The 72,089-nt window shown below is 36.2% G+C and overlaps 2 protein-coding genes and 1 pseudogene across 2 annotated transcripts; all 3 read left to right on the top strand.

Moving 5' to 3' along the window:
- Positions 1–35,224: 35,224 nt before the first annotated feature.
- On the top strand, positions 35,225–38,668 carry LOC149260630 (disease resistance protein Roq1-like). Its single transcript, XM_089460567.1, has 4 exons — positions 35,225–36,007; positions 36,101–37,196; positions 37,303–37,575; positions 37,688–38,668. The coding sequence occupies exons 1-4, from the start codon at positions 35,406–35,408 to the stop codon at positions 38,666–38,668; spliced, it is 2,952 nt and encodes a 983-aa protein (XP_089316693.1). The 5' UTR covers positions 35,225–35,405.
- Positions 38,646–39,598, top strand: LOC149260631 (uncharacterized). Its single transcript, XM_089420922.1, has one exon. The coding sequence runs from the start codon at positions 38,694–38,696 to the stop codon at positions 39,213–39,215; it is 522 nt and encodes a 173-aa protein (XP_089277048.1). The 5' UTR covers positions 38,646–38,693; the 3' UTR covers positions 39,216–39,598.
- A 1,176-nt stretch (positions 39,599–40,774) lies between these two features.
- Positions 40,775–42,648, top strand: LOC149260632 (transcription factor MYC2-like; annotated as a pseudogene).
- The last annotated feature ends 29,441 nt before the right edge of the window (positions 42,649–72,089 follow it).

Raw genomic sequence — 72,089 nt, forward strand, 5'->3', positions numbered from 1 at the left:
TACCCATTGTTTCCTCACATAAATCTGATTCATCTGAATGATAAAGGTTATCAAGGCTCGAATTATCACAACCCTGAGACACAGAGGGTTCTAAAGTATCTTCTCGAGAATTAAGTGAAACCCTAGGAGGGATTACTTCTATTTCATTGGCATGAGGGTTTTCAAAACCATTACAAAGAAGAAACAAGCTCTAGGATTCCCCAAACTTATCCAAATGATTTTTAACAAGTATGCATATTAACCCATGGTGGAACAGGGAGCGCTTAGGAATTTTGTGATCCCTTTGATAAAAATTATCCATTTTCGAAAGGTTTTTATGTAGATAAAATGGAAGTTTTAACATAAAACCCATAAACACCACCAAAAGATCTATGTGATATAGAAACACAAGGTCGTATCGACCCTCGTAGATAAATAATTTCCTAATGAAGTAAACTAAATCCTTGCATTTATTTTATAGGAAGTGAACATACATACCTTTTACACTGTACGTGGTAGCCTTCGAGACTATAAATTATTGCCAAGGGATATTCTATACCAAGCAGTTCTTTGACCCATTTTCACCCTGAATGGAACAATTAGTTACCTCAACGATAAATCTTTCATCAACCAATATTTCAATATATCCAATTTTCGATTACAACAATTTTAAGTGGAGGAAAAATCCTTAACTACATCGTCATTCTTGCCCTAAAATGCCTCAATAAAATTCCATCATTCAACTTCCTAAAATAGAGGGAGGTACCCATCATAGGCTTTGACAATTTCATTTTTGAGAGGACCTATTCTAACCATAGGGGCCATTGTAAGATGGGAGGTGGAAAACATAGGTATTTTCATGCACTAGAAAGAGCACACAAGATGGGCATGGTTTCATGAAACCAAACCCTAATCTCGAATGGTAAAGCACAAGCAAAGAGTCAAGACTCGAATACCAAGTATGTGGGAATAAAACCATAAGTTCGGGATAACACACTAGCAGATAGGACTGGTAGTACTGGACTAAACTGATATCAATTCATATCAATAATAAATGACAAGGCTTGAGGCCTTTCGATCATATGACAAATGTCCAAGTGTTAAAACATATAGTTTCCAACCTGGATGAGTAAGTCCATATCATCACATAAACCTATGATTCATTTGACACCATACCCTGTCGCATGGATATACATGACCTATTGTTGTCAAGTGTTAACTATATGAATTATGTCCTATCCATCGTATATGTGTATAAAGATTTATCCCATTACATATATAATTATGAAAAGAATTGTTGTTCATAATGTTAGGTTACACCACCTTTGGCTGTAATAACAACCACCACAACATATGTATCAAGACTAATAGCACTAGGTGATTTTAAATGACTCAAGGTTATACATTTATGAGAGAACATGGAGTATTAAATGCATTGTAAAATATCCTAATAAAGTCCAAAATAAATACCTAAATCATTCATATTCCAAAACCATATAACATATAGAAATACCATATCATAAGTATAAGTTCAATCCATAGTTAGAGCAAAGTAAATGTTTAAGAGTAATATTCAAAAAATCAGGTTTATATGTGGACTCTACCAAATAGATCTCTAATATTATCAAGTTTTCTCATAAAAAACAAAAGGAATGTGATGCCTATAACTGCATGATTATGATGTTGCATAAGTTTATCTAGGTAGCAAAAGACATAGATCAACCAATTGATATTAAGATTTAGGATATGCCTTAGTAAGTTCTTTCAATATCATCATTAGAATCATAGAGCCAGTGAAAAGAGGATTATGTCAAAGTTTAAAACCAAATTATCACAATCATTACACAGAAATAAAAAAATCTATTTGAAAAAAAATAAAATAAAATGAGTCATCATTCCAGATCACTACGAGAAAACAACAAGTTTAAAAACATAAAAAGAAAAAATAGAAAGAGGGGCCAATTTCATTCTAAAAATGTAAGGGGAGTTTGTTGGGTGGCCAACACCATCCTGCAAACTAGGAATGTTTATCTGATTTCCTAGCCCATGGAACCTTCATAGGTTCCCTAGTCCTTCGAGCGCAAGTCCAATAAAAGTTGTCATAGTGTGTCTAAAAAAAATATCAAATACTCTCCAACCACAAAAAAAATCAATATCATAACCAAAATCGATTCCTCGGTTCTCCTTCCTTCCTTTCTTGTTCAATTCTTTCCTCCAATGCCAAAAAAAGTAAAGACCAAAGATCCCCCTTCTCCTCTCATCATCCTTCCCTTTATGTATCCCCCACTCATTCACCTCAACGACCTACCAATAAGGGCATGAATACCCCTCCATACTTTTAATTTAATGACCTTGCTTTTCCCCCATATATCTTATCTTAAAATAATTTTGGAGGTAACTTGTCAAACTTTGGGAAATGAAATAATAATAAAATATTAATATTAAGTCATATCAGTAATAGATTCACAAGAATCTAATATGTTAATATTAATAATTATATACCAATATAACTTAATAATTATAGGCCAAGATTTTTAAACGCTAACCAAAATTAGTCATTAATCAAGCTTAACCATTTATTTAATCATTTAACATTTTAAACTTAGGATACTAGTGAATTCATGCAAGGTGTGGGTATGTAGCTAAGCGATTTATTTATAATTTTCAAATAGGTTTAACACAGGTGCGAGTACTAGTGTATTCGTGCAAGGTGTGGGTATGTATCACATTCATTGAGTTAACACATATTAAATTCAATATGTATTGCTCATAAAAGCTAGAAGATGTACGAGAAATCTGATCACATGCATCGAGCTTTACCAGATACTTAGACCGAATCAAGACCCTATCTTTCTCCAGCGTCACATCGAAGACTAATTCATAAATAACTAGCGCTTTATAATGGATATTGCAAGAAACCCTGCAACAAAAAACTCGACAAAATTAAAACTAGCAAAGATTGGTGATTTGATGTCAAAGAAACACTAGTGGCACGAAAAGTTTCACAATTTGAAAATGATGGAATATAAGACTTTTTCATGCTAAATGTGCACGGACTTGCAGATTGGGACTACTTTTTAAACCCTTCAGGCCTTTTAAAAGCTTATTTTACACCATCGTTGGGATTCGATCTTTGGTTGTGCAGATACAGTTAGTGTTTCAGAATCTTTGAACGTTTTATGCCTCTCTCCATTTGCTTCTCTTTTTCCTTGAGCAATTGAAAGGGATAGTAGGAAACCAAGTGCACTACCCCTCATCGAGTCCTTATCATTCCACATTCAATGATGTAGTCTACTTGTTCAACATTTTGGCATACCATCATCCATCATCGACGTCAGCGAGGGCTTTGATCTACTTGAATGGCTAGAAAAGAAGAGGGTGGCCTTAGTGGTACTTGTGTCATTCTACAACGAGGCAATTCTATTGAGAGAGTGAACTTGCAAGTTGGCTCTTAGCTTGGAGGAGAGTAGGCTCCCAAGTTTCTCTGGTAGCTACATTGTCTGTAGTTTGTGGACAATCCCTAATGTTTCCTTCCCATGGGGTTCAAGACTGGTACCCATGACCAAGGGAAGATGGTTTGAAGTTGGGTGCTACAGGTGCAGATCGCCTCACACCCATCAATGGGTATCTAGGCCATGAAGGGTGGAGCTCTATAGGAATAACCATGGGATGGTGGGTCTGCAGAGAATTAAGAGTGGTACTCTGGACAAGCTTTTTATTACAAAATTCAAAATTCAAATCAATGATGTATATGATGGTATGGGATGGGACGTTAGAAACTTGGCGAGTGCAAACATCGAGGCAACGAGAGTGGTGCAAACAAAATTTTTGTTTGGATGCCTAACATATAGATGGAAATGGGATCATGAATACGACATTGACACAAATACTAAATGCTAGAAATGTCGAAAATACAACACATCAGATCAACGATAAATCCAAAATGTAGCATAAATAGACTACGCCTTGGAAAACCCTTGAGACACCTACAAATAATAATTTATATGCTATTATCTCATTTTTTTTAGTTTAATACATATAATATACACCAACATGGTTCTTGCAAAAATGAATATAGCCATAATCATGTTATATTATAAACATGTTACATTAAATATATGGAAAGTTGTTCCCTATAATTTGTATGTTTAAAAAAAAAACTAATTGACACATAAATATGGATAAAACATGAAACCATGTTACATTAAATATGGGAAGTGATTGACCAAAACTTTCTTAAACCTAAAACATGGACATTTATGAATTTGCGTAAAACCTAAAATAAAAGAGTTGACAAAAAAATGACAGTCGTCAACGCACAGTTGAAATTCATTTCCAATGGTGGATGAAAAAACATAAATCCAAGCACTTGATTTGTTTCAATCAATCAAAAATCACAGCCTTTGCACCATTCTACAACTCTCGTATTATTTGAGAAGTCCTCGAAATCAAGAAGAACCCTAATAACTTTAATATGGAGGATAGTTACAAACTCAACCATTCCTGGAAACCCGTCATCCACCATCTCACCCAATGACTCTTGTTCCGATCCCCCTCCCAAGTGCCTCTTTTTAACTTTTTATGCTTCCCTTTATCTGAAATGTTTTGGTCTTCTTATATCATTCTTAACATTATCTAATATCAATAAATTCTTATGTGCTTCATCATCTTATTTGATATTAATCTCTATTTCCTTTTATTAATTATATTTTATTTTTATTTTTTGTTTTAATTCTTAGCATCTTTATTTTTCTAGCCATATTGTGTTGAAATATGGCAACAAGAATACTCCAATTTAATTTTTCCTTGAATTAAATTGTGAATTAAAATCGAATTTAGTCTTAACAACTACTTGGAAATGGACAGAGGCGGCGAGATAAACAATGGCAGATACCTACTGGAACAGATTCGCAGCTGAGAGGGACAGCCGCTCTGCGGCTCTTGCCTCTGCGGCCAAGCGTCCTCGCAATGAATACGCTAAAGCTCCCATCAGCGCAGTGAAAGTCATAGTGTTGCATGACAGCGTACAGGACTTCGACAGGCTGATGAAAGTCGCACAGGTGATGATCGACAACCCACGACATTTTGTTTTTGATTCCAATGTTTTGCAGGCAGGCCACCGGATCTCGGCGCTGACAGAGGACGAGGAGCTAGAATTGGGGCATCTCCTCCCCATGCGCAAACTCAACCACTCGCTCTCGCCTTCCGAGATAAATTCCCTCGCCGCAACGCATTTAGAGGTCAGGTTGTGCAATACCCATAGCGTGCGGAGCAATGGCACGGGGGGAAGAAGAGAGGTAATCTGGGACACGGCAGGGTTGGGATCTGCAGGTTTTTATACTGTTTCGGCCGTTGCAATCAAAGAAGGGGGACTGCATGTTGCAGATCTGCTCCCTCTCTCAAAGAAATGGCACAAACCCTGCAGATCCGGCCTGGATCTAACCGATCTGGCCACTATTCGAGAACAGCCAGAACCCAGGCAGCAGACCGGTGACAATGAGTATAGATCGAGCAGAGGGTTTGAAGAACTAGACATGCAAATGGAAGATCGACCCAATACGAGGTCAGATCTGGAAGATCGTTTACAGCCAGAGCACATGAAAATCAGCCACGACACCGGTCTAGGCGGATCAGGAACTCAGTCAAAACCCAGGCTACAGGTAACAACTTTTCGCTTTCATATTTTTATTAAAACCCCTGAAGGGAAATCCTGTTTAGTGTGGGTACATGTAGAAAGCACCATCATGTAGCTGAAACAGCAAATTTGGGCATTGACGGGATACCCTGTTCAGATCCAACATTTGGTCAGTGGCAGGCGGTCTCTCCAGGATAGTAGAACCCTGAAAAGCTATGAGATTAGTCCAGGAACTTCCATTGTTTTAAACCTTAGGGTGAGAGGAGGGGCTCTGCCTCAGGGACAGCCAAGCTCCTCAGGAGGAGACAAGGGGAAAAAGACTGCACCTCAGCAACAACCCAAGGGAGGCTCCTCCTACAAAAACATTTTACAGGGTAACAGAGATTCAGGGTCCTCCCCAGATCAAGGCGGATATACACCTAGGCCATACATAGTAGATCAGCTAGGGCAAACTCCAGCCCTCAACTTTGATTCTACAGGGCTTGATGATTTCGTTAAGTCCTATGAAACGCAGGCCCTAATCTGCCGCTTTAACAGTTTTTGGCCAAAACCAATGGATCTATTTCACTGGATTTTCACCACTTGGACCATGGAATGTGACATACATTTATGCTCCAAGGGATTTTTTATAGTTAGATTTGCATCCAAGGAAGTCAGAGATACAATCATCAGTGCTGGGCCTTGGTTTTGGGGAACATCGGGGTTGTTTATGACACCATGGTTTCCAGATTTCGATCCAAACAAAATGACTGTATCCAAAGTGCTGGTCTGAGTCCGCCTATATAACCTTCCCCTTCACTTTTGGAGTGAACGAGTTTTGGAAGGAATTGGGAATAGCATAGGGAAAGATATCAAAACAGATCTGGAAAGGATTGATGAAAGGGTCTGCACTTTTGCACGTATTTGTGTGGAAGTAGATCTAAGTAAAGGACTGCCGGACAACATAAGGCTGATCTACAAACAACAAAACTGGCTGCAAGCACTAGACTATGAAAATACTGCCTTCAGATGTAGGCTCTGCAGGATGACAGGACACTTGCAAAGCACATGTCCAGAAGCCAAGAAAGCAAATAGTAAAAAGAAGCAGAAAGGGAAGCAGAGGAAAGGATGGCAATTCCCCCCCCCCTAACTCAGAGGACGAAGAATCAGAAGCAGAAGAGGAAGAGATCCCAGCAGAGAATGCTAAGGTATCCCAAGGAATGGAGACTCAGAAGGAAATTACATCAGATAACAAGGCTACACATCTCCACTCAAATCACGCAGAGAAGGCAAGTGAGGATCTGAGTATGGGAGGAACCAAACGGCATCACCACTCAGATACTTCAGACTCAGACAAGGAAACAGCCTCACAGAAAGTAGAAACACAGTTAGTCATAGCTTCAATCGAGCCCACTCAAGGAGAGTGGCGCAAGGTCGAAAAGAAAAAGGGGAGAAAAACTTGAAGTGTGATTTACTCAATTGATTTTCTGCCTTTTTCTCCTTTCTTCTCTCTTTTTCTTTTTTCTTCTTCTAAATGCACGTTAGTTTGTAACGTTTCTTGGGGTGCGAAAGCACTCGAGCCCAATGGGCAGCTTATGGAAATGCTTTAGTGGATCTTCTTGTGTAACTTTTCATTTTTTAAATAAAAGGTTACCGATTTTTTCCTGTGGAAAAAAAAAAACTACTTGGAAATAATTAACTAATTCATTTTGAATTAATTAGTTGGAGAAATTCAAGTTAGAAGTCTTTCTGAAGTCATGCAAGACTTATCCCTTAAATTGAGATAAGATTCAATTATCCCTTAAATTAAGGAGATAAGATTGAGTTATATTTGAATTGTAATTAGTTAACTCAGTTTACTGGGTTAAGTCCAGTTAAATTAGTTCCAGACTGTTTGAGGAATTAATAGTGAGTTAATAGTCAGTTGATGCATGCATGCATCCAACTAGTGCTACTCCAATTAACTGAAGATTCCCTCATCAGAAACTCATGCATGTCTATTCTGAGAAAGACCCGGTTGAGATTAATGTTCAAGGACAGTGTACTATCAGTTGCATGTGGATAAAACCAATGCATGCAGTCAAGAAATTCATCCTTGAGGATTGCACAGTTTTGGAGGATCAATGTTCCACTTGGTAGGAAGTTTTCCACTTGGTAACAGGAGGATCACCCAGGAGAAATAGCGCAAGGAAAGAGGAGCTTGGAGGGCCGAGAGGAAGGCATGTGGGAAGCCAAGATTGCCTGTGAGAATCTGTGACGATTGTACTGAGAGCTGGCTAGCTGTGAGAGCTAAGGCTTTGTATGATTCCTATGTATTTCCACTGTATGGTAACACAATAGTGTGGGGTTTTTATCTGAGGATTTCCCCAAAGTATTTTCATGTGTATTGTGCATTGATTCTTCTTCTTCTAGTTATATTGTTCAACTTGACCTTTAAGCTTATGCAAATCGATAGTAGAAGTAGATTATAGTATTCTGCTTTGATTTATATTGCATTATGGGGTTAACCTACAAGCAGATTTTCTACATGGTCTCATAGCGAGATTTGTAAAGAATTTCTACATGGTATCAGAGTCGTGAACAGTATATTGAGAAGATAATTCGAAGTTTGAAGTTCGGGGTTGCAGGTGCAAATCGAATTCATATCATACTTCAAGGTTGGCCAATGGCATTCTATGGCTTGAGACTCGAGTATGCCTTGGAAGGTAGCTCGAATTACATAGAATGGAAAGATAGAATGGAGGCTATATTAGAAGACAATGGCTTGAAGGAATTCATTGATCAAGAAATCCCAAAGCTAGCTTCAACCAATGCACAAGAGTTGGCTGAGTGGAAGAAGTGTGTGGTGAAGGCGAGATGGATCATCCTTGAGGGAGTTCAAGACCATATTGTCTCGAGTCTCCATGGGAAGGATACTCCATTTTCAATGTGGATGACATTGGAGGACCTCTACTAGAATAGTAGCAACCAGAGGAAATTGGCGCTCAAGGATAAGCTTCGAAGAATCAATATGGAGAAGGGCGATACTATTTCCACATATCTAAACAAGCTCACCACCTGCAGAGATGAGCTTGGCAGTGTGGGAATAACTACTACTGATGATGATATGGTGAGCCTCGCTCTGCTTGGCCTTACAAAGAGTTGGAATAGCTACCAGGACTCTGTGAATGGAAGGGAGAAACTGTCGGATTGGGAACGACTGTGGTCGGATCTTATGCAGGAGGAGATCAGGAGGAGCACACGAGATGGTTCTTCATCCAAGGATGATGATGAAGAAAATCTGGCCTTAGCAAGTAAGGCAAGGAAAGGGAAGGGGAAGGCTTCCCATTCCAAATCAAATTCTTCTTATGGAGGGAAGAAGGGTGACATGTCTAAAGTGAGATGCTTTAATTGTCACGAGATGGTACATTATGCGACTAATTGCCCATCGAAGAAGTCCAAGAAGGGATCCTTGGAAGGATCGGAAGGTAAGGAATTAGCCTCTCAGTTTGAAATGGACTATACCCTCATCGCATGCATGGTGTCATCGATGATGGGTTGTGTCTGGTATCTTGACAATGGAGCCTCATTCCACATGACTGGTGATAAAAGTTTATTTAGTGCCTTCGAGGAGAAAGACCTCAAGATGCGCATAGAGATGGGTGACGATGGAAGGTATAGTGTTTAAGGAGTGGGCACGGTTGCTTTTTAGAGGGAGCATGGAGCTCCTTTCACCTTGACAAATGTGATGTTTGTGCCTGGACTGAAGAAGAACTTGGTATCGGTCATGATGTTGGAGGAAAAAGGCTACGATGTTGTCTTCAGTAAAGGAAAGGTGTTCCCAAGACACATAGCCATGGGTTAGACCAAGAGGATAGGGATTCGGGTGAAGAATCTCCATAAACTAGAGGTAGATGATTGTGCAACATTGAGTACGAAAGTATAATTGGTGCAAAGCCAAGACATTGGCGGGTTGTGGCATATGCGGTTGGGCCATTTGCATCATGGGGCTTTGAAGATAATGTAGCAGATATCTACAGGAATTCCCAAAGGTAAACTTGAGCAAGTTAACACATGCAAAGGTTGTACCTTGGGAAAGTACACCAAGTCTTCCTTTCATGATCGAGACAATCGAGCAAAGGCTATCTTAGAGCGAGTTCATACTGATGTGTGTGGACCATTCTCGATGGAATCCACATCGAAGCGAAAGTATTATGTGATTTTCATTGATGTCTATTCTCGTAAATCCTGGATTTATTTCATGCAGAAGAAGGACCAAACCTTCACAAAGTTTTGTGAGCTCAAAGCTTTGGTTGAGAAAGAGTCAGGGAAGAAGATCAAGACCTTGAGAAGCGACAACGGTGGAGAATATGTCTCCCAAGAGTTTAAGGACACCTGTGCAACGGAAGGAATTAAATGAGAGTTGACAACACCTCATAACCCACAGCAGAATAGGGTGGCCGAGAGGAAGAACAAAACTATTGTAGGGGCAGCACGGGCAATGCTTCATGACTAAGGCCTACCACTTCACTTGTGGTCCGAGGCATGCAACACAACGATCTATTTGCAGAATAGAAGCCCGCATCGCATACTTGGGATGAAGACACCAGAGGAAGCTTTCTCCGATAAGAGACTAGATGTGGGTCACTTTAAGATCTTTGGCTCATCAGTATATTGCCATGTGACAAAGGATGCACGGAAGAAACTTGAGTTGACAACAAAGTTGGGGATATTTGTGGGGTACGCTGATACACCTCACAACTATCGGGTGTACTTGCCTACCAGTTGGAGGATAGTGGTTCATATAGATCTTAAGTTTGATGAGCAGAAGACCATGCGATTTTCCCTTGAGAGGGAGATCTAACTACAGGCTATGGAGGAACTGTTGGTTCCTAAGGAGGAGGAGCATCACACTGATGTAGAGCAGCCGCATGCAGAGTTTCCAAGAGTGGAGACATCCACTCAAGCAAAGTCTTCTAGAGATGGACGGAAGAGCACAAGAGAAGCTAACAGATTGTTGGAGGATGCGAGAGAGAATGTGGGAGCAACATCTTCTCAGTGCAAACAGAGGAGGTCACCTCAGAGGTACACTGGATACATGGCCCTTTCTGGGGAATGTGTTGAGACCGAGCCATCTTCCTTTGAGGAAGCAGTGCAACAACCGATTTGGGTTGATGCTATGGTGGCAGAGTATGACTCCATAGTTCGTAACAGTGTTTGGGACATGGTTTCGAGACCGAAGAACAAGTCAGTTGTGAGTTCCCATTGGCTTTACAAGGTAAACCAAGCTGCTGATGGTAGTGTGGAGAGCATAAGGCAAGATTTGTTTCCCGTGGCTTTTCACAGATCAACAGGATCATGTTGATGCAGTATATTTCAATAAGGGAGCAAGATGCTGACATTTTGGCAAAGGCATTGTCAAAGTGTAAATTTGAGTTCCATAGAGACAGGATCAGGGTGGCAGATAATCCCTTTCTTGTTGAGATGGAGTGTTGAAATATGGCAACAAGAATATTCCAATTTAATTTGTCGTTGAATTAAATTGTGAATTAAAATCAAATTTAGTCTTAATGGCTACTTGGAAATAATTAATTCATTCATTTTGAATTAATTAGTTGGAGAAATTCAAGTTAGAAGTCTTTCTAAAGCCATGCAAGAGTTATCCCTTAAATTAAGGAAATAAGTTTGAGTTATATTTGAGTTGTAATTAGTTAACTCAGTTTACTGAGTTAAGTCCAGTGAAATTAGTTCCAAATTGTTTGAGGAATTAATAGTGAGTTAATAGTCAGTTGATGCATGCATGCATCCAACTAGTGCTACTCCAATTAACTGAAGATTCCCTCATCAGAAACTCATGCATGTCTATTCTGAGAAAGACCGAGTTGAGATTAATGTTCAAGGATAGTGTACTATCAGTTGCATGTGGATAAAACCAATGCATGCAGTCAAGAAATTCATCCTTGAGGATTGCACAATTTTGGAGGATCAGTGTTCCACTTGGTAGGAAGTTTTCCACTTGGTAACAGGTGGATCACACAAGAGAAACAACGCAAGGAAATAGGAGCTTGGAGGGTAGAGAGGAAGGCTTGTGAGAATCCAAGATTTCCTATGAGCATCTGTGAGGATTGTATTGAGAGCTGGCTAGCTGTGAGAGCGAAGACTTTGTATGATTCCTATGTATTTCCACTGTATGATAATACAATAGTGTGGGGTTTTGATATGAGGATTTCCCCAAAGTATTTTCATGTGTATTATGCATTGATTCTTCTTCTTCTGGTTATATTGTTCAGCTCGATCTTTAAGCTTCCGCAAATTGATAGTAGAAGTAGGTTATAGAATTCTACTTCGATTTATATTGCATTATTGGGTTAACCTACAAGCAGATTTTCTACATAGTCTCAGAGCGAGATTTGTAGAGAATTTCTACATATTGTTGATCATTGACTATAATTTAAGAAAGTCCTTAATAATCCCCATTTAATCTATTTATGATCTACAATAAAATATAGATAAATATGTTTATCATTAATTTGGATATGTTTATTAGTAATTTCAATCCAGAATTTTCAAACAATTTTTAATAATTAATAATTCATAAATAAATAAATAAAATTACTTTTGAATTACCATCTACATCTTATACGAACAATTTTTATTTTTCAATTGTATAATAAAAATTAAATATAAAAATCTAATTTCTATTTTCACTATTAACAACTTCCGATTTAATTAATATTATTTTATTAAAAATTAGTTGTTCAAATTGTTTAAAAAGTGTAATTGGTCAATTATGATTTATTCAATTAAAATTTGACCATTATTTTAATATTCAATTTATTTTTGAAAGGTAATTGGTCAAATATGTTTTATTCAATTAAAATTTGATAGTTAATCCAACATTCAAAAATTTTCTTATTTACTCTCAAGGCTCTGTGTGGTCCCTGATGATGGATGGAGTCACCATCTGAAACATTGGACAAATCACACATATTACACTCCAGAAATCTCTACAATATAAAAGTCATCATTTAATCAACATCAATTTTGTTGGAAAATAAGGAAATTGTGGCAATGATTTTAATAAAATATGGTGGAAATTTTTAGAAATCCTTGTTACAGTTATCAAGTTTTAAAATTTTGAATGTTACATGAATTTTTGATAATACTAAATTCATTTCTACAATAAAAAACACCATTCAAAAACTTCTATCAATTTTTTTGAAATATCAAAAACCAGATTCTAGCCATTTTTAACTATAAAAGCCAGAGTTGTATACAACGGCTACGTAAGAATGACCTGGGTTTACTTAATGAAAATAAAGTATGAAGTATTTACAAAGTTTCAATAATTCAAAGCTGAAGTGGAGAACCTTAGAGAAAGAGGAATCAAGAAACTAAGATCTAATAATGGAGGAGAATATACATCCAAGGAGATTATAGCATTTTATAAGGAGTCTGGGATTAAGAGGGAGATGATAGTCCCATATAATCCCGAGAAAAATGGAGTTGAAAAATGGAAGAATAGATCCATTCAAGAAAGTGTAAAAGAAATGTTACATGATCAAGATCTACCTAAGTTTTTGTGAGGGAAGCCACGAAGACAATTATTTACATTCAGAATCGAAGTCCCCACAAGTCCCTAGACAACAAAACTCTGGAGGAACTGTTCACTGGAAAGAAGCCATTTGTATATCATCTCTAGATCTTTGGTTGTCTTTTATATATCCATATACCAAAGGACAAAAGAAAGAAGTTGGATCCATCAGGCATGAAGGGAACGCTTGTTGGGTATAGTAACTCATCTAAGGCATATAGGATCTACATAAAATAAGGACATCACATAGAAGTTGGTAGAGATGTCATATTTGATGAAAGTATAACATTCAAGAAATCAAAGGAACTTCTCATAGACTCTGATGATGAAGAACTTTCAGTATTTGAGGAAGAAGTTGACAAGGAAGGAGAATAATCTCATTATGAAGAAGAAGGTCCTAGTGAATCTATTCAACCCATGGTCATCCCAAAAATAAGGAAAAGGCCTAATTGGTTGAAATCTACATTACTTGATGCAGAAGGTCATGGTGTAGTGAAAGGATCATTTAGAGAAAGAAAGAAATCGAAAATATATTCTGGGTATGCTGCACACATGACAAAACTAAAATAAGTAGAATCATCCACTTTTGAAGAGGTTGTCAATCATCAGGAATGGAAAGCTTCCATGAATGAAGAGTATCATTCTAAAATGAAGAATGTAGTATGGGAGGTCGTACCTAGGCCCAAAGACAAGTCTATGGTAACTTCCAAGTGGATCTATAAGATCAAACATGCAACAAATGGAAGTATAGATAAGTATAAGGCAATATTTGTGGCTAGAATTTTCTCTCAAAAAGAGGGCATTGACTACGAAGAAAAATTTGATCCAACAACAAGATATACGACAATTCTTTCATTAATCTCTCTGACTGCATCGATGGGATGGAACATCCATCAAATGGATGTCAAGATTGCATTTATGAATGGAACAATAGATGAAGTCTATATATATAAACCCCTGGGATTTGAAGTTAAAGACAGGAAGGCATATGTTTGGAGATTGAAGAAATCATTATATGGCCTCAATCAAGCATAAAGGGTATGGTATGCTAGAATGGATGCATACCTACAAAGAATAGGCTTCACAAAAATTTCTGATGATCTGAACCTTTATATCAAGGTTGTAGATGGAGAACCTATAATAATTCTTCTGTATGTAGATGATCTTCTCTTGAAAGGTGTAGAAGGTTGAATTGAATAATGTAGGAAGAAATTAGCAACGAAATTTGACATGAAGGATCTTAGGTTGATGCATTCCTATTTGGGACTAGAAGTTTGGAAGGGACCTAACGAAGTTTATTTGGGTCAAGGAAAGTACGTGATAAAGATATTGAAGAGGTTTGACATGACGGAATGAAAACCTATAACCACTCTGATGATCACAAACTTGAAGATACTAAGGATTTTCGAATGAAGCCCTATGGATCCTTTCAAGTATAGACAACTAATTGGCTCACTAATGTACTTGGTGAATACTCGACCAGACATATGTTTTGTAGTAAATGTTCTCAATCAATTCCAAGTGGAGCCAAGGCATGATCATTGGATAGCAGCAAAGCATATTCTGAGATATCTATGAGGAACCATTCATTACTGCTTGAAGTATGACTTTAGAAATAATGTCCACTTGATGGGATATACAGATTTCGACTGGGGAGGTAGTGAACAAGATGGAAGGAGCACTACTGGAGGATGTGTCAGTTTGGGATCCTCCATGATCTCATGGATGAGAAAGAAACAAGACACAGTTGCGTTGAGTAGTGCTGAGGCTAAATATGTTACAACCTGTGAAGTAAGGAAAGAAGTGGTCTGGTTGAGGAAGCTGTTATCTGACCTGTTTGAAGGATCAATGAACCCTACAGTGATACTTTATGATAGCACTAGTTGTATACATTTGTCTGAAAACCCGATATTTCAAGGAAAGACAAAGCATATAAAAAAAAGTATCACTATATTCGAGAGCTAGTACAAAATGGTGTGTTGAAACTACAATATATCTCCACTGATGAGTAGGTAGTTGACATATTAAAAAAATCTCTTCCTAACAAGAAGCTTGTATACTTGAGAGACAAGCTTGAATTAGTTGATATATCCTCCCTAATTGAGAGGGAGAGATAGACAATACATTCTTGTATTCACTTGACAAGAAAGAATGGAGGATTGGGTAACCATCTGGCATTCGATACTCTTTGAGAATGTGGTAAGGAATTCAAGACAAGAGTAGTCGTCGACCGATATTATTTGAGGATTGGCTATCCAAGATAAGAATAGTCCAAAGAAGGTCATACTAGATGAACACCCAAGTGGAGTATGTACCTTAAGAGACAATGATGATGGTGTCTATATATCATTGGTCTCACCAACATTGTGCTCTGATCTTGTGGGGAGATAGATTTGTCAATCAAGGCCTTGCTATGTGAAAATTCTAGTTAACATGATGCTATATAGATAGGTTACCAATTCGACTCTTTTTATGAGATCTCTTCAGATTGAGAATGAGAATGTACCTCTTATGAATACCCCCTAGTTAAGAGGGAGTGTTGAAAAATGTGTAACTAGGTTCGATCTTCATAAGTATGAAATATATCTTTTGTAAATTATAAAAGGAAAATAAAAATTTATTATTATTGGAGCATGGGTTTCATGCTCAAGTTCTTTTATTTTATAGGTCAAGCACCCATTGAGTGCTTCTAGGGTTTGTCCTAGGTACAGAAGCCAAAAGAGTCATCGTCATATATTTAAGACCCAATTGGGAACATTGTATCTTGTAAAGAAAAAATATGTTTGTTTTTAAAGTGTCAGAAGACCCTCCAAGATCAAGTCGACCTAGAAGTTTTCAAGTTGGCCTAATTGAAGAGCCATGTCTACCCCTTGAAGAAGCCTATATAAGTAGAGGAACTCGTCCTCCAAATAATAACTCACTCATCTCTCATTCTATGTGAATAAGAGGATGAAGAAGACGTCAAAGAAGGAGGATGAAGAAGAAGTTGAAGAAGAAGGACGAGTGCTAGAGGAAGCTAGGGTTTCTACGCAAGGGTATCATCTAGTTTTTTCTAGGAACAAAGGAAGGGAAGAAGGAAAGCGAAGGCTACTAAGTGTATCTCACTAGCCCCAAGTCATAAGGAAAGGAAAGTGAAGGAAAAAAGAAGGCTCTAGGAAGAGGGTCGAAGTTCCCACATGTGGCAGCAGCAATTGCAACAGTTGATGGGGAATAAAAATTTTGGATTTGTAGTAGGAGGTTGAAGTTCTTGTAGTAGGAGGTTGAGTTGGTGCAATTGGAGGATATTTACCTGGGTTTGGCAAGTACAAAGTTTTCACAATATCTCAAGAGGTTGATCTTGATCTTGGAGGGTATTGGTTTGAGTCATTAGGTCATGGTATTTGTCAATTGAAATATCTATACGAAGAGAAGAGATTTAAAATTTTCGAAGATATTTACCTGGGTTTGGAAAGTACAAAGTTTTCACATTATCTCAAGAGGTTGATCTTGATATTGGAGGGTATTGGTTTGAGTCATTAGGTCATGGTATTCGTTAATTGAAATATCTATAAGAAGAGAAGAGATTTAAGGGTTTTCCCCTCAAGACGAGGGGTTTTGGCCCTGGCTTGCAGCCTATACACCGTGTCACTGTTCTTATTGTTTTGGTAGTTTTTTTTATGTTTCTCACATTATAATAATCAGGATCAAATTAATAAGTAAAAATATAACACAAACAATTATCAAGTTGAAGAGAATTAACATATTCATTTCCCTATTGAATTCTCAATAGGTCTTTACAAGGCTACCTCAAATCACATGTCATATTTTAGGTGATGGTTACCATAGCATCAAGCATATTTCTTCACATCCTTCCTTGAATCCCTCTCCTTCTCCTCATTTAATGATTCTTGTAGCGAAGGGAGTTAAAGGAGAGGTGGGTTGAACCTAATCTACTTTAGCTCAAGCTTTCTCTATGAATGTTTACATAGCTAGGACCTAAATAAGGTACTTACAAGTTATTGGGTGATTGAGGTTTAATCTTCCTGAGATCATATATAAATGCATACCATCTTCTTTGGCATGCTTGGGTTACCTCTTCTCCTAAAAGGTTATTAGTATCCTTATCCTCTAAGATAGGAGCAAGTTTTGAATAATATGTGAGGGTCACATGATTGGTAGTGAGATCTTTAGGGTTGCAAACTTCATATCTAATCTAGAAGGGGTTGTTTTGTTCTCATTCCATGTACTTTTGTAGCTTAGTTTCCCTCAATTCCTCATGAAGGATCCAAAAAGTAAAAAAAAATCCATTTAAATCATTTAGGACTATTGTATCAAAATCGACATATATCTTTACCTCAATATCTAGTTATAAAATTTAAATAGTCCAAGGAGTGTATTAAAGAGAGTATCTAAGAGGCATCACATAACTATGATTTTTGAAAATGAAAAATCAATACTTATAGATTAGAACTACTACTTGGCTAAGTTGTTATGGATCCAAAAATACTTTCAAATGCACAGTCTGCTTCTATAGGGGATCCTTTCAAAAAAGATAAAATGACTTATTAAAATATTTTACCTTCTTTTGTTTTGTGAGATGTGTTCTTTTATACACATTTGAATCTCCTCTTCAATGCTCACATAAATTCAATTTCCATTGTTAATCTCATTAATTGAATGGAAAACTATTGGTTATGATGAACACAATATTCTAATATGTATGTTTCTCATCCTTGACCAAATCTAAAGATAAAAAAAATTGTGATCATGTCTTTCTGTTCTTCACTCATTGCATAGTTTTTGAACAGGTGGAATATAAAAATTAATTGAATACTCTCAATAAGTAGAACCTTAGAGCATGTGAATAGTAAAATTCATTGATCATCCTTATGATGAAAATTAATTATTTTCGTATTACATGTAATTGTCATGGGTATCAATAATGATCATGTCAACTTTATGGGATTAGAACTTGGGCCACTATTGACACAAATTGTTCATGCTTTCCATATGCATCTAAACTAACACTACTTACTCTACCAGTCATGTTTGAAGGATTCTATTCATGTTGTGAAATTGATGAGGTGCACAATATTAATAGAGGAGCAAAAATACATGTACTTACCTCAGTCTAAAATATCCTATTATCTTAAATTCCTTAAATTCCATAAAGTTTCTTTTACTTATGAAGTGCCTAAGGTAAATTCCTTCCATTATAAGGATAACATCATAATGATGGCCAACTTAGGGGATATTGTGTCTTAGCATATTCATTCTCAATAAGACATCCATTCCAAGCAAGCAATATACTTTTATCTTCATCATGGAAATCCAACTTGTTATTGCTTTGAACTCCAAACTCATAACATTGAATGCAAAGTGAGCAATATTTCGAGTTTTGTTTTCATTTTTTTTAGGTTTATAATTCTATTTCTATTACTTACATTAAGACATAAGCCATCATGTACTTAAAGGGGTATTCATTACTTAAAAATTAATATGTGCAACAATTGTGATCTATGCCCATATAGTTCAACAGGCACTACATTATTCCTTGATGTATAACTTATGCAATCAAATTAAATCTTTGTATTCTTATAGCTATTAACTACACTATGTTTATAGGTAGTGGATAATGGAAAACATTGTTTTGGAGAATAGATTTGTACCTTCCTCACCCTCATTCTTCAAGTAAGCCATCTTTCTTTTAATTTGTGTTTCTCTTTTTATTTTCCTTTTATTAATTAGAACATTATTTTATGTGTCAATGGTAATGTTTTACCCAGTTGTTGCAATGATGCTTAATATGTAACACAATTCTTGATCTTGTTGGGGCTACCAAGGATGAAGTTATCAATATCCTTTAATCAAGAGGATGACAAGGGGACCTTGTGTAAGGAATAGCCAATAAGGTATTCTATGGCTCTATCAAAATTCTATTCATGTAGAAATCTTATGATTACATTTCCCTTACCGTGCACTTGGAACAACTAGCAAGGTTGTATTAATTGGGCCTTTGGCATATTCCTTCATATAGGAAGGAAATTTATAAGTCTTTGTTATCACATGGTGCTTTCCTTGATCTATGGGGTATTTCTATTATGAAGTTGTTGAATTATGGTTACAAATTTCTTGTTAGCATCAACTCCATTCTAATATTATTCATCTCATGCTCGAATGTCAATTGGAACTCGTTGGTTTAACTTAGCTACTTTTTTTGGTTGTATGCACTAGTCCCTTGATCTATTTTGGTATTTAGTGGACAATGATACAAATTTCAATTTTTCATCCTAATATATTTTCTATCTATTTTCAAAGCAATGAATAATTAAATTAACCTATTTGGCTAACTACCTGTATGTGATGGATAATATTTGACTCATGGACTCATGTAATTAAGCTAAGTTGCAGTATGGCTTAATGAGGGATGGTGATGTGGTCTAAATATCTTGTATGAGAATGGTGTCACATGATTTATATAATTTGCATACGTTTAGTCATAATTTTTTTATCATTTTCAACTATGTTATGTTATTGGTAGTGGTGATTTGAGATAACAAATTGTATCATCCTTAGAGAGGAGAAATGTTGATTTCTGTTGTTGGTAACAACATCATGTACATAAAAATACTTGATGAAAATAACTAGATACAATTGCATCCATGAAAAATCTATCATGTAAAATCAGATCAGACATATGTTCATGTTCAATTATCAAAATAAATGATAGTTTATAGGTCGAGGCCATGAAGATTGACGTCATTTAGTTCGTAGGGTGTAATTTCATAAATGATAGTGGCATGGACATATCGAATAGTATCCCAAAGTACACCTTTGAACTTATATGATATATAGGATGTCGTGAGTCATTAATCATGATTTAATGTTTGGGATTGGGAATCGAAACATACCTCACCCTATAAAGGTGCTAATGCCTATAACCTTCTATCTAACTAGCTGAGTTCATATTTTGAAAATGTTAGTTCCTTAGTTTCCACAATCTAATTTGATGTTGGGTTGGCCTCATCAATATCAATGCATTCAATATCTTTTTTTCTTTAATTATTTGTTCCAAAGATGATGATTGTAACGAATAAACACTAAATAATGTCATTGTCTTTGTGCCAACTTATAACCCCTATTTGTATATATATCTCTATGAGCATGTCAAAATTATGACCACAAATAGAAGCACTAAATGTTTGGCTCAAAACATGGATAACAAGTTTCCACAAATCAGGAGTTGAACTGCAAAGTCCTCACACTGCAAAGTTATCGTAATTTAGAAATTAATAATGAAAATGGATAATAATTTATAAGAAATTAATTAAGGTTTACATGGACGAGATGGTCACCATGTTCATGAACTAGGTTCAAACCCTGATAGGCATAGAGCCATGATTATTAAGTTTTTGAACATGTTTTCATGGTGTTTCATATGCAATAGTCAATTAAAAAAATAAATGAAAGAGTGTATATGAACTATATCAAAATGCAATTTAGAACATAGGGAAAATAAAGCTACCTAGTAAGACATTTTCTCATGCATGGGTTCTAAATAACAACTAAATAAAGCATCCACGGTCTTATATTTGTTATCTACTAATGGAAAAAATATTGTACTTTCACATCCGGGAACCTTCTCCAATGCATTAAAAGAGACCTTTTATAATAATTGAATATGTGAAGGATTTATTATAAAAAATGGTTAGGTTCAATTGGTACTCAACTACATGCAAAGGTCTATTTAGTCAAAGATACCAATATTTTGGCCAACTTAATTCCTTGGTTCAATCCATAGTGCTATATGTCTAGACTACAATGTATTTAATATGTATCTATATCTCCAATCTTCAATAGTCTAACTAATGGCTTTGAAACTCAAATAACCTCACTAATATTCACATTCTAGAAAAGGATCATTTAATACGAATGCTACAATATTAATTTAATACAGTCTTTTACTCCACTTTGGTACAATATGTGTTGTTGAAAAACATTAGTGTTCCACTAGAATATCTCTCCTACCTTAATGGGGCAAAGAAATAAGTCAGGATTGTTGAAATTCAAATGCAATGTTGAATTTTTAATCATGATAATTACTTGTAACTATTATATATGTTTTCTTTTAGCATCCACTTCATTCATTTAGGTCATCAAGTAGTTATACATTTAATTATGCAAATACAATGCACAAAAAGATAAGAGACACCATATTAGGCCAGCAGCCAGGGCAAAACCCACAAGGGGAAAACCCAACAATCCTTTCCTTATAGAATCTTTGTTAAGAAGAGAAATCCAATTCACATCTAGCCTCACTAGTAGACTAATTATCCAAGTGCCAAGTCATCCCTCCACCAAGAAACAATTTTCCACATGTAGTCTTTCATAAGTTAGCAAGATTTTCATCCTTCAAGTATTCAGTGAGCCTTCTAAGAAATCTCAGTGATAGTCCACATGAAGTTTGCCACAAGATAGTCCATAATTATGTTCATAAGATGCCATCAATATAGTTCCAATAGGGATAAAATTTGACTTATATTTAAACCTCGGTCCATAGATTTTATGTGCCTTAGATAGCTTCAGACAACACAAAAAGTAATGCCTCAAATTCTCCCATACCACAAAACATAAGTGACTCAAATAACTTGCATACTACAAAAGATAAATACCTCAAATAGATCTGAATTTTTTCCTCCACAAAAGAGATGTGAATTGGTTCCAAATGGTAGAGTCAATTTGCTAATATATAGTTGTTTCCTCATCCAAAAAGGTGCCTCTAAATGTTGAGACAACTTGACTTCTGGAGGGACGACTTGGTCAACTTGGAGACATAAAATCATACTTAAAAACTTAGTTTTCTTTATTTTAAATGACCAAATGGGACATGATAAAAATAACGTTTTCCTTTAACTAAAATACATTCTTTTTTACTCTTTAAAAGATCATAATTATGAAGACCGAACCTAGTTACAAATTCAAGATTCCCTCTTAATTAGGGATGTATTCATAATGAACCATTGGGATATTCTCATGTTGAAAGATTTTATAAGGAAGGATCATCAAGATTGAGATAAGCATAATAATCAATATCATCACCAAAATCAACCTCATTTCCATAACCCAGTTAGTACCCTTGCCTTATGGCACATATGCATCATTTGGTAAACAATTTCACTCTAGAAAGAGATTAAAGCACGATGCCAAAACAAGAACACTCAAATCAAATCATGATCCTGGGAAGCTACAAACTCTAGGACCATTCTCTCTAATCTAGGTCAAAGTAACACAGGGATAACATCCCTAATTAGGCCACTATACAATGACACAGAGAGTGGTTGTCCTCTGTTAGACCATTTTTCTATACAAGTCAAAATGACTTAGAGACTACAACCCTAATTAGGTCACTATACAATGAAACAGGAAAATGTTTGTCCACATGACCATTCTTCCTAATTCAGGTCACAGTGACATAGGTACTATAGCCTTAATCAATTCACTACAATGACACATGAATAATGTTATTCCACTAGACCATTCTTCCTAATCAGGCATATGTACTTGAAACAAGGATAACCTCTCTAATTAGGTCAAAGTACATGACATAGGAAGAGTGTTAGTCCCTGCTGTTATCCAATATTTCAAACCATTCTCCCTAATTCTGATCAATTTAATTGACACAGGGATAACATTCCAAATTCCAGACAAAGTACATGACACAGGGAGAAACCATACTCAGGATGTAATCATTTGTCCCTCTCAATCAGACAGGAATTCTCCACAAGCCCAAGCTTGTCACGAAAGTACACAAAATTCCTTTTAGAAGGAGGTTCTGACAAAATATTAACTATCAACTAATCAATGGAGATATACTCGAGCTATAGTGCATATTTTATCACCATGTTTGTCATCATACAATCCAACAAGTAGTCTCTGAAGACATACTACTTCTCAACTTGTGAATCCAACTGCAATATACTTGACCTATTCCATATATGGTGACTTACTCATTTAAGAAATTATAACCAAGCTGAAAATGAGAAAATAAACAAAAATTGAACCTGGGAATCCTTGCAGCTTCATAGAATTCATCATCGCAGATGCTAATAGTCCATCATCCAAGAATCTATGGTCAACTTTCTCCAAGGTTATAACACAACTTTTTGATTACTCCCTCTAGAGACAATACTCTCCTATAGCCGCTCCCTCTGCCAAATGATTCATTTGACTTTCATCAGGGATAAATAATATAGAATCATTCTTGATTCATTCAATCAAGCCCAAACTATAAAGTCTTCTTCAATCATGAGGCTTCTTTTCATGCTTTTCAAAAACCTGAGGCAAATTTTACAACTTGAGGAAAACTTCTTGACATGATCCTCTCCCTCTTTCTGGGGAAAACTTCTAGCTTCCATGTTGTTATCAGTCACATGCTTGAATTCTCTTAAACAAACAATTATGTCATATAATTTAAATTTCTTGATGCCTCTGAACTTGGTTCTTCTTTTAGTACATATCGGGAAAGTCTTTTTGACACACACTTTTGCTTCATTCTTCCACTTCTTCCATCTGCAACTTTCACTATGTATCTGCAATCCTCACTAGGAGTCCATGGAAGAACAATTATCACCAAGAAAAAAATATAAACAAGCGACTATCTACTAGTAAAATAACAATAATAACAATAATCAAACCAGAAAGATAAAATACTTATATTTTGAGAAGAGAATTAGCTCCCTCTTAATTACATCCATTGCCACTTTAACATCCTCATCCTCATCATGATGTCTTTCCCTCCTTGCTATGGTTAGGGTTTCTTCTTTCAACAGAAACATACAATCCTAGGGCTTTGTCCATAAACCATATGGCTTTATTATCTAAGCCTTTTTTCTTGCTAGGGTTTTGAAACCCTAGATATTCAATTGTTTACAAATCCTAGATTATCCTTATCATTATTGCCATCGATCAATCAAGAATGCTTTATTCAATGTTTTATCCTTGGTTCCTGCAAACCAATATAGTAGAAATATTTTTTTCCTTGGGAACTTTACCTTTACTTCAATATGCAAGGGGTATACTTGATCATTTTCAACATTCAAATATCCATAGCAGTGCAACACTAAATCAAAATTCAATTCAACATGTACTCATGACAAATTGACATTATATTTTCTTCTGTATTTCTAGCAATGATATTCTTAAACATAAATTTTGACATTTTCCAACTCAAGGGTTTGTCTTTCATCATAGCAGTAGACAAATGAGGTTTCATATTTATTGAGAATACTTTTTTTTTCCAAAATTTGAACGAAGTCTTTGCTCTTTTATTGTAAGTTTTGTCATGTCCAACAAATAATGAGTAATGCATTTGTCATGACTTTCATCAAACCTTAGACAAATGGTTTTTCTCATATACGTATTGCATAACTCGTCACTGGAAGATCCTTAAGAAGAACACTTCAAGCTTTTCATCCATCCAATCTTTCAGGATTGAAGGTAGAGTTCATGCCAGATATGATTACGATGGCTTGATTTTGGAAATGGATATTTTCAAGCTTCCTTCTTCTTGAAACTCCTCGACCTAAGGCATAGAAGCTTAGATCTTACTATGCAAGATGCATTCCATCATAGCTTTTAATGTCAAGGCTTCTCAAAGTTTGACCTGGAGTTACACAAAAAAAATGTCATTTTTATTAGTAATGACATTTTTTTAAGACCATGTCTTCAGTTACTCAATCCTCTACCAATAGGTTTGAGGCCTTTCGACCATCTACAATAAAATTTGGTTTTATTTCAGCTTATGTCTGAGACTCAGGTTAAGGTGTCTTAGAATTCATCTAGCTTAGATATTTTTCCTTTCATGTAATCAATTCTAATAAATTTTACTCTTTCTACAATTTTTATGATGTCTACAAACTCAGAGACCTTCACACCTTATTTCTTATATATAGAAGACAATTTTTTTCTCCTTTTTATTACCAGAACAAATCCTTGTTAGGGCATGAGTTACGCAGTGGTGTTTCTTCCTAGATTTGGCTAGAACAAAGAGAGATGAACTTCCAGTGTTAATTCAACTTCATTGACATGTGATTCTAGGGCTTGTTGATAAATCAAGCCCTAAGGAATTTCTTGAAACGAATATGATTTCCTCTTAGGGTTTCTCTTACACCATAAGATACGATACCATGTTGAATTTATGATCATGATAATTACTTGTGACTATTATATATGTTTTATTTTAGCATTCACTTCATTCAATTAGGTCATTAAGTAATTATACATTCAATTATGCAAGTACATTGCACAAAAAGGAAAGAGACACTACAAGTTATGTGAGTGGCGAGGGAAAAAACCATAAGGGGAAACCCAACAATCCTTTCCTTATAGAATTTGTATCAACAAGGGAAATCCAAGTCACATATAACTTGATTAGTAGACCAATTATCCAAGTGCCAAGTCAGCCCTCCACCAAGAATCAATTGTCCACATGCATTATGTCATAAGTTAGCAAGATATTCATCCTTCAAGTGGTTAGTCGACCTTCTATGAAATATCAATGATAGTCCACATGAAGTCTTCCACAAGATAGTCCATAAGTGTGTTCATAAGATTCCATCATTTTTTCTTCAATAGGGCCGAAAACCAGCTTATATCCCAACCTTAGTCCATAAGAGTTATGTGCCTCAGATAGTTTTGTATGCCAAAAAAGATAGTGCCTCAAATAACTTGCATGCAGTAGAAGATAAGTGCCTCAAATAACTCAAATACCACATATGACAAGCACCTCAAACAAATCAGAATTTTTTCTTCCATAGAAGAGATGTGAATTGGTTTCAAATGGTGGAGTAATGGTTCTAACATATAGTTGTTTCCTTATCTGAAAAGGTGCCTCTAAAGGTTGAGTCAACTTAAATATTGGAGGGATGACTTGCTTAACTTGGAGAGATAAAATCATACTTAAAAATTAAATTTTCTTTCTTTTAAATGTCCAAATGGGACATGATAAAAATAACCTTTTCATTTTACTCAAATACATTATTTTTTACTCTTTAGAAGATCATAATTATGAAGACCAAACCTAGTTACACCTTCAACCCTTGCCTCCATTCCTGAAATGTAGGGGATGGATTGGAGGTGTCCTTGAGCCATACCTAGCATAAAGGGGACATATTTGGGATGTCCTTTTCATAGGGAATTCTTAGAAATCCATTAACCCCCATTGGGTCTTGGCATCCTTGTTCACGGTGGTTGGTTGTGAACTAACAAAAATATAGTCAACCCACTTTTTTCAAGTTTTTGTTTCTAATTTTATGTTTCCTTGCTCTTTATAGAGTGGCTATTACTGAAATCTCCAAAATCATTAAGGGATTAAAATAATCCATCTAATGTATTTATGATGATGCAATTAGACTTTCTACAGTAAACTATGTCATATATAATACACCTGGGTACAAAATTATACTTGACTTAATAACCATAAGCCTATCACCCAATTGGTATCCAAATATACCATCATTTACTACTAAAAAGGACCAAGTTTCTAAAAATAGAAATTGTTGAACCCCAATGATTGAATAATATGAAAGTGATCATATATTTTTCCTCCATCTCCAATGCATTCTCCAAAATATGCATGTAAATATAACCCATGGGGAAACTACAAAAAAATGAATTTTGGAAAACTTAACCGAAAAAAAACTTATCCTATAACTAGAAATTTATATAAAATTAGTCTAATGCATTCCTTGATGAGACTTTTTTAATGTGATCACTCTACTCATAAAAGTATAAAATGTGGTTTGAGTCATCATGCCACTGCTTAACACATAATATCAATAGTAAAAGTCTCAAATATAATCTAAGTCCTCACGCCTATTATTTCCTTTGGATTGAGAGGAGCTTCAATAAGATGTTGAAGATGTTGTTTTGAAGAAACATATTGTATAATTTGTGATTCCAAATCTCCTTCCTGTCATCCCAATTTCTAACAATATCATTCTTAATAAGACATTTCAATGTAACAATACCCTTCTTTTATAACTAAGCTTAATTACTCAAATATGAATCTATGTTACGTGAAAACAACTCAATGATTCCATATCAACAAACATTAATGTGGATGATTACTCTTAGAATATATAACCCTATAAAACAAAACTTAACCATTCCAATAAACAAATTTCCTGAGCATTAACCATATCCTAATTAGCTTATGTGGTATAAGTATCAATTGTGTCCCTCGAATTCTTCTCATTATAATGAAATTGTATTTTTAATCAATGTTATGTGCAAGCCAAAGAAGGAAGACTTCAAACAACTTTTTGAGTTTTAGTTTTAAAGAAAATAGCATATGAGATTTTGATCATAGATAAGCCTACCCTTATTCTATCGGGTTGTAATCATATTGAAATTTAGATCATACACCTATCTAGGAATTAAAGGTAATGGAATATTGTTGATTGCCAAATAGATAGAGGTCTACGAAAATATTGTTATTTGATCTTGAGAAGGTAATCTTATACTATTTATTTAATTTGATTAGTTGTTGTTAATTTTTCATTTACATATTTGGATCAAAGAAAATGTCACAAAAGTGGTCCAAATAATAATCACAAGTTTAGATAACAAATTGTAAAGGCTTATTTGAGTTGTCACCTCTTTCTTTTACCCATATCAACTAAATAATTAGTTCCATTAGAAGTTCCCTTGTAATTTTGACCTTCAACCAAGTTACTAATGTTTAGAAACATTACATGAATGTGATTCCTTATTGGGAGAGTTGTATTGGCCTTTATGTTGTTATTTAACAAGTCTCAAGTTCAATCCCTATCTTGGACATTATGGACATGTTGACCAGCCAAAATTGTTTCGCCAATGGTAAGGGGATCTGCCTAGTGCAAAGTCCCAATTAGAACTTACACTGTTTGGGATAGGAATCCCATCTGGTATGTGGGGATAGCTGCCACCAAGTTGTTTTGTAGTTTGTTTTGGACAAGATGAGTGATGTGTGAGAAAACCAATATAACTTCTAATAAAACACAAGTTAGAATAGCTCTATGAAATACTATACGAGTAAGATACAAATTACATCACAACAACTAAAGAAAGTGACATAAATCTTTAAAGGAAGAATGTGAGAATACTTTGATTAAGATGCATAGATGAAAGAAATAATACATTTATCACTTGTGAATTAGTTCACAATCGACAATGAAAATGAAAGCATGATTAACATACAACTTCAAGTAAGATATGTGTTTTTAAATTAGCAAAAGATTTTTTTTAACTTAACATGTGGAAAGAACAATCACATACCATCGAATCATCATGAGATAAGTCACAAAATATTCAACAATACATGGATGAAATTGTTGCCTTAAATCAATGAGTTTCTCAATATTATGCTAAAATGTATAAAGCACCATTACATGAGGCATCCATGAAATCCAATAGTGGAAGTACTAAGCTATAGCTTGATTTCTCAAAAGGATGTACAAGCTTTCCTAAACAAGGGGCTCAAATGGAATCCAAAACTAAAAGTACTTTCTAACTAGCCATGAGCGTATATTTATACAAAATGAGCTGACTCTTCACCTCCCATGACCCTTCAACTTCCCTAATGTCTTTTAATTTTCCACATTACTTTTCATTTTCTCCCTATTTTATTTCTACTCTATTTCTAATCACATTATACTTTATTAAAAAAAAAAAAAAAAAAAAAAAACAAAAACATTAATGACAAACTTCCTTTATGGAACCAACTTCATGATTTCCATGTTAGGAGCTTTCACTTATAATTCTCTTGTGAGATATGTATGCCAAGAATTATATTCAAAGGCAACATATATGACCTTCTTTGACAACACTCTCTCAAACCTAATCTTTCACTCAAGGGCATCTGGAAGAAACATCTTTACCTTTGTTTGTATCTCGCTCCAAAGCATTAAGAACTTGGTGTGTAATTTCTTTGACTCCACAACATACTTTTCTATTGCATTTGTTATAGGCTCTAAGTATTTTTGTGTAGAAACTTGCTTTATTGCATCAAACATATCTTGTATTTTTCTTTAGATTTTTTATTTAAGCCTCATTTCTCCTGTAGCACCAATGGAAGGAATTTTATGCACTTTAACATGGGACTCTAACCCACTATGGAGTGTCTAATATGAATTAATCGTTCCAGCGATATCTCTATTCAAATTTTCATGGGATTGCACTGACATCTGAATTCTCCCTTTGTCTCTTTATGCATCCATTATATCTATTATTGTTAGGCCTATTGGTGCATCTAGATATTCGGTGCTCCATACATATATGTGATCTGCATCTTTAAAGGCCACCTTCACCAACACTCCTCTTCCTTTAATCTCTTTCTGCAACTATGATAGCTTTGATGCTTCTTTGTGGAGGACAATCATTTCATCACAAACTTTCTTTATGATTCACTCTAATGTTTTAGCTTCTTCTAAAATCGATGCCCAAAATATTCTTTGTAAGAACTTGCAGTTGACATGGTGGGGATCTTCGCTTGCAATCTTTCATTATGTTGTTGTGATGCTGCTATTTTTTTTTTCAATTCATTAAATTATTTTGTTAGGTGCTCCACATTCTTTTCAGTCATAGCAACAAATGCACTTCCAACGAAGGCTGTCGTTAAAGTATTAGCATTGCTATCCATTACGATTTCTCTTTTAGTAGTAACAAATATAGTTTACACGGTTCTCTTACCAAGTATTTCCACCTTTCTTGCAAGATTATGTTCTTGTACTCATTGAACGTGAACCTTGAGAGATCTAATATTTTGTCCTCTTCTTCAAATGTGACTCCCATTTCATTAATTGGAAAGTGTCCTCTAGTGATAGGCATGGGAGGCCAGACATCCACAGGGGAAAAAGTGCTTCTATTTGCAAGTCATTCAACATGGCCTCTTTTGTTGATTTACCAACTAGTTCTTTAGCAATTAATTATTCCTTGAGTTGTTTGGCCAACACTTCATCTCTTTTCTTTGCTTCCTCTTTTTTTTATATCCCCTTTTCCTACTTCTTCTTCTCTTCTTCCTCTCTTTCTTTCTAGCTTCTTCCTCTTTCCTCTTCTTCGCTGCATCTTGATTTTTATTTTTTAGTGCATATTTATTTTTCCTTTCTTCCTCTTCCATTTTCTTCATCTCCTCTTCCTCTTCCTTTTTATCGCCTCTTCTTCACCTTGCTTATTGTTGGCTTCCTCCTTGGCTTGCTTTTTCTTAGCTGCCTCTTCAACTTATTTCTTAGCTTCCCATTCATCTCTTTTTTTCTTCAATCTTTCCTTCTTGGCACCCTAGTCATGTTTTCTCTTTAGCATAACTCTCTTTTCCTCTGAATCCATGTTCTCTTGTGACTCTTTATCTGAGTGTTCAAGGTTATCTATAGGCTTGGAAGTACCTATCCCTTGACTTGCTTCAACTTCCTTTACGACATGAAATTATTTACTTTCTCTTCACCTACCCAAGTAACTAGATTATATGCCCAACTACATTTTATTCTCAAGAAACGTTGGGTGGTAATACCCTTTGAGCCATATCTATGGTACTCGATCTCTCCAAACTTGTGGCACTCTTGCCCCGTTGCTTCAAATTTTTCTTCTTTAAATTTTTTTATATAGTATGCCCCTATACATAGAAGGAAGGTGAGTCAAGGAGCTTTCTTTTCCTTTATCAACAAGTGAGCGAGCCCTGTAGTGAGTTGATACGCTACTTCTTATAAAACCACCTTGTCTATGAAGAATAGTGGCAACTAATGAGGGATACTATATGCACAAAATACCCTTATAAATGTACAATCTCTAGGGGTAAAGCAATCAACTACTTTAAGTAATGACATCCTTGCTCTGTCAGACATGTAAGGTGACCCAATTTAAAATATATTTTGATATACCATAGAGATAAATTTCTTTGTGATTTGGATGTACTTCCCTCTATACCTTGTTTCCCAAAATTGCTTGCAATAAATGTGTACAGGTAGGATATCATGGGCAAAGTCCATCTCTACCCTAATTCTTCAAATTATAATTTACAACATATGCCATCTAGCAAGTAGGAATCCATATAAAATTTTGGTTGTTCCCCTTCTGTTAGTTGTCTCAGTCTCCTAACATTTGACTTGAGTGAAGATCCTAAGAGATCAAGCCAATTGAAAATGGTTCCTTGTGTGGCACATGTATGTAACATGGTAACCCAACTCTCCTCAAAGAATTATGTGTCTCCTCTCCCATATATTCTACAACACATTTCCATCAGCAATTGGTATACCCTCTTGAGCACTTTAATCTTGTAGATTCCATCACTTTTCTTCCTAGATTTGCTAGGTTCTTGCCACCATGTCTTTAGAATCTCTTTAGTTGGTGTCTTAAATTTGCAATACCACTGTGGATTGAGATTCTCGTGATGCTGAGACATCTTATAATATTTTGCAATGTCATGTGGTGTGTATGATGTCGATGATGTACCTTAGATGCTCTTGACTATCATGTTTTCATCATCAATAGATTACAATATCCATTCAATGGTTTTTTCACATGGAAAAACATACATATGTGCAACTAGTTTATGAAACCATGACTTCTTAATATTAATGTAAACGTCACAATCATCTTCACCTTTAGGAATATTTTCCCAGATAATGCTTGGTATATTACTAGCCATGTTAAAGGCGCTAATTTTTCCACATAACACATAAACGTCCTTGTAAGTAGGCACTCTGACTCTTGGATTTTCAACCACTCCTTCAACACTGCTTTCTACTATCTTTTTCCTAGGCATTCTTCTTGTCATTAGTCCCATATCTCTCGTAGATGATGATATGTTGAAGCACTTGAGATCAACAGTTCCTGACATTTGAAAGATATTCACGGAAACATACAATGTTACGAAAAAACACAAAAGTATTCATTGTTCTGGCAAGTGGCACAACTTACAAAGATTGCAAAGGTAGATTGCAATTGGCTTAGTTGTAGACTAAAGAGGTAGATTGTGATAAAAGGAAATTTAGCCAAGGGTAATGCTTATCACATTTGGAAAAGGAAAATTGCACTTTAGCACTATCGTGAGAAAGAGTTACAGTATGCAATAGAGGGGGAAGCATGGATGTATGTTACATAGATGCAAATTGCAAAGGTAGGTTACGATTATGGGAATCAATAGTCAATCTTGGCACATTTGTAACTTGTGGAAGCAATATGCAATAAGGAAGGGATGAAAGTTAGCGGTGGCGGGAAAATTAGCTATATAGAGGGGAGGCTTGTTGTCATATATTCTACCGGTGCGATAAGGGGAAGGAGTATTACAATGACACATATAAAAAATGACTAAGTATGGAATGAGGGTAGGATTTGGCAACAAGGGAATGAAGAAGGGTGTAAAGGAAGGTCTTATACACAAACACACACACACATATAAATAAGGTTAAGTGGAATATGAGTCATTGGGGAGGTGAAACATTGCAGGAGAACAAAATGAAAAAGGCAAAAAAAAGACAAAATTAAAAAATAAAAGGGGAGAATGCGCTAACTTACCAAGATCTAAATGTTATTGTCGCAGTCACAAGTTGCAGGGGTAGTTCACAATTTGAGGAGGCTCTTTGCATTGTATACTCAGGAACTCATCAAAAATGAGGTGGTAGAAATGAAATGGGGGGGAGGAGTTGCCCCTTAATATAGGCTTTGAGCCACACATGTGAGGATAAGGCATAATAAATGCGCTCTCGCATGAAGAATCTCAAAGAACGGTATGTTAGTGCAAATGATTTTCGTAGTTAGAAACTAAAATGATAGAGTGTGATAACACAATTTAAGCTATGGGGATGCCTCGTTATTGTGGATCTTGAATGCATAGTTGCATTGTGACTAGTTGCAAAATTGAGAAGGTAAGTTGTGATAAATACTTTAGGAAGATTTTGATAATTGAAAAGAAACTTAGAGAAATCACAAGGTAAATAAACTTAGAATAATCGTGGCAATTTGTCCATTGGAAAGTTCAAGATAGGGGGACTCCAAATTTTGAGAATGTTAAAAATTTGGTGTTGTTGTAGAAACTACAATAGGACACAAAGATGGGATTTCTAGACCCATGCAATATAGTGGGTACCATAACATTCAATTAAGATATTTTTCACATCCATCTTGTGAGCCTTGGATCAACATCCTTATAGAAATTTCGTATTTCAGGCTTTAAGGTTGACACAAACATATCTTTAACATATTGTCACATATATTGAATCCTTTTAATGTTCATCCTCCATTTCCATTGGAATGTTGTTGATGTTTTTGCCCAAGGTTATTAATAAAGTTGATGTATTTTCTATAATTTTCCAAAATTTTATATATCTTAATATTTAATCCCACCCACCTCCTCTTATAGTCTAAGTGTTTTTACACGTGTTTGTACATGCATGATGTTGTAATGGGAAAACTTACAAGTATAGACAAGAGAAGACATTTCGTAGTGTGGGAAAACTATGAAACATGTAAGTTAGTGAATGTCACTCACTCAAAAAAAAGGAACGGGATTAAGGGATCAGGGTTGTCATTATGGTATATGCCACAAGGAACGCATTGTGACCCACCATGTAATAATTTTATGCATAAGGCTCCTTTCTCTAATTTAACGCAATTCCATTCTCTCTTATCCTACCACCATTATCGAGTGGGATCATGCCATGTTCATAAATCTAGAGCATATTAAGGCCATATGTTGTCACTCCTTTTGTAAATGAGCTTCACCACTATGACATCATCTTGAGCACAAAGAGAATATGAGAAATTTGCTAACGTTTATAAGGAAATGCATATTGGAAATTCATACCTTATTACACCATGTGATGTTTGTAGATCGACAACTATGTCTAGACCTTTTAGATTCACTGAGAACTCCTCCTCTCACTACCTTCCTCTGTGATGTGACTAGATCCTAACTAAAGCATTAATGTCAAGTGTCTTAATATGACACATAATGTTTGATTTAATTATGTTAATTTAAGAGTCTTCTTCTTACTTTTCAAATTGTTGTTTAAACCCATTAAAACATATAAAGGATCTTTTGCATTCAATTGTGAGAACCATTAAACATATGATATGTTGTTGATACAAAGAATATTGCTAGATTAGCTTTGAGGTGTGGGTCTCCAATAACAAAAAAGCTCACTTGTAACAACACAAGCTCAATTAATATTTGAAAGAGATATAATGACTTAGTTTGGTTTGGATCATAAATGGCAACATAGAGACAAGGATGATGGGTTAGCATGTGCAGACCATAGGATGTTCGTGGTGCAATATTGAGCCCAACTTGTCATGCTACTTTGTTGTGTTGTCTTCTTTGTTCCTCGGTGGGTAAGTTAGTGGGAATTAAAAAATTGGTGAAACTTATGTATAGTTTGTGTGTTATAGCCAATGCTTTTGATATAAAAAAATTTCATTCCTTGTCTAAGGAAATTGGATTTGTAGGAAATTGGAGGGCAAATCAAAAAAATGCACAAAAAATTGATGCATTTAGGTGGAGATTATCAATGAACAAATTAATAAGCGGAAGCAAAATGAGTGGGGAAAATGACAATGATTTTGTGGACATGATTAATTGGGTTAAACTTTTTTTCTAAAATATTTTGATGATTATGGCATCTAACAATGTGAACCGTCCATGTCAAAGTGTTTTGCGTGAAGAACGAGACAACCAAAAGTCTGGCCGCAATAGAATGAAACGAATGGAATTCGATTACCACTTGCGAAGAAAAGTCTGGACGGCAGACGCGTAAACTGCGGGACAGCTAACACCAAGAAATTCTGGGGCATGGGATTCGATTACCACTTGCTAAGAGGTCCCACTTTCTAGTGATGGATGTCGACTTCCACTTCTTCACATGTCGGTAGATACCATCTGTTCTACATTAAAAGGTCCCAATTAAGCAATCATATTTGTGGTAAAGACATATCCGTAGGGAGATCAAAGCATCTCTGCCAACTGTAAAGTGCCAATACTCAATAATGCAGTGACAGGTGGAAATTGACAGAACTTCATACTTTCACCGTTCACATTAGGGCATTAGTTCCTACCAGATAAATTCAGTAACCCACCAGATTTCAGTGCTGTTTTGTTTTCAATCCATTTGCTAATTACTCTTAAGGTCTTGACAGTTGGTAGGTACTCTGCACTCTCTGAGATCATTCACACAAAAATATTGAAGTGAAGCGCGCTTTCTCTGCAAAACATCTTCGATCTGCTTCTTAGTTCCAATGGCACACGTTAGCTTGACCCCAGCTCGTGACGCTACATCCTGCGCATCCTCCTCCACATCCCACTCACTCGACAATACCAACAGTTACGTCTATCAGGTTTTCATTAATCACCGCGGACCTGATGTGAAGAAAGGTCTCGCCAGCCATATTTATCATCGTCTTAAAGCCCTTGGAGTAGCAGCATTTTTGGACCAGCGAGAATTGCAAGAAGGAGAGAACTTGACTCCTCAAATCGAAGGGGCTATTCGAACAGCCTCGGTCCATCTCGCCATATTCTCTCCGAGATATGCCGAATCAAGCTGGTGCCTCAAAGAACTCGTATTGATGTTGGAGTCCCGCGCTAAGATTATCCCGATTTTCTATCATGTCAGCCCTGGGGAACTTCGGCGGACGCAGGCCAGAGATGGACTGTATACTCGACTCGTGAGCATCCTCCAGTGTATCTTTCTATGTGCGCGGGACGAAAGTGGAGGGTATGCTCGAGCCCTGCGGATGCTTGCAAAGAAGCCACGGCATGACTCCAACACTATTAAGAGATGGAAGGATGCCCTTTCCTCTGTCGCAGAAATAAGCGGTTTTGAGCTCAACGCGTGTAATGGGTAAGGGCGCCTCCACTTCTTAGTTTTTTATTTGCTGGATTAACCGCAATATCATACTTACTAGTCATTTTATTGTGAATTAATATTATTCAGTGCCGACGAGGGGCAGCTCGTGGAGGAGGTCGTCCAAAAAGTTTTGGAAAAGGTTAGCAGGCCCCCTCTGGATGTAGCTAAATATCCAACGGGCCTGAGCAAAAATGTAAAAGGTTTGGATGATGTCATTGCAGCGGGGAAGGGGGAGCCTCGCATTGTGGCAATTGTGGGTCTTGGCGGCATCGGAAAAACGACTGTCGCCAAAGAAATTTTCAACCGTGAAAGGGAAAAATTCAATCGATCTTGTTTTTTATTTGATATCAGATCCAAATCTTTAGATTCCCTGCAGAGTGGCCTTCTTGAGGATTTGGGTGTACCAAATGTACAAATAAAGAATGTTGATGAAGGCAAATCCAAGATCAAAATGCATCTATCATCCTCTCAGCAGGCCCTTGTTGTTTTAGTTTTAGATGATGTGGATCATATTGATCAGCTGGATGCATTACTTTTTCCGCTTAAAGATGTCCTTCATCCAAAGAGTTTGATTTTAGTTACGTCTCGCAATAAAGATGTGCTTAAAAGCTGGGGGATAATAGAGTCATCCATTTACACCATGCAAGGCCTCAGTCCAGAACACTCGGAAGAGCTCTTTTGCTTGCACGCTTTCGGTCAGCCCCATCCTGTAGTAGGATTTGTGGAAGTGGTTCAAAAGTTTTTGAATGTATGCAACGGATTGCCATTATCTCTTAAAGTACTTGGGGCGCTTCTTCGTGGAAAAGATGATTTAGAGTACTGGAATGAACAATTGCACAAGACTTCGGAAATACTTCCCAATGATATACAGAGAACACTTCAGATTAGTTATGATGCTCTGGATGAACAGGAGAAGCAGATATTCTTAGACATCGCCTGTTTCTTCATAGGGGAAGATAAGGATACTGCCATAGGAGTGTGGAGCGAATCTCGCTGGTCGGGACGCTCGGGTTTTTGGACGCTGGAAAACAGGTGCTTGGTGGAGGTGGACTGGAAAAACTGTCTGAGAATGCACGACCACCTTAGAGATCTTGGCAGATATCTGGCGAAGGATTCAAAATATCCGCGTCGACTTTGGCAACTGACGGAGGACGATCTTTATAATGTGTCTGAACAATCTTCTGTGAGTATTTTGAAGCTTTCGGCCGACTTTCTAAATAACGTTGTGTTATCCGTATTTTGAAGTTTTAAATTCTTAAAACCCTCCAATATGGTCAATCTTGTTTCAGGTGCGTGGAATTAGCATGGTTCATGGAAATGTCCCTGATCAATCTTTCGAAAACCTTTCTGGCATTTGCAACCTAAGTGACTTGCGGATCCTTAGGGCTGAAGGTTATTTTGTTGAACGCGTATTCAGCAGTAGAGAGCTACCGAAACTAATGTTTCTCCACTGGGAAAACTGTCGGAGCTCCTCGTTACCTTTCTCGCTTCCAATAAAGAATTTAAGAGTGTTACATATAGAGGGGAGAAAATTGAAAACACTGTGGCAACATGAATCTCAGGTAGTTTTGTTGATTTATTTACACGTCTCTTTACTTTTTTCTTCAATTTGTAAAAGGTTGTTTGAACTTAAGAATTCCAGAGTGTCAAACCAACTGTATGTAAATATTGCAGGCACCTTTGCAGTTAAGGAAATTGTATATTGATGGTCCTCTTTCAGAGGTTCCAGAGTCCATTGGCAAGCTGAAGCACCTAGAAGAATTTGTCCTGTCCAAGAGTGATCATGAAAGTTTGCCAAAGGAATTTGGTAATATGCATTCCCTGAAACATCTCAGCTTCTACCATTGTTATAAGATGAAGTTGATGCCACAGTCAATTGGGAACTTGACGGGCCTTGAAACGCTTCACCTGATGAACTGCTCCAGCCTGCAGATGCTCCCGGACTCGGTTGGGAACCTGACGGGCCTCCAAAGCCTTCACCTGAGAGACTGCGAAAGTCTGCAGATGCTCCCGGACTCGGTTGGGAACCTGACGGGCCTCCAAAGCCTTCACCTGGAAAGATGCTCCAGTCTGCGGATGCTCCCGGACTCGGTTGGGAACCTGAAGGGCCTCCAAAGCCTTCACCTGGCAATATGCTACAGTCTGCGGATGCTCCCGGACTCGGTTGGGAACCTGACGGGCCTCCAGAGCCTTGACTTGCACTGGTGCTCCAGTCTGCAGATGCTCCCGGACTCGGTTGGGAACCTGACGGGCCTCCAAAGCCTTCACCTGAGAGACTGCGAAAGTCTGCAGATGCTCCCGGACTCGGTTGGGAACCTGACGGGCCTCCAAAGCCTTCACCTGGAAAGATGCTCCAGTCTGCGGATGCTCCCGGACTCGGTTGGGAACCTGACGGGCCTCCAAAGCCTTGACCTGGGAATATGCTCCAGTCTGCGGATGCTCCCGGACTCGGTTGGGAACCTGACGGGCCTCCAGAGCCTTGCCTTGCACTGGTGCTCCAGTCTGCAGATGCTCCCGGACTCGGTTGGGAACCTGACGGGCCTCCAGAGCCTTGACTTGGGCTCGTGCTCCAGTCTGCAGATGCTCCAGTCTGCAGATGCTCCAGTCTGGACTCCCGGACTCGGTTGGGAACCTGACGGGCCTCCAAAGCCTTGACTTGGGCTCGTGCTCCAGTCTGCAGATGCTCCCGGACTCGGTTGGGAACCTGACGGGCCTCCAGAGCCTTGACTTGCGCTGGTGCTCCAGTCTGCAGATGCTCCCCGACTCGGTTGGGAACCTGACGGGCCTCCAGAGCCTTGACTTGGGCTCGTGCTTCAGTCTGCAGATGCTCCCGGACTCGGTTGGGAACCTGACGGGCCTCCAGAGCCTTGACTTGAGCTACTGCTCCAGTCTGCAGATGCTCCCGGACTCGGTTGGGAACCTGACGGCCCTCAAACGTCTTCTGTTGAGGAGGTGTTCCAAATTACAGATGTTGCCCAATGTGGAGCATTTGAGCTCGTTGGAGTTACTTGATGTGAATGGATGTTCGGAACTGCAATGGAGTGAGGGAGTAGTCGAGCAGCTGCGCCAACGACTGGGAGAAGACTTCGTGGAAGGGAGAGAAGACTATGAGGAAGAGAGCTTTGGAGGATACTCCTCTGATGAAGAAGAGAATTCTGAGGAAGAAGCATACCCTGACGAAGAAGCGATTGTGAGGAAGTAGCAAGCGAAGAAAGCATGGAAGGATACCCCGAGGAGGAAGCAAGCGAAGAAAGGTAGTAAAATATGAAAGCATTTCATAATTACAATATGGGTAAGTGGCCACAGTGCTCACTGCAGGTTGCACAGAGGTTTAAAGGCATGTAAGCTTTAAAGGCATGTAATAACAAGCCTGCAAGATTTGTTTTATTAATTAGGTGTGTAAAATAGTGAGACATATTTACGTCATGTCCCTAATCTCTTTCAGTGGCGTAGCGTCTGATTTGTTTCATGGTATTATCCTCTTTCTTAGGAAATAAGACGTGTTATGGAAATGTATTACAGGCTAAATATGTATTATTAACGTTACATTATATTGATGTTTTTAACTGAAGATTTTAAACTGAAGGAATATTGATGCTTTTGGGCAGAACTTTGATCTCATTGCACACAAACTTTAACTGAAACAAACTATTTGTGTTTGCGTTTTCAAGCCATTTTTAAAATGTGTGCAGCTTTGTTTCTGGAAATTAAAGTTGATTAAGAACTTTTTGCAATGTTGAGAATAATTTAAATAAAACATCAAAATGTCTCTTGCAACACACATTACATTAAATAGCATTCTGAGTTATGTCTCTTGCAATACATTACTTTAAACAGCAATACATTACTTTAAATAGGAATATTCTGTGTTAAATATTAACATTCTGAGTTAGGTCTCTTGCCATACATTACTTTAAATAGAAATATTATGAGTTATGATAGGGTTTTCACTATTTTTTTCAAATAATGAGAAGATTTTTGAAGTGTATTTTAAAATGCTTTTAAATATCTCATTTTTAGGTTTATTTTTAATTGATTTATATGTTTAATAATATATTATAAAGTAAAATAATTTTCATAATACAATTTTTTAATTTTATAAAATTTAAATTATATTTAAAAATTTTCATTATGTATTTTAAATTTACATTAATTATGTTAATAGGCATTCCTTTGTGGGGCTGTGTTGGACACATCTAGCAAATTAAAGAGACTTATTTTCATCGTCTTCCCTTCAATAATAACTTGACACATGGATGCTAGCCCATGAGCATGATGATCGAAGAATTTGTCGGATTATGCTTCAATGGGAGATACTATACGCACACCCTAAGCGTTGCAGCAAGGCTACAACATGGCCTGCTCAAAGCCACCAAATGCCAGAAACTACTATTGGAAATATCTCTGGAAGCAACCTTCTGAGTACAAATTCCCCCCCTTCTAGCTCGTGCTTGCACTTACAAAGGACTGATTTTCTAAAGCAACAGGTTCTTCTTCTTAACAACAATAACAACAAAAGGGTGTGCCCATTTCGCATGCTTTGCACTTACGTTATAAGAGGCTCATGAGACCTGTTAACAATGGTTGAAATAGAAGAGTCCCATGGCCTCAAAAAAAAAAATGAGACTTCTCAAGCCCCGTGCGACAAGAAGACGAGGACAACGAGGATGAAGAGGAGGATAATATGTCTTTCGCTACTTGGCGAGCCTCACCCACCAGGCATACTTGGATCTGAGCGAGCATTACATCCAATAATACAAGATGGGCATCGACCCTGCTGTGACAAAGGACTCTCTCTACTTGTTCTATTGGGGTTTAGGGGGTTGGATGTGAACTAGGTTGAATTTAGTTTGGTGAGAGGTGGATTAATTTATGATGGGTATAACTCCCACTTCCTCACCCTTAAACCCTAGCAGTGATATTATTCCTTGGATGTTCTGCCATGTTGTGTAGCAAATGGAAATGAGGTTGTGTGTGTGATGTTTGTTGTTATATATTCTTGTATGACATTTGTTGTGAATGAATCACCATCTTTGAAACCCTTCAAAGCACCCATTTATGAAGAGTTGTTCTGCGCACACATAATCAGAGGATTGTCTGCTAATTAATGCTTTTCTTGCTATATAAGGTGAAAGCAAGTGTGCTCTTATATATGGTCAAATTAATGAACCACTTGGTGCTCGTGCACTTGTTGGGCTTCCAGGATTGACTGTTGTAGAGTATTTTTGAGACGTTGAAGGCCAAGATGTGTTACTCTTCATTGACAACATTTTCCATTTTACACAAGTATGATTGACATTGTATTTGATATAATGTTTGTCTCTGTTTTAGTCATTTGGGGAATTTAGTCTTAAAAAATTGTCACAAACTTTTACAATCTTGTTATGTCATTCAATAACCATTGTATTTAAATATCACCATCACAAACTAACAGTTTTACAAAGGATTAGCTATGTCCTAATGAATTTGACATCAATGCTGACATTAGCATAACAAGAAATTGTTTTCATCTTATTTTGTTTAACAAGAAAACTCTCAAGTGTCTGCTTTGCTGGGACATATTCCTTCAACTGTTGAGAACATTTCGCGGGCCTCCACTGCATTATTATATGTGACAAGAAAATAATAGGCATTTGTGTTATCTGTGAGAAGCAAACAAAAAGCATATGTGTTATCTGTGACAAGAAAACAAAAAGTAATATGTGTTCGATGAACAAAGTTCTTTAGTGGTTAAAAATGACAAATAATTTTTGCAAACTCTTAACTTAGGGGATTGAAGCCCTTGAAGTGCCCGCCATCCATATTACAGAAACAGTAAACGGTGCAGAACCACAAACCCACACATTGGGTTTTAAAGGCAATGAAAATAACTTGATAAAGCCAACAATAAAAGAGGATACCATTGGTTTACCATCTAATCCACCTGATCCAATTGCTCTAGGAGGCTTGCGCTCTAGCATTAATTCAAAGATGCTTGATGTAGAACCCTCTGCCTCAATTAAAGATTCAATGTTTGTTGTGGTCAAGAGAAAGCCACAAAAACGTGGGAGAAAGCATGCAAATGGTCGTGAAGAGCCTATGAATCACGTTGAGGTTGAGCGACAAAGGCATGAGAAATTGAACCAGAAATTTAATGAGCTTCCTACCATGGTTCATAATGTGTCAAAATTGGAAAAAGCTTCTCTACTCGGTGATGTCGTTGCTTATATCAAAGCACTATGTTCCAAACAACAAGATTTGGAGTCTAAGAGGGTTGAATTGTAGGTTTAAATTGACACCATAAAGAAGGAATTATTGATGAATTTTTTGAAGTTGGTAGGTAAAGAAACAAAAGATATTTCATGCGTTGACCTTAAAGGTTTTAACGAGGGGAAATTCCTTGGCTTGAATTTAGAAGTCTGCATTGTTGATCGGGAGGTGATAATAAGAATTCAATGTACTAAACATAACCATCCTATTGCACGATTGATGACAACACTGGAAGAACTTAATTTGGAAGTCCTCCATGCAAGTATTTCTACTGTGAAGGATTCTTTAATTATCCATTCAATGTTAAAATGACCATAGGTTTGTACATGGAACGCCACCTTCATTATTCCCTGCTTTGTAAGAAAGTAACTAAATCTTTGAATTAAGTAGTGGAATATCACTACAATATTGAAAATTTTCCTTTGTGTGCTTCATTGTGAATTATATTTCAAATAGGAAATGGTGATGGTGTCCTCCAACACCATTTTCCTAATGAAAACACCATTTTGTAACATAATTCAAGATTTTTTATAGAATTAAAGGATAAGGATGGTGTACAATATCATAGCTTAATGTTGCTTATTCACTCAAGCAACTTATTATAACATGTATTTTATTCTTAAAGTGACAAATTATGGTGCAAAGAACATTGTGGTGGTCTTTCCAAAAAACAAAGTTGACTTCAAAAGAGTTATTATGAAATAATCCCCTCATTTTTATCATGTGAAAAACAACTCCAAACGGCCACAATGTATTGCCAAGGTGGTTTTACGAAGGAAACATTGCGAACACAATTCAAAAGCAAAAATGTCTTTTCTGTGGACTATTCGTTTTCAAAGAAAGGATCTGAAAATTTCTTGACTTTGTAGAGATTGGTAATTTCAATATAATTGTTGGACAAACATGGTGGTAGTTTTTCTTCTTTGTAAATAATTTTATTTGCTTTGGTCACAAATTGGTAAATGTCTTACATGCAAATGCATGCATCACATTTGTTTTTTTTTATTTTTTTATCCATATACATGTGATAAAGCAACCAAGATTTCCTTTAGTTCATAAATCTTCATAATGCAAAGAAATTACGATCTATTCTTGACTGTGTGCAGGTACTGAACTACTCAAGGGTTATTTTAGAATTTGCATTGGTCTCAACATGATGCTGGTAATTTTTCCTATCTTTTCCCATTATCTAAATATAAAATTAGGCTTAGTCCTAGGCATTTCAGGGAATGTTATCCTTTGTAAGGATATAAAGTATTCAATTTTGTAACTTATTTTAATCATTGAATAGTATTGATTTATAGCTTAGTGTGATTGTAGTATATATTATAGCTAAGGAATTTTGTTCACAATTTTAATGTTCTGGTCAGTGTCCATGAAATCGGATTTCAAAGAAGTTGGAAGTAAGCTAAACCCTAACTCTGTTTTGTAAAAATGTTCTTGAATATTTATCATAGTATCCTTTGATTTATTCTTATTTTCCCATTTTTAAATTATTACACGTTGACTCTTCTTGTAGTAACTATTCCGCGGAAACAGAATGTGAATGACTCCATGATAGGGGAAAATCTATCAAGAGGTTTCTTTATCATAAATGTTAATCAAGGGAAATGTGGTGCCTAATGTATCAACACGTATTTTCATAATTTAAATGCTTGAATACTAGGTTCTTGGGTTCATATGGTACTAATGTTGAGATTGCAATGAAGCTATAAATAGGAACGATAACTTGGGAAGTTGGGATTTATGCAACTACTTTCAAATTGTACTATGAAATTAGTCTCTTCAACTAGATTATTAATAGTAAATAATCCCTAGGGATGCTTATTTAGAATAATACTCCTTTTTAATGAATAGCATACTGAGAATTATTAAAATGTGTTATAACTATAGAATTAAAAGACTAGCCTCTCATTTAATAAGAATGTGCAAATATCGTATACCAAAAAACTTGAGTGATTCCATGTGACATTGGGTCATTGTGAGATTTTCTTGGCATAAACTTCTAAGTAATTATGATTGCATGGTCACATGATGTTGTGGATTTTACCTTTTAAATGATCAATTAAGCACATCTACTTGTTTAATAGCCCATCCAAGACAAAACAATTTTACCCATCCAGAAGTAGATCTCGGGGTGCATGTCCCTAGATGGACTTGCTAGTATTTTTTTTCTTTTTCCATCTTATGGGATCGTGAAAAATGCATGTGTATCTACTCTCTCCATCTCCTTATGGACTCAAGAAAAATGCATGTAAGCATTAGCATTCATTGTTTTCCATAAAAATATAGTAAACTAGTCAAATAAATGAAATGCGAGTGTGTAGTGGTTGACTTACCATTCACAAAATTCAAAGTGCAGTGAAATTCAAATGTGAAGGAGAAAGAGTCAGATTTGGAAGCGAACAATCAAATTTGAAGTGGTCATAGCACTGAAAAAGGCTTAAAAATAGAGAAGTAGAGTTGGAGCTTGTACATCTAGAGGAGGATTTTCGAAGGTGAAACTTTTCAAGTGCAAAATCATGGGAATGAATCTTTGGCAATCTTTGAGAAAAACAGGCCCAAGAGATTAATCAAATAACGTAGTTACCGATCAAATGGGAACTATTACCTCAAAATGGGTACTCGAGCCAAAAAAATCCAAAAAAAACATGAAAAAACAACCCAAAAATAAAAAGTGTTGATTTTGCATCCATTTTTTTTCAGAGTAAATTTTCAATATTTTTTAAAAATAACAGTAAAAAACAATAAAATCCATTTTGTTTAGTGCAAAAAACACCTTGAAATTGAAAAGTGTTGATGCCGGAATAACGTTTTTTTTTCAGGGTACATTTTCAATATTTTTTAATAATGATGTTAAAATTAAAATGTTGTGACTTTGAAAGACTTTAAATTTCCAATGATTTTCAAGCATGACATTAAAGATAAAATATCACATCTTTAAAAAGCCTTAAAATTCCAATGATTTTTAAGCATGACAATAAATTTAAAATATCACTTCCTTGAAAAACCTTAAAATTCCAACAATTTTCAAGCATGGTGCTAAAAAAAATAAATTATAACTATTTTCAACCATAACATTAAAGATAAAATATCACGACTTAGAAAAACATTAAAATCTTGACAAATTTTCAACCATGGAATTAAAACCAAAGATTATGACTACAAAACAATCTTAAGTTTTCAAAATATTTCAAGCATGACATTATGGGAAAAATTTATGACTAAAGAACCTTTAAAAATGAAGCCCTGAATGAAAAAGTTATTATACCAAGAGTATTTTTTTTTAAATGCTAAATGTATAGCAATTTTAAAATCTTAGCCTAAAACAACTTGATACATTGCATTTTTTTTTTTTTTAAATCAACTACCAAATTGACACGTAGTGTAGGTCAGCTCAACCCATTGTAATGAAAACTTAAAGACCAACCATGAAATTAACACATTGTGGGGCTGACTCGATTCATTATAACAAAAACTTTAAAATCATCTAACAAATTGCACATTATGGGATCGGGTTGCTAGACAAGCATCGACACGGACTTACATATATATATATATATATATATATATATATAAGAAAACAAAATTTAAATATTGAAAAGAAAAAAAGAAAAAAGTAATAAAACATTAAAAACATGACAAAAAAAATCAAATATAAAAAATATATAGTAATGACATACCATGTAAAATTTGAAAAAAAAAAAAAAAAAAAAAAAAAAAAAAAAAAAAGAGTAAAATAAAATAAAAACCAAATAAAAAATAAAAAATAAAAAATTGACAAAAAAAAATGACAAAAATTAAATACAACATCAAAAAAATTTAAAAACTAAACAAAAAAAATAAAAATCCCCGACCACTCGAGGCCCAAATGGCCAGGGGTGGCAAGGGGACGATTCATGACAAAAAATTAATTAAATATCATAAAATATATAATAAAAAAAATTCAGAATTAACTGTAAAAATGAAAAATTTAAATAAAAAATAAATAAATATAAAAAAAACAAACAGAAAAAAAAAAATATATATATATATATATATATATATATATATATAATTAAAAAAATAAATAAAAAATAAAAAAACCACTTTTTTAAGTTAAAAAAATAAATAAAAACATCATTTAAAAAAAGTTAAATAATTACCAAAAAATAAAATAAAATAAAATAAAAACAATTAAAAAAAATAAAATTAAAAAAATTAAAAGAAGAGAAAAAAATCAAATATAAAAAAAAAAAAAAAAAAACCTAATTAAAAAAAAAAAAAAAAAAAAAAAACCAAAATTAACTCGCAAAGATTAATATATATATATAACACGAAAAAACAAAAAATATCAAAAAATAAATTAAAAAAATGATTTTTTTTTTAATATATAATTAAAAAAAACAAATTAATAAAAGAAATAATTTTTGTTTTAAAAAAAAAAAAATTCTCATTAGGAAAAAAAAGAAGAAGAAAAACTTAAAATAATTACCAAAAAAACATAAAAATTAAAAATTAAAAATATTTAAATAAACAAAATAAAAAATAAAATAAAATAAAAATTTAAGATTTATTTATTTATTTATTTTTTTAATTAAAATTATAAAAATAAAGAAATAACATAAAATAAAACAAAATAAAAAATAGAAATAAAAAAAATTAAATTGTAAAAAAAAAAAAAAAAAAAAAATGATTTCTTTTTCAAAACAATTAAAAAAAAAACTATAAAAATTTAAAAAAAATTCAAAACATTTAAAAAAAATAAAATAAAAAAAACAATTAAAAATATATATATTTAAAAAAAATAAATATAAAATAAATATAAAAAAATAAAAATAAAAAAGATAAAAAAAATATTAAAAAAATTAATTAAAAAAGAATAAAAATATTAAAAGAAAACAATTTAAAAAATATAAAAAAATAACCTACCCCCTAGCTCCGCCTCAGCCCCTCCCCTCCCCACCACACCCTCTCCCCTCTCCCCGAGGCCCTCACCTCTGCCATCGCTTACCCACCCCGGCCCTCTCCTCTTCCCTCCCCCGCCTCCTTGACCTGTCCCACTCTCGCCCCGCCACCCCCTTCCCTCACCCTCTTCCCCTCCCAACCTGGTCCTCCCCACCTACCCAGACCCCCAGCCAACGGCCAAGAGACCCCCAGCCTGCGGCTCTTGGCCGTTGGCTGGGGGTTCGGGCAGGCAGGGAGGGTCGGGTTAGGAGGGGAGGGGGGTGAGGGCAGAGGGTTGGGGACGAGAAATGGGAGGATCGGAGGGGAGGGAAGGGGTGGGTTAGGGAAGCGAGTAGGGGGAGGGGAGAAGGGAGCAAGGTAGCTGGGGTGTGCGGGCGGGCAGGGGAGCGAAGGGGTGGGGGCACGGGGAGCGAGGGGGGAGGGGGGTTATGCTTTTTAATTGTTTTTTTTATATTTATATTTATTTTTTTAATTGTTTTTTTTATATTTTTTCATGTTTTTTAATATTTTTTTTAATTGTTTTTTTGATATTTTTTAATTGATTTTTTTAATTTTTAAATTGTTTTTTTTAATATTTTATTTATTTATTTATTGTAATTTTTTTAATATATATATATATATATATATATATATATATATAATTTTTTTTTTTTTGGTTAAAATTTAAATGTTTTTAAATTTTGATTTTATTTATTTACTTTAAATGTTTTGATTTTTTTTTTTTTTTTAATATATAGAGTTTATTTTTTTTTTAATTGTTTTGATTTTTTTTTTCCCAATTTTGTTCTTTGTTTTTTTGTTTTTGTTTTTGTTTTGTTTTTTTTTTTGTTTTTGTTTTTGTTTGTTTGTTTGTTTGTTTGTTTTTTTTTTTTTTTAATTTAAATTTAAATTTAAATTTTTGTTTTATTCTTTTATTTTATTTCTTTATTTTTATAATTATAATTTTTCTTTTTAAAAGTCTTAAATTTTTTTTTTTAAATTATTTAATTTATTTTTTTAAATTGATTTTTTTTTTGATTTTTTTTTCCTTAGTTTTTTTATTTTTATTTTTATTATTTTTGTTAATTATTTAAAGTTTTTTGTTTCTAACGAGGTTTTTATTTTTTATTTGTTTTTTTAACTTAAAAAACTGTTTTTAGATTTTTTTTGGTTTAATTTGTTTTTCTTTATTTTTTTTATTTTTTTTTGAAAAAAAATCAATTTATATATATATATATATATATATATATATATATATATATATATTTTTTGTTTTTGTTTTGTTTTGGTTTTTTTTTTTTTTTTTACTAGTTAATTTTGGGTGTTTTTTAAACATTTTTATAGGTTTTTTTTTTTTTTTTTGGTCATGTTTTTTATTTTTATTTTTATGTTTTATTACTAACATGAAAATAAGCAACATTTTAAAAAAATTATCCACACTTAATTTATTAGAAAATTTAAAGTGTAAAAATTAAGCCCTCTAAACAAAAAGTGTTGATGCTCATCAACACTTTTCAAAATCAAGATGAAAATCACTAACAAAAAAAATGTTTACACTTGATACATAAAAAAAAAAAAAAAAAAAAAATTAAAGTGTCAAAAATAAGCCCTCTAAAAAATGTGTTGATGCTGCATCAACACTTTTCAAAATCAACATGAAAATCACTAACATTTAAAAAAATTGTTCATACTTGATACATAAAAAAATTTAAAGTGGCAAAAATATGCTAAGAAAAAAATGTGTATTCTGAATCACCATTTTTCAAAATCAAGTGATTTTTTGCTACTTCAAAAAAACGAGTACTAGGTCATTTTCTCGTTTGACTGGTAACTATGTTAAATGATGATATGGGCATTTTTCAGTGTTTTATGTCTCACCGAAATGACCTTCTCCCAACATATAATCTTAGCACAAAATCTTAGACATTTTTTTCTTCCCACACAGGGCCTTCCTCCTCCTCCTCCTGCAAATCATCCCTCATCCAGCACACCAACATATTAAAACCAAAGCCCACCAGTGTCCATTAATCCTCCTACTCTCATAGATATGAAGAGTTCCACTTCCTCAAAAGGGATTATCACAACGATTGGAGTTACAACAACAACAACCTTTACTTTTAGTATACTACTCTTTTGTTTTTGTTAGAAATGTGTCCATGCTGTGCACAATTCCAATAACGAGATAGATGTCAGGCCCCTTAAAAATTGATCATGCCTTGCACAGTTCTAATAACGAGATAGATGTTAGGGCCCTTATAAATTGATCATCTAATAATTCATAGGATTCTATGCTTAATGCCAATAATAAGAAATTAAGTGGTCATGAGATGGAGATGTGGAATTACTTGAAAGCAATTGAGGGGGTTTCGAGTGAGAGAACCCCTTATTCAATACTCCCAAAATCAATAGTGAGTCTTTTGTATCACATCTATGGATGAACAAAGAGTCCTCCAACACTTCACTAATCAAGACTTGGCCATTCATTTGGAGTCATCACCATTAAAACTTCTAAACCCTAAAGTAATTTAGGTATGAGAAGCACATGGGAACTGACCACTTTTCAAACATGCATATGCTAGAAAGAAACCCTAAAATTTCTATGCCTATATGGTTGCATGGACTTCAATTGTCCTATGAACCTTCAATTCAATTCATACCCAAATTCAAAACCCCCTGAACGGAATTTCTCATTCTTGAATTCCTTCTTTTTTTAACTTTAATACTTCTTGAAATGTGATTTGATTTGAGGATTGAGATTAGAAATGAGATTGATTTTGATATCTTGCATTTCTTTTCCTCAAGCTTTCTTGGTTGCCCACTACCATGCATTTAATCAATATATAGTTTATTTTTGTTTTGCATGAGAGGTAGGAGAGCTTATCAATCCTTGGTTGATGTTTTTTCAGAAATTGAGGCCTAGAGTTACACGATTGTGACTGTGAGCATAGTGTTTCAAGAACAGGTTCTGCACCTTCTTGAAATGGGTTGTTCAGTGATGACCTAATTAAATATTTTTTTTAGGTCCAAGAGAATTGTTTACCTTTATTTTACCGTAGGGGAAACATATTTAACTATTCCTAGCATAACATATCAGTCTTGATGTTTAGATAGAACATTCCTATGAGTCAATATGGGATACCTACTAAAGAAGATATGTGACACAATTCAAAAGTTTCTTTTTTATCACAATGTTGTATTTTCACATTGATCACATGAAGTGATTATTCTTTGAATGTTATTTTATTAAGGTATATGGAGAGACCCCCAGGTCAACTGAATCACCTGGTACATTTGTGCCTGAAGAATCACACCTTGGTTGGGTTCATTAGATCAATATAGAGGACTTGATAGTGTAGAAAGTGTAGATTGCTCAAGAATAGCCCATCCTTGTGATTCATGCAACCTACAACACATCTATATAGAAGGGATAACACACCAGGTAAAGCTATTTTGATACATTGGCAATGTCTCTATCAAAAGATTTTATATTCTATATGTTTTGCTACAATTTCAATGTACAATGAAATTTCGATGATGAAACATAGCCTTATGCTTTTGGAAGCCCCCTTATTGTTCATGTAGCTAAAGAAGTTAACTTTCTTCTTTGCAACCCCCAGTAGGAAAAATGGGCAGTCAATCATTGAGAAAGCTTAATTGTTGTTTTATTAAAGATGTTACTATCTGTGATGGACCTCAATTAGCTCCAAGTGATTCAGATTTATGAAGGAATGAAATGAAATACAAATTCAAACCAAAACATAGAGATACAACGAAACAAAACTTCAATTAATAAATAACAACTATTGAAAACTATTTACATACATAAGAGAAACAAAATAGCTCAAGCGATGGTAGCTTATCTCTGAGAAGAGATGTGACGAATAAATGCCTTCTGAACTATGTTACAATTATAATTAAGAAATAATGTAAAATCCTAAACATCCAAAGGCCTAACCCTAGGATATGAAGCGCCAAAAGTTTGTGGGCCTTGTTGGGGTTAGTTGGTACATCAACTTTCTGGGGTCGTAACTTTGGCATAAGATTTTCATTTGGCGCGTATGATACCTTGTTAGAAATATCTATTCAAGGACAATTAATTTAAGCTACAAAACCCTACCATAGGCTATGGATCTTCCTTTTTCCAAAATTGAATCGTTTAGGGCCTCAAAACAGTTCCATAATTTTAGGACCCGAAAAACTGCCAAAAATAGTAAATTGTGCTAGAAGTTTGGAAACTAAAAGGAAATAGTATTAGGGGTCCAAATGGAATAGACAAGTGACCACCAATATCCACCCGGATCAGTACTCCCCCTTCAGGAATAAATGGTCCCCATTGTGTTGTGTGGCTCCATGAGATAGGGAAACTTCTGTTGAACTTAGTCCATGGTGAGCCACTTGCCTTGGTGCAAGAGTTGGAAAGCTTTGACAACTCGATACAGTTGGATCCTCTATTAATGAGTGTTATTAATTTTTATTTCCATGATCTGATCACTCATGGCATATTTAATGCAATTTGGGTTAAGCTATGTTGGTGTCAGGTGCTCAACAATGTTTGATGTGTCCAACAATGGTGGAAAGTACAAGTGAAGGTAATCCACATTGAACAATGGGTGTTTGCCAAGGAATGAGGGAATGTTGATATCGAAAGCATTGACATCCACATCCTTGGTGATGGTGTAAGGCCCATACCGGAGTGGTCAAAGTTTCTGATGGCTCTGGTAAGGCGTTCCTTCTATAAATGCAACCAAACTTTGTTGCCCACTTGAAACTTATGTGGCATCCAATGTTGATCATGACATTGTTTGTACTTGGCATTAGATTTATCCAGGATATCATGAACATGTTGACAGATGTGTTGGATGTGTTCAATAAACCTGGTGGCTTTATTAGCTTCAAATTGAACATGTGCAAATTATGCCTGTGTAGTTACAAGAGGTATTGCAACATCAGTGGGACACAACGGTTGAAATCCCATGCCCATTTGAAAGGGGTTGTGGCTAGTTGAGCTATGGAGAGCTATGTTATAGTTGTGTTGCACATAGGGAAGACTCTCATCCCATGCTTGTGGATGCTTGGAGTTGTACATGCATAGTATATGCACTATAATCCCGTTGAAAACCTTTATCTAGCCATCAGTCTAAGGATGGAATGCAATCGACTTAGTGAGATTAGTTTCCAACAACGACCATAGGCTCGACCAGAATGCACTCAGGATCCTGTTATCCTGATATGATCTAATGTTCTGTGGAATCCCAAAATGTACCCACACTCATTCGAAGTAGAGTTTGGTAGTGTTTTTTGTTGTGATTCTCTTCTTGAGGGCCATCAATATAGCCATCTTAGAAATCTATCAAGGACCACAAATAAAAATTCGTTACCATTCTTGGTAGAAGGAAATCCTAACATATAGTCCATGGATATGGATTCCCATGTTTGGATAGGAGTACGCAGAGAAGTCTACAAACCTTGCTTCTTAATGGTTGGCTTGGCGATGACATAGGAAGTGCAGAATCTGATATATTTTCCAACATATAGTCGAAGTTTTAGCCAATAAAAATACTTTTATAGTACTACCATGATTTTCTCCAAACCAAAGTGTCCTACAACCCAACTGTAGTGAGCATCCCAAATCAGCTTGCCATGCTCGCTTGAAGGAACAAAAATATGCCCTAGGTAGCATAGAAATGCATCCTAGAGGTGGAAGTTTGGTTCTTGCTTGCTATCCATCAACATTTGGTAGATGTTGTGAAAATTTCAAGTATGAAAATCTGTTGCAACAACTAGAATTAATTCTTCTATATGTTAATTAATTTAACAGTCTATTGCTACGGAAAAAATGAATTAATCGCACTGCAATCTTCACAAATAAAAACTATGGAAAATAATAGCGTTGGAAGCTGAGAAATATTCTAGCACACACATGTAAAAATTGACACAATTATTTTTGGACAAATGTTCCCAGAAAAACCCAACTTGGGAAAACTGGTGTAGCAGCTTATGGTTTTTATTATTATGCAACAATGAAATAATCTGAGTACAATTTGGATGTGGAAAACTAACAATCCTATAGAGAAAATACTGACAAGAAATATCTTAGGGAAATTACCCCCACTCTGAGCAATCCCGACACTTGACTGCCTCTTAAAATCTAGTTGTCCAAATAGGCCTCCACAAGCTCTGCATCACTCTAGAGACGTGCGCCGCACATGCTGCATGAATCAACTGCCAATCTAGTTGTCCTTCCTGCTACTAACTAGGAAAACACTTCTCTAGCACTCTGGAACTCCTTCATGGCCTCTGGAAATGAAAACATCTTCTTCCTTCAGCAAATCAAATTGCCCTTTGAAGCTTCTGTGCTATCTCCTGGAGAAATTTCGGCCTCTCTATAAAGTACTCATTGGATCTGGAAAAATCTTCCTTCGGCTTCACTATCCTTGCCTCTCTCTGTATTTTCTTCCTTTATGAAGCTTGAACTCTTCTAGAAACTGTTGGCTCTCTGGAAAATCGAACTCTCCAAGAAAATCGATCTCTGTGTGTATGTTCTCCATCTACCCATCAAATTCTTCTTATAATCGTCTCTTGGACCTCTAACAAGCAACATTAAATCTTAATCGATGGCTAAGATCATATCAGAGTCAATCTGCGTGATTTTATAGATGATTCACACCTTATCTCAATTAATACTGATTAATTAACTAGATTTCCTAAGTTCAGACTTAGGAAATATTAAAAAATAGGTTAATAATCTAATTAAGACACTTCTAGGTGCAATTTCCAGAAAATATTTCTGGGTTATGGATAACTAAATCTAATGCTACAAAAAATAGCATTCCCTCTTAGTGAAGAAGGTGTTCTAGTGCTGCACCACTATTACAACACCCTGTCTCTGTATCACCCTTTATCATGCTATTGATGTCTCACCACTATGGATGACTGCTACTGGGGCACCAACCACTATGAAACTTTGATGTTGCATTTGTGCTACTACTGACATTGTTATACTGCTACCAACTATGCATCTGCACTACAACTCCCTCTCATATGTTGTTGCTGTAACTGCAACTAAGAAGCATCCTAAATACTAAATCAACTGTGTTTGTTGCTTTTTTCTCTTGAGACTTGACTACTACTAGTCTCTGCACTTTCCACTAAAGAATCTACGTTGCTGCCAACTTTGCATTGTGCCACTCTACACTGCAACCAACACAAAACTGCGTTCCTCACCACTTGACTACTACTAGTCTGCAACTATCACTCTGGAACTGACTGTATCTACTAAAACTGATCCATGCTACTAATGAATACTATGGGCCATCGTAGAAAGGTAATGATCCATGAGGAGGACACCTAAATGGACCCTACCTAAACCCTTATAACTTTGGTACTATAACTCCATATCGCCCCACCTCTCTCCAAGAGGTATGGCTGCAAACATAGCGAAATATTCCTCCAGTCTGGAAGGAAACTTTTCTATCTTTGTGGACATTGTTGCATGGTCTTGCGTCTCCCACTTGACCTTTTTCCTGATTGGACATTGGGTATTTCAATGGCCAAAATCGCCACACCTATATCACTTGACCTTAGATAGGTTCTTACTCTTCTTCTTTCCCCCTATCCTTGACTGGGACCCTTCGATGCTAGGGCCACATTCTCCTCTTCTTTCTCACCCTTCATGCCCTTATTGCTTCTACCACTGATGGTAGTCTTCAGCAGAGCATGCCTTAACTCTTCCTATTGTAAGTCATACCACATCCTGTCCCATCTGGGTAATGTGTCTCTACCCAAGATACTTTGGACAAACATCTGCCAATCCTCTGAGACATTGTTCAGTGCCAATCGCACAAGCTTTATTGGTTTAGGTGCCTCCCCAATGACTACAAGTTGATCTCGAACCTCCTGAATTCTAGTGAGGAAAGGATCTATGCCTTCACCCTTCTGCATCTTTATGTTTCTCAACTTCTCCTACAAGAATATCTTTCACTGCTTGGAAGAACTCGGATATAGCTGGTTGAGAGCATCCCACATTTCCTTGACAATATTCTTTCCATATGCATGCAAGACTATATGGTCCCAAACTCCATCTAGGATCAATCACTTCACCTTCACCATTTCCTTCCTATACTCCTTCAGTCGATCTGCATCTTGGGGTACAACTACCACATCGTCCACATAAGATTTCAGGCTATGTTCATCCAATGGGAAGGACATCCTAGCATTCTAGATGACAAAGTTGGAGGCTCCCTCCAACCTATCCTGATCTCTAAGCCAAAATGTGGCCATCTCTAAATCTAGTCGAAAATCTCCCTCTTTCCCTCTTCTTGGTTGTTGCATCTGCTACTTACATTTCCTTCTGGAGTGAGAAAAATCTGCTCACATCTCCTGCCAATCTGCAACTGAAAAAATCATATCTCTAAAACTCGAGATCCCCTGAGAGAAAATTTCCCTCTGTGTGTGCCTTTTTCTTCCACTAGACGTTGATTTTTCTACTGAAAAAACCTTTTGTATCCAAGTAAGGAATTTTCTTAATGAAAACATGAGCTACAACTGTCTTTCTACCTACTGGAATCACTCCAACTAGTAAGATGAATTTTTCTGCTCACCTGCACTGAAAAATCGAACTTGCTCAAGCAACTTGCACTAACTTGTTGAGGCTATGCGCTTCCCTCAAAATTTTGTGCTGCTTATCCCCATGAACAACGAATTTCTACCTCCACTTTTGACCTTCCTTGTTTGATCAATCACACTCTAATACCATGTGAAAATTTCAAGCCTGAAATTCTATTGCAGCAACTAGAATTAATTCTTCTAACTATTAATTAATTTAGCAGTTTATTTCTACGGAAACAACAAATTAATCGAACTAAAATCTTCACAAATAAATGTTGCATAAAATAATAACATTGGAAACTAAGAAATATTATAGCACACACACCCAAAAATTGACACAATTATTTGTGGACAAATGTCCTTAGAAAAATCCAACTTGGGAAAACCGATGCAACAGTTGAGGGTTTTTATTATTATGCAGCGTTGAAATAATATAAGTACAATCTGGATACTGAAAACTAGCAATCTTGTAGAGAAAATACTGAAAATAAATATCTCAGGTAAATTACCCTCACTCTGAGCAATCCCAACACTTGACTGCCTCTAAAAAGCTAGTTGTCCAACTAGGCTTGTGCAAGCTCTGCATCACTCTGTAGCTTCCTTCCACACGTGTTGCTTGAATTGACTTCCAGTCTATCCATCATTCCTACTACTGACTGGGAAAACGCTTCTTTGGCACTCTAGAACCCCTTCCTAGCCTCTGGAAATGAAAACGTATTTTTCCTTTAGCAAATCAAACTTCCTTCTGAAGCTTTTTTGCTACCTCTATGGAACCTCTTGAAGAAAATTCAAACTTTCTGCAAAATACTCACCAGATCTAGAAAAATATTCGTCTGGCTTCATTGACCATGCCCCTCTCTGTATATGCTCCTTTCTAAAGCTCAAACTCTTTTGACGTGTTGGTTCTCTAGAAAATCGAACTCTCCAAGGAAATTGATCTATGGGTGTATGTTCTCCATCTATCCATTGACTTCTTCTTATAATATTTGGTTGGACCTCCAATGACCAATATTAAATCTCAATTGATGGCTAAGAGCATATTGGAGTCGATCCATGTGAGTTTATAGATGATTCACACCTTATCTCAATTAATACTAATTAATTAACCATATTTCCTTTAGACTTAGGAAATATTAAAAAATAGGTTAATAATCTAATTAAGACACTTCTAGGTGGAATTTCCATAAATGATTTCTAGGTTATGGAAAAATCCTGTGTTTTAGCCTCTCCATAAAGTTTCGATACTAAAACGCCTCTAATGCTACAAAAACTAACACTCCCTCTTAGAGAAGAAGGTGTTCTAGTGTTGCACCACTTCTACAACACCCTATCTCTGTATCACCCTCTATCACGCTGATGATGTCTGGCCACTGTGACTAACTTCCACTTCCCACCAACCACTGTGCAAATTTGATGTTGCATCTGTGCTGTTGCTGACACTGCTATACTTCTGCCAACTCTATGTTTGCTCTGCAACTCCCTCTCATCTGTTGTTGCTGCAACTGAAACTACTGCAATTGAGAAGAATCCTAAATAATAAATCAATTGTGTTTGTTGCATGTGTCTCCTAAGTCCTTACTTCTACTAGCATCTGCACTATCCACTAAAGAATCAATGTTGCTACCAACACTGCATTGTGCCCCTCAACACCTGATTGATGCTAGTTTGCAACTGTCACTCTAGAATTGGATACAAGTCTTGACATTGATCCATCCTACTAATGAATACTATAAACCACTGTAGAAAGGTAATGATCCATGAGGAGGAGACCTTAATAGTCCCTTCCCAGACCTCTGCAATTTGGGACTATAACTCCATATCGCCCCACCTTTCTCATGGAGGTATGGCTACAAAGATAGTGAAATATTCATCTAGCCTAGAGGGAAACTTGTCTATCTCTATGTACATGGCCACCTGGTCTTTCTTCTCCCACTTGTCCTTCTTCCTAAGAGGACACTGAGTACTATAATGGCCAAACTCACCACACTTGAAGCACTTGACCTTAGATGGGTTCTTCTTCTTCTTATTTTCCCCATGTCCCTGACTAGGACCCTTCGATGCTAGGACCACATTGCCCTCTTCCTTCTCACCCTTCATGCCCTTGCTGCTACCACTGATGAAACTCTTTAATAGAGCACACCTCAACTCTTCCTATTGTAAGTCGAACCACATCCTGTCCCATGTAGGCAATGTATCTTTGCCCAAGATACTTTGTAAAAGCACCTTCCACTTCTCTCAGACACTGTTCAGTGCCAACCATACAGGCTTTGTTGGTTGAGGTTCCTCCCCAACGATTGTAAGATGATCTCGGACCTCCTGAATTCTGGTGAGGAAGGGATATATGCCTTCACCCTTATGCATCCTGATGATTCTTAGCTTCTCCTATAGGAACATCTTCCGCTACTTGGAAGAAATTTGATATAGCTAGTTGAGAGCATCCCACATTTTCTTGGTAGAGTTATTACCAGCTACATGCGAGACTATATGGTCCCAGACTCCATCCAAGATAAATTACTTTTCCTTCGTCATTTGCTTCCTGTAATCATTCAGTTTATTTGCATCTTGGGGTATTGCTACCATAATGTCCATGTAGTCTTTCACGCCATGTTCATCCAATAGGAAGGACATCCTAGCCTTCTAGATGACAGAGTTGGAGGCTCCCTCCAACTTATCCTAATCTTTAAGCCCAATTGTGGAAATCTCTAAATCTAGTCTAAAATATCCCTCTTTCCCTTTGATCGGCTGCTGAATCTGCTACTCACACTTCCTTATGGAGTGAGAAAAATATGCTCACAACTCCTACCAATCTGTGACTAAAAATATCATATCTCTAAAACTCAAGATCCCCCCCCGAGAGAAATTTTCCCTCTATGTGTGCCTTTCTCTTCCACTCGACATTGATTCTGCTATTGCAAAACCTTTCAAAGTCCAAGAAAGGAATTTGATCAGTGAAAATTTGAGCTACAACTGCCCTTTTGCCTGTTGGAATCACTCGAGCTGGCAAGCTGAATTTTTCTGCCCACCTACATTGAAAAATAGAACTTGCTTAAGCAACTCGCACTGTCTGGCTGAGGCTCTGTGTTGCCCTCAGAAATATGTCATGATGCTCCCTCTGAACAATGAATTTTTTCCTCAGCTTCTGAGCATCTCCATCTGATCAATCATGCTTTGATATCATGTGAAAATCTCAAGTTTGAAATTCTAGGGTAGAAACTGGAATTAATTCTTCTAACTATTAATTAATTTAGCAGTTTATTGCTACGACAACAACGAATTAATCACACTGCAATATTCACAAATAAAAACTATGGAAAATAATAGCGCTAGAAACTGATAAATATTATAGCACACACACACAAAAATTGACACAATTATTTTTGGACAAATGTCCCCGGAAAAACCCAGCTTGGGAAAATCGATGCAAAAACAGAGGCTTTTTATTATTATGCAATAATGAAATAATCCAAGTACAATTTGGATGCCAAAAAATGGTGATATTGCAGAGAAAATACTGAAAAGGTGTACCTGAGGGAAATTACCCTCACTTCGAGCAATCCCAACACTTGACTACCTCTAAAAAGCTAGCCATCCAACTAGGCCTACGCAGGGTTTACGTCACTCTAGAGATGCCTACCACACGTGCTACCTGAATTCACTGCCAATCTAGCCTTTGTGCGAAGTTGACTGGGAAAATTCTTCTTCACCACTCTATAACCCCTTCCCATCCTCTAGAAATTAAAACATCTTCTTCCTTCAGCAGTTCAAACTGCCCTCTGAAGCTTTTGCACTGCCTCTGCAAAACCTCCTGGAGAAATTTTGGCCTCTTTGCAAAGTACTCATCAGATCTGGAAAAATATTCCTCTGGCTTCACTATCCCTACCCCTCTCTGACTTTACTTCCTTTTTGAAGTTTGAACTCTTTCAGAAATTGCTAGCTCTCTAGAAAATAAAACTCTCCAAGGAAATCAATCTCTATGTGTATGTTCTCCATCTACCCATCGACTTCTTCTTATAATCTTTTTTTGGATCTCCAATGGCCAAGATTAAATATTAATCGATGACTAAGATCATATCAGAGTTGATCCATGTGAGTTTCTAGATTATTCATGCCTTATCTCAATTAATACTGATTAATTAACCAGATTTCTTAAGTTTAGACTTAGGAAATATTAAAAAATTGGTTGATAATATAATTAAGACTCTTCTAGGTGGAATTTCCATAAACAATTTCTAGGTTATGGAGAAATCATGTTTTAGCCTCTCCACACAGTTTTAAGACTAGAACATTTCTTATGCTACAAAAACTAACAAGTGGTGGAAAATTTTGGATCATTTCTGTATAGTTGCGGCCATCCAGAAGTCTCATGCCCACAAGAGTTGAGAACAATGGTGAGTGCCACAACTGAGGGTCGACTAAGGAAATCTGCAACATTATTGGTGCTACCTTCTTGTATTTAATGTTCAAATGGAATTGTTGCAGGTATGTTGACCATTTATAATAGCACTCATTTTGAAACTTCCCTTATGTCTGTATTAATTGAAGAGGTTAGTGATATGTGTGAATGATCGTCTCCTTCCCCAGAATGTAATGTTTCCATTGTCAGTAAGCTTGCACAATGGATTACATATCCTTATCATAGGTAGGGTAATTCCGAATAGTATCTGAGACTGTCTCACTATGAAAGGCCACCGAATGACCTTGTTGGGCGAGAACTGCCCCAATAACATAGTTAGAGGCATCTGTCTCAATTTCAAATGGTTGTTACAGGTCTGGCAATGTGACTACTGGTGCAGAGAAAAGATGATGATTCAACTCAACAAATTCCTTATGTTGTGCCTCATACCAAAAACACTTTAATTTCCTTTGGCTCTTGGTAACTTGACTTAAAGGCCAAGTGATATGAGAGAATACCAACACAAACCTTAAATAGAAATTGGCAAAGGACCAAAAAGTTACGAAGCGCAATGAGAGTTGTTGTGGTTGGCCAATCCTGAATGACTTATATATTAGTTGGATCTACATGCATTCCTTGCTCGTCAATTGTGTAGCCTAGATATTGGACCTAGTTCATGCCAAAGTATCATTTCTCCAAATTGACACATAGTTTGTGTTGTCGCAGGGTTTGATGGACCTGTTGAATATGTTGTAAGTGCCCTGCCGAACTCTTGTTGCAAGTGCTTTGCCCAACTCTTGTTGCAAGTGCTCTGCTCAACTCTTGTTGATATGTTGGTTTAGATGATGCAGGAGATGCAAATAATTAGAGAAAAGTTGCAGCATTGGATCTTGGGGTAAGAGCATATCGTTATACAAGTTTGTATATTGGGCATGCAGGTATGTTGGTTAATGGTTGATATGTGCATTATGGTTATATACATGCCTGTCATTCTAGTGTTGTTTTGGTTACATGAATGATAGATGTTAGCTAATCAGTGTGGTCATATGCACATGTGTTAGATAGTTATGAATGATATTAACTTATTTTCATGTGCCTTACAGTTGTACACATGATGGTTATGATCATTGCATTTAATATCTTTATGTTATAGGTACCGTGCTAATTTGGATTTCCTTGTGCAGATGGTTAGGGTTATGACATTCAGGTATGAGTTGATATACTGTGATATTATGTTATACTAATATGGACTGATTTGTGTAGATGTGACAGTCTCCCCTTAGATACATTAAGGTATGAGTTTGATTATGTCGTCTATTTCGTTTATATAACATGGTATGGTTACAAATTTTCCGAATGTTTGATTAATTGCATGATATGTGTATGTGTCTATAAGATTGCATGAAGGAATGATCTTAGTTTAATATGGTTGTACTAACACAATACGTGCTGAGACAATTGATATGCACTTGTGTGCAGCTAGGTGCTAATTGTAGTACTATTATTAATGACTGTGATTTGACTATTGATTATGACATTGTTGATTTGAAATTAATAGACATGATGCCTTTATCTTTGGACCATGTGGCTGACATGCATGAACAATTGTAGGGAAACATGCTTGGTATTAACATGACAAGGTAATAGTTGATTTGTTTATATAACTAACATTTGGATGAATGTGATAGCGCATAGTAAGACTCAATTGGATCAAGGAAAATATAAAAGAAAAGAATTGGGTGAGAATTCCTTTGGTTATGTTTGGAAACTGCCATTCCAAATGAATGAGTACTTTGTATGCATACAAGAAGTCTTCTTAACCTTTATTTTCGAGACATTATGTGGATATGTGATATATTCATGAACATGTGTTTGATAGGTATAATAGTTGGTTTCTAGTTATATTTGGATTCATTAAGGGAATTGGAATTCCTTGAGAGATGGAATATATGTGTTTATTTACAAGGCAATGTGCTTGGCACAAAAAGGTAAGGTAACTATATATTGTTATGATTATTTATACATTGACAATTATATGTTTATGGAAGTATGATGCAGGGGATTGCATGGCAAAAGAGACTGTCATGAAATCTTGAAGAAGGCTTGGGTTAAGATTTCCCTTCGAAGCGTTGGGAACCATGGGGTTGATTCATGGTGTTTGTTGCTAGTTTTGTGTTTTTGGTGCTTTGTGATTTGTTTGCGCTTGATTTTCGGTTTTGTTTATGATGGGTGCATGGACATGCCACTTTAGTTGTGGTGTCATATTGTTATTGGCTTCCATGGTTTTCTCTTATTTTCTTCTTGTTCTTTCCTTTTATGATTGAGATAGCCTTGGGAATTGGTTTGGGAAAGAGGAAGTTAATGGAGCTCGGGGGGAATTGAATGAAACCCAATAGGTAATGTGAAGACTTGGATGAAGCTTGATGCATGTATAAGGGTAGATGAAGGTAAGAATATGAAAATCAGTCAGGCTGGTTGGGTCCATTGGGACAAATTGACAGCGGCAGGATAGTAATGAGAAAGGTAACAAGAAAGGTAAACAAAATGTATTTGAGGCATCAAATTCCTTTCCTATTGCGTTGTGTACATGTAGTGTGTGTGCATGTTGCATATGTGGTGCTGGATAAAAATGGTGTTATGTACATGTCGTATATGCAATGTTATGTACATATGGTGTTATGTACATGTTGTATATGCGATGTTGTGTACATGTGGTGCGGTGTACATGTTGTATATATGGTGTTGAGTACATGTTGTACATGCGGTTTTGTGTATGTTTTGTTCTATGTACATATGTACATGAAATGTTGTGTGTGTGCGGTGTTGTGTACATGTTATACATGTGGTGTTGTTTACACATTGTGCAAGTCCTATTGTGTACATGTGGTGTTGTGTACACATTGTGCAGGTGGTGTTGTGTACATGTGGTGTTGTGTACACATTGTGCAGGTGGTGTTGTGTACATGTGATGTTGTATACACATTATAAAAATGGTGTTATGTACATGTGGCGTTGTGTACACATTGTATAGGTGGTGTTATGTACATCTGGTGTTGTGTACACATTGTGCAGGTGGTGCTATGTACGTGTGGTACTGTGTGCATTCCGTACATGTTGTGTTGTGTACATGGGGTACTGTGTTATGTGCATTATGTACTCATTGTATCATGACATGTATTCGTTGTGTTGTACTCTGTGTACGTATGCGTATTATGTTGTACACTGGGTGTAGGTGTATGTATTGTGTTGTGTTTTACACTAGGTGTAGGTGTATGTATTGTGTTGTGTTGTACATGAGGTGTAGGTTTATGTGTTGTAGGCTAGGTGTAGGTGTATGTGTTGTGTTGCATGTTGGGTGTAGGTACATTTATTGTGTGGTGTTGTACGTCATGTGTGGGTCTATGCATGTGATGTACATTGTGTATGTGTAAGTAATTGAAGAGAGGAGAAGAAATTGGATGCTTTCCCCAGTGTGGCGATTGATTCAATGTGTGTATGATCCAAGATGGATCTTGATTGAGTCTAGTCATATTGGCTATCTAATGTTTTGAGACCAAGATGGTCATGGATAACAGAAAATCCTCCAAATGCACCAAATTTTACAATTCTCAGATGTAGTTGAACTTAGGCTCATTTTGTAGATATCGTCGCTCTGAATCTAACACAACTTGAATGATTGAAATCCAACTTCATACGAAGAAGTTATGCAAAGTCAAAGTTCAGGTCAAGCTGGGAAAAAAATCAAATTCAACTGGTCAAAGTCAACAGTCTCATATGCTAATGAGACCAACACCAAGTAGAAGAGCTCATCGCACTAATTCGGATGGTATATTCGGTTTCCAAAATGGCCTCCGTATGAAGGATAAAATCCACTCTGAAGTTTTGTTCCAATAAGCAAACAATGGGACAAAGTAGGCCAAGTGGTAGTCTCTTAGCAAGACACATGGCAGCCAAACAACAGGACACGTGGTAGGGTCAACACACATGGCAGTCAAAGTCAAAGCAGTGCAGGTCAACTGTTAAGTTGTGGGTCGAACCCACGACCCAATCCAACATCACAAAACTATACCAACACTCCATAAAATTATATTTATTAACATTGGCCCAAATGGTTATATTTAAAGTCATGTTTATCGCTATTGGGGGGGGGGGGGGGGGGGGGGGGGGGTGGTGGTTGGCAGAGCTCGCCATATCCGGCGGCCTCCCAAACCTCGGTCATGTATTGGCGCTGCAAACAATATAACTTAACCTCCACATATCATGCGGTGGGGCATTTATCATATTTAACCAAAACTCCAAAGTTAGTGCGGGGTTATATTTGTTATAACGATGGTCGTAACTATATGCCACACTGCCACGGGGATGTTAAATATTCACCCAGACTAATGGTTATAAACCATGCCAACTATGTGATAACACAATTTATGTTTCACATGGCGCGGAGTGTTTACGACTAATTCCATGAGGAAATAACCATTGGAATGTTCAAACGCCACGAGGTCGACTGCTACAACATATGCCACGCGGGAGTGGAGTATCTTCCTATTTAATGTTGTTGAAACCATATGTTATATATATCATATTACCGTCAGGATTTATAAGTGTCGTTACAACCATGTTATACCATATGTGGAATATGGTTGCACCATATCAAATCGATATACCATGTATTATTATATAGTTGCAATAGTACACTATATTTTGCAAAAGAAATCCCGAGAGGTCTGTGGGTTTGACCCCGAGACCTACTTGTGGCCTTATAAAAAGAATTTCCAATGTACCAGAGCACACAAAGTTGAAAGGTGGAGTCTTCGAACTTATGTTATGTGTGCTTGTAATATTCCTTTAGAGGCATAACTTGGCCAATATTAGGCCTTTTCGAAAACTGTAAGTTGCATTGGGAAGCTGAAGCGGAGGCCTGTCTTCTAACGGTAGCCATTGATGCCTGTGAGCACATTCCAGAATGGTGAAGTTGATGTAAGAGATTTTTTTGAAGCTGGAATATTGTTTTTTGATCTCGAGTTGAGTACGAGGACTATTGCTGCTTAGTCCTCCTTGTATTGGCACAATCACCGCTTTGTAGAATTGAGTCAGTTCAAGGGTGAGAGTTCTCTGTAGGAGGACGTTTCCTGAAGGGAAACATTTCCACTCCATCATCATCTTGACTCTAAAGAGACAAATATTATTGATGTACTCACTTTGCAGCAAGATCAATAAAGTGGCCTAGCCTTTTGAGCAGGGCCTTGATATGTAGCCCAGTAGGGGTGAACTTCATCATCAATTGGTTGTGTTTCTTGCTTTATGTCATTTTTGTGCTTTGAATATTTTTCATATTTAAGTTCATTAAAATTCGATTATTCATATGTGAATCAATTATGAACTAAAGACATAATTTTAAAAGATTGCAAAGTATCAAAGGAAGATCACACATCTTCAGATCATTTTTGGTATCAGAGTAGGTTCTGACCAGATAGCAAGGATGGGAAAAAGCACGAATAAAATCCAGATGCAAGAATTGGAAGAATCCAATCAACAATATCAACAAGAGAATGTTGCATTGCGACGCATGGTGAAAGCATTGTAGGAAGACAAACAAAGATTGCAAGCGAGGATCGAAGCCATGCAAAGAAATCGATAGAGGGGAAGTCTCTCAGATCGAAGTCCATCTATTATTAGAGGCAATGAAGTATATCCACTTTATCAGTCGAATGAAGAAATCTCATATCCATCTACTTCTCCAAAATCACAATCAGTGGAAGAAGTGATTGGTACTTTTTCCTCACCCTCTGAGGAACTTTCTTATGTACCAACATCTCAGGAACATGATTTAGAAATCGATAAGGAAGAGGCTTCAAGCGATCATGAGATTGGAGATTTCGAGAAACATATCGAAGTAATTGGTATGAAGTTGATGAAAAGAATGGGATATCAATAAGGTAAAGGCCTCAAAAAGCCTGGCCAAGGTAGACTCCAACCAATATTCGTTCAGGAAAGACCCCAATATGAAGGAATGGGATTTGACCAGTCAACATGTGACTATTGTGGAAAGAAAGGTCACATAGCAGATCAGTGTTAGTCATTACATCCTGAACAAATGCTAAAAAATCTATAGGATCCTAAAGGTAAGAAGACGATTCATTCTAGCAGTGATTCAGAAGGTGAGTCTTTCAATCAAAATTTTATTATGAAGATTGTTAAAAAGACTTATCCATGTACATTATGTGGAAGTAGTGTAGCCAAATGCTAGAAGCAGAAGGTTTACAGTAAGAAGGTGCATGCTACAAGGAATAGTCCGTGGGAAGATAATGCAAAACTGAAGGTAAAGAAAATTCTGGTAAATACTTTGATACAGTCAAAGAAGGACTCAGCACCGTCAAAATAGAGCTCAGAGAAATCGAGCAAGAAGACAATCATTGTAGACTCAGGAGAGAGATTTTGTACAAAATTTAAGCTTAAAGGACATTCAAATATCACATGTCCAATGCTACCACATGAATCGACAACAACATGATCAGGACAAGGCGAAGCAATGAGAACTAGCAAGGAAGAATGAAAGTCTCCAAAAAAGTCGTTTACTAGGAACTTGGCAGATTTCATGCCTTATGTGTAAATTTTCAATTGTGTGTCTATGATTTGTTATCACATCAGTAATTCTAGTTGAGTATGTAAATAGGGTCAATATTGTTTATGTACTGATGAATGATGTAATAAATTCCTTATTGTAATAAAATTTTGAAGGACCAAAGTATTTTAGTTTGAAGGAATGATCCAGGATGGATCTTGATTGAGTCTATTCATATTGACTATGTGATGTTTTGAGACCAAGATGGTCATGGATAGCAACAGATCCTCCAAATGATCCAAACTTTACAATTCTCAGATTTAGTTGAACCCAGGTTCATTACGTAGATATTGTCTCTCTGAATCTCACGCAACTTGAATGACTGAAATCTAACTTCGTACGAAGAACTTATGCAAATTCAAAGTTCAAGTCAAGTTGGGCAAAAAGTCAAAGTCAATTGGTCAATGTCAATAGTCTCAGATGCTAACAAGACCAATGTCAAGTCGAAGAGTTCGTCGTATGGATTCTGATGGTATATTTGGTTTCCTAAATGGCCTCCGCATAAGGGAGAAAATGCACTCTGAAGTTTTCTTCCAATAGGAAAAAAGGGGCCAGAGCAGGCCAAGTGGCAGTGTCTCAGCAGAACACGTGGCGGTCGAACAGCAGGACAGGTGGCAGGGTCAACAAACGTGGCAATCAAAGTCAAAGAAACGTAGGTCAATTGTCAAGTTGTGGGTTGAACCCACGACCTCCAATCCAACATCACAAAACTATACCAACACACCACAACATTATCTTTATTAATATTGGCGCAAATGGTTATATTTAAAGTCATGTTTATGACTATGGTGGGGTAGGGGTTGGTGGACCCTGCCATATCTGGCAACCTGCCAAACCCCGGTCATGTATCGATGTTGCAAACAACATAACAAAACCTCCACATATCACATGGCGGGGCATCTATCATATTTAACCAAAAATCCAAAGTTAGCACAGGGTTATATTTGTTATAACGATAGTCATAACTATATGCCACACTACCGCGGGGATGTTAAATATCCACCCAGAGTATTGGTTATAAATCATGCCAACTATGTGATAACATAGTTTATGTTTTAGATGGCATGGAGTGGTTACAACAAATTCCACGAGGACATAACCACTGGAATGTTCAAACGCCACAGGGTCGACTCTTACAACATATGCCACGCGAGAGTGGAGTATATGTCGGGTTAATGTTGTTGAAACCATATGTTATATATATCATATTACCGCCGAGATTTATATGTGTTGTTAGAACCATGTTATAACATACGTGGAATATAGTTTCTCCATATCAAATCGATATACCATCTATTATTATATAGTTGCAATGGTACACTATATTTTGCAAAAGCAATCCCAGGAGGTGACTCCACGGGTTTGACCTTCGGACCTACATGTGGCCTTATAAAAATAATTTCCAATGCACTAGAGCGCACAAAGTTCAAAGGTGGAGCCTTCAAACTTATGTTATATGTGCCTATAATATGCCTTTGGAGGCATAACTTGGCCAATATTGGGCCTTTTCGAAAACTGTAAGTTGCATTGGGAATCTGAGGCAGATGCCTATCTTCTGACAGTAGCCATTAATGTATGCAAGCAAATTCTAGAATGGTGAAGTTGATGTAAGAGAATTTTTGAAGTCGACATATTTCTTTTTGATCTTGAGTTGAGTATGAGGATCATTGCTTCTTAGTCCTCCTTGTATTGGTGCAATCACCACTTTGTAGAATTGAGTTAGTTCAAGAGTGAGAATTCTCTGTAGGAGGATGTTTCGTGAAGGGAAACATTGCCACTCCATCGTCATCTTGACTCTAAAGAAACAAAGATTATTGATGTACTCACTTTGCAGTGAGATCAATAAAGTGGCCTAGTCTTTTGAGCAAGGCCTAGAGATGTAGCCCAGGAGGGGTGAACTTCATCATCAATTGGTTGTGTATCTTGCTTTATGTCATTTTTGTGCTTTGAATATTTTTCATATTTAAGTTCATTAAAATTCAATTATTCATATGTGAATAAATTTTGAACTAAAGACACAATTTTAAAATCTTGCAAAGTGTCAGAGGATGATCACACATTTTCATATCAGTGTATGGAAAGGACAAAGAACGAAGGTAGAAGCAAAGAACTGATTGAAGGATAAGTATCGGTATTCATGTATTTAGTTTTAATTATGCATGTTATCTATGGATCTGATTTACGATGTTTGCATGTGATCTATGATTTTGATTTATGATGGTTTCATTTTGAGCTAATCGAATGTGATATGCTTATACATGATGATTTGATCAAATATATAATTTGATTTATTGTGACATGAAGTAAATAGAATTCCGATGTACTTTATGATGGGCTACCAATGAGGTATGATTTTAATTTATTTCAATTCATTTTAATCTATTGGAAACTATGTGCTTGGTACAAGGAAGCATGGGAAATGCTTGGTTTGGGTGGTTGAAACTAACTACAAGAATTAGAAACAACATCAAAAGGAATTGAAACAGACAACAATATACTAGTAAATCACTTTAGGAGCAGGGCCATTGTGGGACACTAGTACCCAATAGTGTCCATTGATTTCCATGAGCATGATATGACCAGTATGATGGTTTTGACGCAGGGATATGCCTTGGTTTTTGGACCTTTTAATGCGAGGAAACCTTGCCAAGGTATGGATCGCTTGGGATGGGGATGCTAGCAGAACTTGGAAGGTGTGTGACTGGATGGAAGTGGGTGACTAGATTTCTCGAGGGACTGTGTAGTAGAGAAGGGAAGGTTGGGGAATGAATTTTTTTTGGTCATCCACATTTCCATATGGAATCATAAGCACATTGGGAGTGTGCCCTAGAACAATGAGTCGGTATATGTTCACTGGGAGACAAGTAGCACAGGATTGTAGCATTGAACATTGGATGTAGGTTGACCTTGGCATTGGATTCTGGAGTTCCTGGGAAGGAGGTGAATCTCAATACTACTTTGAGGGTGGAGGTGTGAGCCTATAGATTCCCTTGTTGATTGATATGGGCATTGTATCCTTTCATTTTTGTATTAGAGAAAATTTGCATATGTATATGTGTATATTATTGTAAATATCATAATGAGTTGTGTTATAAAGCCCCAATAAACAACATCTTGGTCAAAGTTTTCAGCAATATGTCATTTTAAATACTGCAACAAGCTAGTTTATAAAGCTCCATGGGCAGTATGTTTTGTTTTTAGTGGTTTGTGGGTCATAAGTGCCATAGAACATTGAGGATGATGTTCCCCCAAGGGTGAGGGTTCTGTAACAGCCCTAGTTATGTAATAAAGTTAATAAAAGGAAAAATAAGACCAAGGTCATGGGACACATATTCCAAGTTGAATTGTGGGAAAAACATCCTAGTGGATGTCACTTTCATTTTATTTATGGCTAAAGAAATTGGCAAAGGCATTGGAAAAGAGTCATTAATTGGCATTTTATTTATGAAAATAATGGAAAATTGGAGAAAAGGAAGATGAAAGGTGACGAATTTTCATGAGAGGAAAATTGAAAAAAAAATAGAGGAAAATGAAGAAAATAGAGGCCTCAATATTAAAAAGGCTTCTAAGGACCAGTTCATGGCTTTTGTCAGTGTGTGAGACTTTTTTTAGTTGAGCCTTTTATCTGTTTTTGGGGGGAGCTCTATTCTATTCACTCTCTCTCTCATACTCTTGCACACTTAGAGTTTTCTTGGAGCACATTGGAATATATTGGATTTGGAGAAAGAAGGCAAAGGAAAAGAAAGAAAGTGCAAGGGAACAATGGGATCATCAGCTACAACTAGATTGCTTTGTAGGTATTGAGTTGCATGTATGATTTCCTTGTTAGTTTTGGCATGCATGGTATATGCATGTGGTTATTTGATTATGATCTATCATTGGCATGGAGGATTGCCTCGATTGACAATAGTTTTTCTAGCCTTGCCATTTCCTGGATAGCCATGGTGTTGTGGGTTTGCCACCTAACTGTTTTCGATTGGTGGTCATGTTCCTTATGGTTGTGGGTTGAATAATTAGTTCCTAGAGCCTTGGCTGGACAAATGCTCTAAAAGCCCTGAAACAACTTGGGTTGAGTTACTAGTCCTAGAAGCCTTGGTTGGAAAAATGCTCTGGAGCCCTTGGTGGGTTGAGTTACTATTCCTGGAGCCTTGGTGTGACAAACACTTTGGAGCACTGCGACAACTATGGGTTGAGTTACTAGTCTCGGAGTCGGGTTGGAATAAGCACTTTGGAGCCCTGGACAACTTTGGTAGTGACCGATATGGTGATGGTTAGTGATTTACGACCATGAGGGGGAATCACTACTTGAGGGTTGAATTGTTTTGGCCTTTAGAAGCCCTGGTTTGGTCTTGGTTGATTTATTCCATGAGATCCCACATTCATGCTTGGAATATGGTGCGAGGGTGATTGGTTGAAAGAGAGATATGGTTTAGCCCAATTTATGACTGAGTGGTACATGGAAGTCCCTGACTTAGTTGGTTTTAAATATGTTAATAAGAGCTCTCTTTTCCTCTTGTAAATCATGAGTATTTATTCTTGTTATTATGTGACTTTGGTGGTTGTTCTATCATTGTTATTGCTTTGGGTATATGTTGGTTATAAGTATGGTTTCATGAAAAGATTTAGTTATGGCTTTTATCATGTTTTGATTAGTAAATTAATGGTTAATGAATTCATGACCTAATAGATGATATTGTAGCTATTCTGAGAGGGGATTAGACCTTCCTGGCGATTCCCAGATAAGTATGAGACCCCTATGTTCAAATATGTAAATATGACCTATAGATTACATGTTCACGACGTGTTTGACGAAATAACTAGTACAAAATGAGAGATTAGTGACTATGAAACTAAAAAAGTTAGTCACCATAATTATTTCAAGTATATTACTAATAAATCTTAGCAATTTTAAGTGACCCAACTAAAAACGACTAACTTAAATGACTAATTTAGTATAGGGATAAAGTATACGACTAGATAAGAAGTGACCCAACTAAAAGCGACTAACTTAAATGACTAATTTAGTCCAAGACTAAAACATATGACTAGATAATAAGTGACAAATTAAAAAATGATAGAGCATTATAATTTATAACTAACCTTGGCTCACCTCTTTTATATTTTGAATGTTTATTGACATAGAATATTGGACAAACCCAAGGACTTTTTCTAGGTTCAATTAGTTTTATATCAAGTAATTCTGCAATTTCATTTTTACATATTTCTAGCTCTGCAGGTGACTAAGGCACAATTGATCCGAACTTATACAGGAACGCAAA

The sequence above is a fragment of the Pinus tabuliformis genome, chromosome 6 (genome assembly GCF_031772625.1).
Source record: "Pinus tabuliformis cultivar Carrire ecotype Pingquan chromosome 6, CPIR1, whole genome shotgun sequence".
In the NCBI taxonomy this organism is placed as follows: domain Eukaryota; kingdom Viridiplantae; phylum Streptophyta; class Pinopsida; order Pinales; family Pinaceae; genus Pinus; species Pinus tabuliformis.

Coding starts and splice junctions, on each gene's coding strand:
- LOC149260630 (XM_089460567.1), top strand. CDS start 35,406: ATGGCACACGTTAGCTTGACCCCAGCTCGTGACGCTACATCCTGCGCA. Junction 37,197..37,302: donor ATGTGTCTGAACAATCTTCT/GTGAGTATTTTG, acceptor ATCTTGTTTCAG/GTGCGTGGAATTAGCATGGT. Junction 37,576..37,687: donor TGTGGCAACATGAATCTCAG/GTAGTTTTGTTG, acceptor TAAATATTGCAG/GCACCTTTGCAGTTAAGGAA.
- LOC149260631 (XM_089420922.1), top strand. CDS start 38,694: ATGCTCCCGGACTCGGTTGGGAACCTGACGGGCCTCCAGAGCCTTGAC.